The sequence below is a fragment of the Lactuca virosa genome, chromosome 6 (genome assembly GCF_052849685.1).
Source record: "Lactuca virosa cultivar CGN04683 chromosome 6, Lactuca_virosa_CGN04683_v6, whole genome shotgun sequence".
Lineage (NCBI taxonomy): Eukaryota > Viridiplantae > Streptophyta > Magnoliopsida > Asterales > Asteraceae > Lactuca > Lactuca virosa.
Window position 1 is genome coordinate 247,028,386 of NC_136431.1, and position 69,295 is coordinate 247,097,680.

General features: G+C 35.4%; 6 protein-coding genes across 7 annotated transcripts; 5 read left to right on the plus strand and 1 right to left on the minus strand.

The window, feature by feature from the left end:
* Nucleotides 1-12,180: 12,180 nt before the first annotated feature.
* On the plus strand, nucleotides 12,181-14,198 carry LOC145120366 (plectin-like protein). The gene is made up of 5 exons (XM_079056195.1): nucleotides 12,181-12,473; nucleotides 13,274-13,415; nucleotides 13,509-13,610; nucleotides 13,704-13,780; nucleotides 13,890-14,198. Exons 1-5 carry the CDS (start codon nucleotides 12,296-12,298, stop codon nucleotides 13,994-13,996), a joined length of 606 nt encoding a protein of 201 aa, XP_078912321.1. The 5' UTR covers nucleotides 12,181-12,295; the 3' UTR covers nucleotides 13,997-14,198.
* A 3,111-nt stretch (nucleotides 14,199-17,309) lies between these two features.
* Nucleotides 17,310-18,797, plus strand: SDH6 (succinate dehydrogenase subunit). Its single transcript, XM_079058308.1, has 3 exons — nucleotides 17,310-17,569; nucleotides 18,217-18,319; nucleotides 18,417-18,797. Exons 1-3 carry the CDS (start codon nucleotides 17,390-17,392, stop codon nucleotides 18,569-18,571), a joined length of 438 nt encoding a protein of 145 aa, XP_078914434.1. The 5' UTR covers nucleotides 17,310-17,389; the 3' UTR covers nucleotides 18,572-18,797.
* Nucleotides 18,798-26,304: 7,507 nt separating this feature from the next.
* LOC145120084 (uncharacterized) lies at nucleotides 26,305-35,730 on the plus strand. Its single transcript, XM_079055870.1, has 23 exons — nucleotides 26,305-26,543; nucleotides 26,662-26,762; nucleotides 27,245-27,814; nucleotides 27,894-28,057; nucleotides 28,163-28,234; nucleotides 28,344-28,478; nucleotides 28,936-29,060; nucleotides 29,260-29,565; nucleotides 30,109-30,196; nucleotides 30,282-30,390; nucleotides 30,595-30,702; nucleotides 30,820-30,983; nucleotides 31,062-31,182; nucleotides 31,736-31,960; nucleotides 32,096-32,286; nucleotides 32,373-32,540; nucleotides 32,616-32,721; nucleotides 33,350-33,487; nucleotides 33,864-34,025; nucleotides 34,318-34,521; nucleotides 34,849-35,043; nucleotides 35,135-35,206; nucleotides 35,324-35,730. Exons 2-23 carry the CDS (start codon nucleotides 26,715-26,717, stop codon nucleotides 35,474-35,476), a joined length of 3,624 nt encoding a protein of 1,207 aa, XP_078911996.1. The 5' UTR covers nucleotides 26,305-26,543; nucleotides 26,662-26,714; the 3' UTR covers nucleotides 35,477-35,730.
* Nucleotides 35,731-41,933: 6,203 nt separating this feature from the next.
* On the plus strand, nucleotides 41,934-44,744 carry LOC145118906 (uncharacterized). Of its 2 annotated transcripts, XM_079054561.1 has the most exons (6): nucleotides 41,934-42,375; nucleotides 42,685-42,877; nucleotides 43,075-43,161; nucleotides 43,305-43,700; nucleotides 43,802-43,916; nucleotides 44,023-44,744. In XM_079054561.1, exons 1-6 carry the CDS (start codon nucleotides 42,302-42,304, stop codon nucleotides 44,565-44,567), a joined length of 1,410 nt encoding a protein of 469 aa, XP_078910687.1. In that variant the 5' UTR covers nucleotides 41,934-42,301; the 3' UTR covers nucleotides 44,568-44,744. The 2 variants fall into 2 exon arrangements, with proteins under 2 accessions (XP_078910687.1, XP_078910688.1); XM_079054562.1 differs by lacking the exon at nucleotides 43,075-43,161.
* A 210-nt stretch (nucleotides 44,745-44,954) lies between these two features.
* On the plus strand, nucleotides 44,955-47,633 carry LOC145120640 (argininosuccinate lyase, chloroplastic-like). Its single transcript, XM_079056443.1, has 7 exons — nucleotides 44,955-45,389; nucleotides 45,593-45,856; nucleotides 46,117-46,233; nucleotides 46,322-46,470; nucleotides 46,565-46,856; nucleotides 46,974-47,138; nucleotides 47,207-47,633. The coding sequence occupies exons 1-7, from the start codon at nucleotides 44,970-44,972 to the stop codon at nucleotides 47,456-47,458; spliced, it is 1,659 nt and encodes a 552-aa protein (XP_078912569.1). The 5' UTR covers nucleotides 44,955-44,969; the 3' UTR covers nucleotides 47,459-47,633.
* Nucleotides 47,634-58,222: 10,589 nt separating this feature from the next.
* On the minus strand, nucleotides 58,223-65,294 carry LOC145119425 (P-loop containing nucleoside triphosphate hydrolases superfamily protein). Its single transcript, XM_079055091.1, has 28 exons — nucleotides 65,168-65,294; nucleotides 64,909-65,057; nucleotides 64,643-64,789; nucleotides 64,298-64,447; nucleotides 63,945-64,192; nucleotides 63,665-63,840; nucleotides 63,415-63,539; nucleotides 63,249-63,285; nucleotides 63,056-63,147; nucleotides 62,849-62,965; nucleotides 62,654-62,767; nucleotides 62,451-62,534; nucleotides 62,183-62,369; nucleotides 61,995-62,095; nucleotides 61,798-61,896; nucleotides 61,608-61,721; nucleotides 61,408-61,524; nucleotides 61,253-61,333; nucleotides 61,044-61,115; nucleotides 60,830-60,923; nucleotides 60,716-60,741; nucleotides 60,540-60,625; nucleotides 60,375-60,446; nucleotides 60,048-60,275; nucleotides 59,833-59,968; nucleotides 59,660-59,746; nucleotides 59,010-59,597; nucleotides 58,223-58,877 (listed from the first exon to the last, which is right to left on the minus strand). The coding sequence occupies exons 2-28, from the start codon at nucleotides 65,035-65,037 to the stop codon at nucleotides 58,476-58,478; spliced, it is 3,909 nt and encodes a 1,302-aa protein (XP_078911217.1). The 5' UTR covers nucleotides 65,038-65,057; nucleotides 65,168-65,294; the 3' UTR covers nucleotides 58,223-58,475.
* Nucleotides 65,295-69,295: the final 4,001 nt, after the last annotated feature.

Consider the following 69,295-nt stretch of genomic DNA (forward strand, 5'->3'; position numbering starts at 1 on the left):
TCAGAACAGGAACAAATTTTGAAAATGGACTTGATCTTCTCGAACCATTGGGTCAGGGCAATAACCCCTCCTTTGTCGTCGAAAGATGTGGGTTTCGCGTTCATGAAGTCCTTATAAGAGCACTCCTTCTGGTGTCCCTGACCACCTTCATGATTTTGGGGATGAGTACCACCTCCCTGCCCGCCAGATCAGCTAGGATTAATCTGTGACATCTCGGCAGCCACAACAGCAGTAACAGCTGCCTGGAACATAACGGGATCGAACTGAGGGGGTGGTGGTGGTGGAGTGTCGTCGTTTCTTCTGATGGGTCTTCTTCGGGGAGGCATCTTGTTCTAGAAACAACCAGGAAGAAGAGGATGGTAAGTCCTCAAGATATATGATACAAAATATATCCCATCCTGATAATAAAGTGTTCTACCAAGCGATAAGCAAAGAAAGGTTACTAATGCAAGTAAGTTATCACTAAGAAACGAATAGGTAGCAACACTAGAAATGAATTTCTACAATGTATTCGGCGCTGGCTAAAATACTCCTACAGTATTTTAAGTTGCATGTTTTGTTCTTTTGATACCTTGTTGTATGGATACTAGGTAAGTTTTAGGCCTGTTGCAACACCACAGTCACTCCCAAGCACATGTTGGTCATGTCTCGAATAAATATAGTTGATCAGGCTATATTGACCCTAGACATGATTACATAACTGCCCAGGTTTAACCGCAGTGTTCAACATCCAAATACTTTTGTTTTGTTCTACTCATGATATTGTTTCTGGTATGTAGGTATACTTGTATACTTTTTGCAAAAATACTTGTATTTTAAAAGTATACTTTTAGTTCAGAGCACTTCGGCCCCTTAGTGTTTATAGTTGTATACCATGTAAGGTTCGGTATACTTAGTTCACTATAAACAATAGCTCTGATACCAATCTGTCACACCCCCGAACCGTCGGAACGGACGGCGGAAACGTCCGGGGGCGGGTGACGTCATGCGTAGTATCACAACAATCGTATCATAGCAATCAAAGTAAACACAACCGTTACATTATAATATGAATATTTACATTTGTTTGAAAACATAGTTTGTTCATATCAGTATATAACAAAAGTAAAAGACGTGACTCCAAAATGCTCCATCTTCTCCAAAAGTTGGCAAGAGTACCTGTCTATTGTTGCCCTGAGAATACAAGCAGTTTTAAAATATCAGCATAAAGCTGGTGAGTTCATAAGTATTTAGTTATGGTGAAAGAAATGTTTCTTTGATCCTTTGAAAAGTGTTTTCCAAGAAAATCCTATATTTTCTTATGAAAGATGTTTGATTATCCATTAGTTATTTGTTAAACAGCCTGTTTATGTAAGGTTGAGTTATCACAGGAAAATCCTATATTTTCCTTAAAAGTTGACAGTTGGTTATCTGTTCTTGTCTAAGGTGTACAAATATCTACCATACTTGTATCGTTAGATGTAGTTTCCTTGAAAAACCCTGTTTGCTCTCTGTGAGGTGTATTAGCCTTATTACATAAATAAAACTAATAAATAAGTGGTGAACTAAATCCTAAGGGTATTAACAATACCCTCTAGTAATCGAATCGGTTATTACTTTGAGGTTAGCTCACTTGTTTCATTATTACAAAAGTAAATCATGTTATCTAGGTTGCGAGTGTCATAACCGTACTTAGACTTGATATGGCACGTAACGGGGCCAGTATCTTTTTATGACTTTGTCACCCCTGGACCTATCGGTCCAACTGTAGCTAGCAGTAAGGTGCGGGATAGTCGGTCCCGTATAGATCTATACACAACAGTCACGCTCTCCCTACAAGAGATTCTGGTTACAAGTGCTAGTCCTACACTTTCGAATTCGGTGGGAGTGTTACCAAGGACGTGTCTCCAACTTTAGGCTAACAATTTACAAGTAATAATACCGAAAATACTGTTTATGATTTGTATGAATCCTTTATAAAATATCACATTTTATGACATGATTCACAAGTTCATTGCTTTAGTTTTGAAAACTGTTTCTACGAGTTGATTTCTTAATCGTTTGGTAAAATTGCTTTCTGTGTTAAGGTATACTGGAAATATAATTATCTTAAACAAAATAATATATCTTGAGCACAAGTCTCCTTGTACTTTTGCTTGTATTCCCCCCCTGAAAACATGAAAAACTCGGAAAAAGTGTAGGGGTATGAACTCACTGTTTGACGTGGGATTCGAGTGTAAGTTGCTAGGAATTGTTGAGTGTCAAATAAAGTCTCGGGCACAAACGGATCCTATTTAGCATGTAAAAGTACATATATGCATTAGGTGAGGGCATAACACTATTTGTTATGGAAGGAAATCATCCTAGGGACCAGGAAACACTTGAAACTAAGTGTTAGAATCGCATGTGATTCGAAAATGGGGAGTTTGCGGTCGTAAAAGAAGTGTACGGTCAAGGGTTTGCGGTCCAACAGGGTTTACGGCCCACATGTTTACGGCCCAAGTGTTTGCGGTCCATGGGTTTACGGCCCATGAGTTTACGATCGTAAACACTTGGTGAAAGGTGCGATTTTCGGTGTTTCAAGGTCCTTTCTAGCCTTTTGGAAGTGTCTTAAGCCTCGTGCCCAGTTCAAGGAAGAGTTTAAAGGCCAATAATCGACCAAAAATGGAGTTTACGGCCATTGAAGGGTGTACGGCCGTAAACCCTCTGTGTTCATGCGTTTCAGGTCGATTTTTAGGCGAAAATCGATGGTTTCTAGTAGATATCAAGTACAGATGGTAGTTACTTACTGTTAAGAAGCTTGGAATGAGGTTTTTAGCCACCAAGAACTAGTGTGTGTTCTTGGTGTTCTTGGTGAGAGAGAAAATCTAGAAAAAGATGAGATTCATGAGATAGGAACATGGATTTACCACTAGAAGTGAGATAGAAACACAATCAAAGTGAAGAATCACTTACATTCTTGAGGGTCCTTGAGCAATTTCAAAAATTGTAGAGAGAGAGAGAGAGTAGAGAGAGAAAGCTCCTGAGATGTGTAAAGTGTGAAATGAAGACCACTCATCCCTTATATAGGGGTGAGTTTACGGCCAAGGGGTGGGGTGGGGGGTTTACGGTCGTAAACTCGAGTTTGCGGCCGTAAACTCCTCTCGAAGGGGTGTTTGGCTCGGATACTACTCTTTGACTTGGAAAAACTCATTCTTGGACCCAAACTTTGATTGTACTAATCTTAGAATATTCCGTTAGACCAAAAATAATACTAACTTGAACGGAAATAAATCCGAATTGATTTATTTAAAACGTAAAGTCCTTCCCAAACTAAGAAATTTGACGGAATTAAATAAAAACCCAAATTTTATTAACGGAAACTGGGTAAGGATAACGGAAAAAGTTTCGGGTTGTCACATGCAGGCTCTATTCTGATGCGCTCCACTATCCGGTCGGTATGCCAGGGCTGTCCAGGCCACGTTAATGGGTCTAACTGTTGGATTAGGTGTCTAAGCCCATAACTATAATTGGTATGTACTTGAATTCATAGCAGCACAGTCCTTTTGGGTTGCCCTCAACCTAGCAACTGGACAAGGAAATTATGAAAGGAGAGATATTAATTTATAAGATTAATAAATTAATATATATAATTGATTTATTAATATGTTAATGGATTAATATATTAATTAGAAATCATTATGTTTAATTAATTATTAGCCAGAAATTAATCAGAATTGATTTTGGGGTTAAAAGAATTAATTATAAAGTGCAGGGACTAGTTTGCAATTAACTGATAGTTGAATGGAAGGATCCAGAACTCCCTTGGAAGGGGGTGGACGAAAACCCTAGGGGAAACCCTAGAGAATTCGTCCAAGGGGTCCAAGATAAGGCCTTGGGTCTTGCTTAGGCCCTAAGCAAAGGATAACTAGAGTTTTCCCTAAACCCTAGTTCCCTCAACTATTTAAGGAGCCTCCTGGCTCACATTTTAGGGTACTCATTCTTTGGAAGAATACCTTGGCCGAAATTGCATACTACCTCCCCTCTCTCTTCTTCTACTTTCCTTCTTGCTAGTCATTGGGTGTGATTCCATTAGAGGCATTACACTTGTGGTGCTAAAGCTTCCAAGAAGATCAAGATCAAGATCAAGGGAATATCAATTGTTTGCTATAACAATTGAAAGGTATGTAAACCCTAAACCCTAGTTTGTTAATTTCGAAATTAGCCCCTCTCCTCTAGGGTTCTTGTTTTGCAATTCAAAGTTGTATGTTCAATAGTTAAAACATAGATCCAAAGTAGGTTGCATGTAAACTTAGGAATTGTTTTCTAGTTTATTTGTTGTACATAAAACTTATCAGTGGTATCAGAGCCATTGTTGTTTTAAATTGAATTGCTACAATTGTTGAATTGCAAATTAGGGTTTATAACTATTAAACCCTAAAGGCCAAATTTTCGATTTCTAGGGTTTTGGATCAAAGGGTTTTTTCGAAAACCCTAGCCTCCAAAGAACCCTAATCGAAATTAGGGTTAGGGTTTTGAAAACCCTAGCCTCCTCCCTTGTAAATTTCGAAATTTGCTTAGAAGTTTTAGGGTTTCTTGTTTTGGATAATTGTTAGTTAATTAGATTAATTGGATAATTATCCTTACCCTATTTTTCGAAATTTAGAGGGATAAGGATTAGGATTAAATTAATGGATTAATTTAATTAGATAATCCTTACAAGATTTAATAATTTGATTAATAGTTAATTAAAAGATAAATATTAAATCTAGTTAATTGGTTTATTTAAATTTAAATTTAATAGCTTAAATTTCGAAAAATATAAACCCTTGAAGTTTTAAAATGTTTTAAAACACACCTTATATATATATTATAATTAAAAGTTTAATATTATATATGTATAAGAATATGGTCAGTCAAATCGCTAGTATGCCTCATTCACGAAGCTAATCTATAAGGGGGTATAAGGAAACTGCCTATAAAATGGTAGTTGAATGGGTGTCCACTCTCACCCACCGCTTCCTTGATTAGTGGAGGGTCGTTAGCAGAACGGATTTGATAGGACAACTACTTCTCATTAAAAGTATAATGATATTAAAGAAAGTACTAGAACATAATTTACAAAATCCCAACTCTAGTTACTTTAGGAAAAATGTGAAAAGTATGCTAATCCATGAAATTGCACATTGTGCTTTATTGGTTGTTAGTGGAGCATGTGTGATTAACCAGCACACTAAAAGGCACCAATAAAGAGTAGTAATGGGTATCTCATAATTATCATTTTGATGGAGCGTGTGTGGTTTACCAGCACATCAATAGTTAATGATAAAGACAATGAGGTTACCAAGCACATTTGCATGGTTATTCACATCTTGTTTGTGATCCTCGGCATCCCAGTCACAAATAGAAGAGCATAATCTGAGATTAAAACATGTCATTGAATAGTTTCAATGTATCTCAAAAGAATTAGGAATTTCACTTCGTTTGTTTCGTCTAATGGTGGAATTGGTGAATCGTCATTCACCTACCTTTATGAAATTTGCACTTGGATCTCGGCATCCCATTTCTAAGTTGTGAATCTTCATAGTTGGATCCGAACCTTGATATTATATCTTTGGGTTATTCTATTAAGGTATCTTGAAATCTAACTAAAACTTTCTTTCTTTTCAGATGTCTACTCCTGGAAACACTTCTGCTTTGTCCTCCTCCAACCAAAACTTCTCTTTGCTCAATATATGCTCCAAAGTCGTTATGGATGGCTCAAACTATAACGATTGGATGCGCACCATCAAAATGGCTCTTCGTTTCGAGAACAAAGAATATGTTCTTGAAAAGGAGCTCAAAGAGCTTGATGAGAATGAAGCTACTCCTGAAGATCTTGCTGCCTACAAGAAACATTACGATGATGCTACCAAAGTGGCATGCATCATGGTGGCAACTATGTCCCCATAACTGCAGAGGTACTATGAGGACTACTGGCCTTTCGAGATGAACAAGGACCTTATGGAAAAGTACCATAAGTGAGCTCGTCAAGAAAAGTTTGAAGTAGTCAAGTCACTCATGGCTTGCAAGATGAAAGATGGGGAGTCGGTTGTGTCACATGTGCAAAGAATGCAACGCTACATAGAGCGTTTGGTCAAGCTCAATATTCACTTTGATGAGGAATTGGCCATTGACATGGTCTTGAACTCACTTCCTGAATGTTATGGTCAGTTTATTCTAACTTACCATTTGAACAATACTGAGCAGACCTTGGCCCAATTGCACAACTTGTTGCAGACAGCTGAGGCTGGGATGAAGGGTAAAAGTATACCCTCCACACCTACGAGTGCCCCTGTTTTGGCTATTGGACAGGGAAAGGGGAAAAAGAGGAAAGATCCTCCCAAGCAAAACTGGAAGAGCAAGGCTCAAGCTGGGTCATCTAGTAATGGCCCAAAGGCTAAGCCCAATGGTTCCACTCCCCATGTTTCTGATCCAAAAGAGGCAGTTTGCTTTTACTGCAACCAAAAGGGGCATTGGAAGAGATCTTGCCCACAATATCTGCAAGATATCAAGGATGGCAAAGTGAAGCCATCTTCGGCAGGTATTTACATTATTTCTGCTAATAACTCATTATCTTCTCGTTCATGGGTCCTTGATACAGGATGTGGTTTTCATATATGTTCTGATTTGCAGGGTCTAAAGGAAAGTGAGGAGATAGAGCGAGGAAGGATAAACCTGGTCATGGGACACAGAAAGTCTTCACCAGTAACCAAGATCGAAGTTTATCAGCTTCTGCTTAGTAATGATGTTAGATTAGATTTAATAAATTGTTGCTATTCGTCTGAGATGACGAGAAACATTATTTCATTTCATGCATTGTTCAGACAAGGTTTTACATATTCTTTTAATGATTTGAATGGTTCAATTTCTGTTTATAAGAATGATGTTTTTATGTTTGAAGCTTTGCCTTGTAATGGTGTGTATGAAACAGTGACTTGTGTTGATAGCCTAGGAAATAGTGTACTTAATATTGACTTGTCTAATAGTGTAGACAAGGTATGCTTGTGGCATTGTCGTCTTGGACACATTAACAAGAAACGCATAGCCCAACTCCAAAAGGATGGAGTGTTGGAATCATTTGACCTAAAGTCAGATGATATGTGTGAATCTTGTCTTTTGGGAAAGATGACAAAATCACCATTCACAGGGTCTTGTGAAAGAGGTGAAGGTCTGTTGGATCTCATACACACGGATGTGTGTGGGCCCTTCAGATCAACTACAAGAGATGCTAATCGATTCTATGTGACTTTCACTGACGATTATAGCAGATATGGATATATCTACTTGATCAAGCATAAGTCAGAAACTTTTGAAAAGTTCAAAGAGTTTAAGCATGAAGTCGAAAATCAATTGGGCAGAAAGATAAAGATACTTAGATCCGATAGAGGCGGGGAGTATCTTAGTATCGAGTTTAACGACTATCTGAAAGAATATGGGATAGTCTCACAATTGACTCCTCCTAGGACACCACAGTTAAATGGTATAGCTGAGAGGCGTAATCAAACCTTGTTAGACATGGTTCGTTCTATGATGAGTCGGGCTTCGCTTCCCATTCACTTCTGGGGGTATGCCTTAGAGACAGCCGCCCACATCCTCAATCTTGTCCCTACAAAGAAGGTTTCCAAAACACCTCACGAAATGTGGACATGGAAAGTTCCCTCGTTAGCACATATTAAAGTCTGGGGTTGTGAAGCTTTCGTAAGACGAGAGACTCACGACAAGCTAGCAGCTAGAAGTGAAAAATGTGTTTTCATTGGTTACCCAAAGCAGTCTTTTGGATATTTGTTCTACAGGCCTAGTGAGAACGTGGTCTTTGTAGCACGAAGAGGAGTCTTTCTTGAAAGAGAGCTCATATTCAAAGAGGACAGTGGGAGCACTATTGACCTTGAAGAAATTCAAGAGTCAGCCAATGAAGGAACCTTAGATGACACTAGCACTCAACCAGAGGAAACAGTTCCTGTTGAACCAATTGATAACTCATTACCTCTTAGAAGATCCACTAGGGTGAGTGTGTCACCTGAGTTGTATGGTTTTCATATTACTTCAGATGGTGACACATTCATAAGTGACAGAACACTGGTAAACTTAGATGAACCAGTCACTTATAAGGAAGCAATGGCAGGCCCAGAGGCTTCCAAGTGGAAAGAGGCAATGGACAGCGAGATTAAGTCCATGTATGACAACCAAGTTTGGAATTTGGTTGATAGTGCACCAGGTCGCAAGACAATTGGGTGCAAATGGATCTTCAAGAAGAAGACAGACATGGATGGGAATGTGCATACATTCAAGGCTCGACTGGTTGCAAAAGGTTTCACTCAAACCCCAGGGGTTGACTTTGATGAGACCTTTTCGCCAGTAGCTAAGATTAAATCTATTAGGATATTGCTCGCCATAGCTGCCTTTCATGACTATGAAATCTGGCAGATTGATGTCAAGACTGCTTTCCTTAACGGGAAGTTGGCTGAGGATGTTTACATGAATCAGCCAGAAGGTTTTGTTGATGCAAAGTTTCCCAATAGAGTGTGCAAGCTTGATAAATCCATTTATGGATTAAAACAAGCATCTCGCAGCTGGAATCTTTGCTTCCATGAGAAAGTCAAAGAGTTTGGTTTCTCTAGAAGTGAAGATGAGTTTTGTGTGTATATCAAGGCTAGTGGGAGTATAGTAACTTTTATGGTGTTATATGTCGATGACATATTACTCATTGGTAACGACATTCCAACCTTGAGAGATGTTAAGTCTTGGCTTGGAAAGTGTTTTGCCATGAAAGACCTTGGAGAAGCTGCCTATATTCTTGGGATTAGAATATTGAGAGATAGAAAGAAGAGACTAATTGGACTTAGTCAGAGCACATACTTGGATAAGGTACTAAAGAGGTTTAGTATGGAAAATTCCAAGAAGGGAGAGCTACCTATCCAGAGCAATACCAAATTGAGTAAGACACAATGCCCGAGTACAGATGTTGAAATAGATGACATGAGTCGTGTACCTTATGCTTCCGCTGTCGGATCGATCATGTACGCAATGACATGTACTCGCCCTGATGTGGCATTTGCTTTGAGCATGGTGAGTCGCTATCAGGGAAACCCAGGTAGAGCTCATTGGATAGCAGTTAAGAATATACTCAAGTATTTGCGAAGGACAAAGGACTGGGTTCTTGTGCTTGGTGGCAGTGATACTTTGAGAGTAGATGGTTACAGTGATGCCAGCTTTCAGACGGATAGAGATAACTTCCGTTCTCAATCAGGCTGGGTATTTTTACTGAATGGAGGAGCAGTTACTTGGAAAAGTTCCAAGCAAGATACGGTGGCTGATTCTACTTGTGAATCAGAGTACATAGCAGCAAGTGAAGCGTCGAAAGAAGCAGCTTGGTTGAGGAACTTCATCGGAGATCTCGGAGTTGTTCCAACCATCCAGGAGCCTATGGAACTGTTCTGCGATAATGAAGGAGCGGTTGCCTTGACAAAGGAACCGAGAGATCATGGTAAGACCAGACATATCGACAGAAAGTACCATTTCATCAGACATAGAGTAGAAGAAGGCCATATTATAGTAAAGAGGGTGTCATCTGAAGATAACCCATCAGATCCTCTCACAAAGGGTCTGAGTAGGGCTAAGCATATTCAGCATGCTCGGAGCATAGGACTGAAAGATGATATTAGTTTTAGTAGTTAGATTAGTTTTTGAAACTTGTAACAAAGTAAATGTAATTGACTTTTGGTGATTAAATAATAAAGTATTATTTATAAGTTTGGCTACTACCTTTTGTCAATTGTTTATTATTGTGTTTCATTTTTGCATGTTTTACTTCCTGAATAATGAGATTATTCAAACTCCACAGTCGCTCGTACTCTTGGAAGTAAGTAGTGAATTAAGACTGTCATGAATTGGATTGCAGATTGTCTAAGGATAGACATGGCAATAGAATTGTTGCAACGTTCATGAGTACTCAGAAATTGAGATTTGAGTATTGGATAAACCCTCGCTCAGAGTATTACTTCATGGAATTCATCACGAGTAATACTGAGACGATAATATCTTGTAATCTTGAAACGAAGATATATGAGTTGTGATTTACAAGTCGGTCATACATTGGTGATACGAAAACGCATCAGTAACTTGGTGTTATAAAACGTATTGTCATGCGTAATTTGATGAGTAAAAGATACAAGCATATGAGTCAACGTTTATTCGTTCCTTTTGCCCTAACAGGAAAAGCGATATCTGTGGGCCCCTCGATGATTTGGTGTTGACTTATGTGCTGGGCCCAGCCAGGACTAAATTGATGTGTTCGATTAGAAGTCCTACATCATCACAAATCAGGAATCGGGAAACATAGATTCTGGACAAACAGATTGATTACATTCCATGTCTTTTGTCTGGGGATATCAAGCAGAACGAAGGGTTATATGATCACTTATCTTAGGACACGTAACTGACTGGATCAGAGTTCGGCAGCAGCTTTTTGGAAGCTACAATTTGCTGGTCAAATTTAGAAGGCATACTAGCAATTATAGTTACAGACTTATCCAAGTGGGAGACTGTTGGATTAGGTGTCTAAGCCCATAACTATAATTGGTATGTACTTGAATTCATAGCAGCACAGTCCTTTTGGGTTGCCCTCAACCTAGCAACTGGACAAGGAAATTATGAAAGGAGAGATATTAATTTATAAGATTAATAAATTAATATATATATATAATTGATTTATTAATATGTTAATGGATTAATATATTAATTAGAAATCATTATGTTTAATTAATTGTTAGCCAGAAATTAATCAGAATTGATTTTGGGGTTAAAAGAATTAATTATAAAGTGTAGGGACTAGTTTGCAATTAACTGATAGTTGAATGGAAGGATCCAGAACTCCCTTGGAAGGGGGTGGACGAAAACCCTAGGGTAAACTCTAGAGAATTCGTCCAAGGGGTCCAAGATAAGGCCTTGGGTCTTGCTTAGGCCCTAAGCAAAGGATAACTAGGGTTTTCCCTAAACCCTAGTTCCCTCAACTATTTAAGGAGCCTCCTGGCTCACATTTTAGGGTACTCATTCTTTGGAAGAATACCTTGGCCGAAATTGCATACTCCCTCCCCTCTCTCTTCTTCTACTTTCATTCTTGCTAGTCATTGGGTGTGATTCCATTAGAGGCATTACACTTGTGGTGCTAAAGCTTCCAAGAAGATCAAGATCAAGATCAAGGGAATATCAATTGTTTGCTATAACAATTGAAAGGTATGTAAACCCTAAACCCTAGTTTGTTAATTTCGAAATTAGCCTCTCTCCTCTAGGGTTCTTGTTTTGCAATTCAAAGTTGTATGTTCAATAGTTAAAACATAGATCCAAAGTAGGTTGCATGTAAACTTAGGAATTGTTTTCTAGTTTATTTGTTGTACATAAAACCTATCACTAACATCGACACGTCTTCCTGGGCCTCACCACAACAAGGGTATAAAATAGATGGAAGATCAATACTACGCATAACAAGATTACAACTAGTCGTTAACTAGTTAAGGATAAGCCTTTAAGTAAAAATATTGATTTTTATCGGAAGATTTTATTCCACCTAGTAGCAATACCACCACACGATAGAGTAAGAAGGTCCAACCGAGATCTATCTTCCTTAACCGTGAATTGTTTCTCTATCCCGATGCTCCACTCCCATGAATCCAACTTGTTAGAAATATGAATATACAACTCCAACAACGATTGAAGCTAAGACTCCAAAGCTAAGACTTCCGAATTTTTGGATTAACATTCCGGATTTTGGACTGAAATTTTGGAATTCAAAAAAAAACTTTGAAATTTCAAAAAAACAAGATCAAAATCTAATGAAAAATCGGGAATTCCGATAAAAAAAATCATTTTTTATTTAAACCTAACAAAAAATTAAATAAATATAGTAAATGTAAACTATATACAATATTATGACATAAAATTAGACATTTTGTTGAAAAATAGTAGCATTAAATACTTTAAAATGGATATTTCGGACTTAAACATAAAAAAAAAGTGGGAAAATTTTGAAAAAAACCAAAAAGTATATCTGAAATTTAAAAATCAAACCTGAATGAAATATTCAGGAATAAGCATCATTTTTCTAAAACTAAAATAAAAATCATTTAAAACAAAAACGTTAGTTAACAAATTTACCTTTATAAAACTCATACTTCGTAACATAGATCTGTATTAAAAAAAAAAATTGCACTCTTCCCTACATTTCAATATTTTCACCATTTTCCCTCCCTTCGCCATCTTTGAAGGTATTGTCGGAAACCCTAGGTTGATCGCTTCCAAAATGACTGAAATTTCTAGAAAGCTTGATGTCGAGAAACTAATTTCATACAGCGATGACCTAGTTCAGTTCTTGAAGAACGAAAGAGACATAAATGACTTGAAGCATTCCGTTGAAAAATCCGACACACTCCGCTATCGATGCCGTTCAGATTATGCCGCAGTTCAAAGCACTCTAGAAGGTAATACGTCCTTTTTCACTATATGTCCCTTAGTTTGTGTAAAATAGAAGAAAAGTTACTCTCCTGTTACAAAAGAGATCCATATCAAACGGTTTACTTTTCAACTCTATAATCTATCGATTCAAAATCTTCGTTGAGAAATTGATATGCTAAGTTGTATTTGGTATCAACATGAAATGTTTTGTTGATGAAGTAGTGGTAAAACGCTTTCAATTCTCTGAATTTCGAAGTCCATGGACGAAAATGGATTGCAATCCTATGTTTCCTGCTTTCTGTAAGCAATTACCCCTATTCGGAAATCAAGAAGTTAATTTCAAAGTATCAAAATCTCTCATTTGTCATGCATTAATTAGTAGTTAATCACATTTACTCTTTACACCTTGGGTCAATTATTCCAAGTTTTAGGAGTCTGGGGAGTAAAAAGTTTCAGTGGATGTTTGGATATGTGTTTTCAAAGTAGTCACTGAGACTTAAAGATCTAGAGTCAACAATCACATAACTAGTTCACCAAAGCTTTGGCTAATTAAGTAATTTACATTTAGTCACACTTCCAAAAACTCCCCTAAACATAATTATTAGTTTCTTTGAAGATTTTTAGGATTAAAATCAATTTGTATATATGTTCTAAATGTGGGGTGAAATTGACAGTGGTTTGCTTGGTTTAGGCTTTAGAACAAAAGTGGCATGTAACATTTAAAAGGAAAATTAAGTGTCAACAGATTATTCAGTGTTGATTAGGTATTTTAGTTGATCTTGATATTCCAAATTGCAATATTGTAATTTCACTTTTCACACAACAGATTATCAAAAAAAGATAGACCTATGCAAGCAAAAAACAGAAGCTGCAAAGGCTGAAGTTGCTTCAGATGCAGAAATACATTTGCTTCAGAAAGAATTGGATGAAGAACTTCAAAGAGAGACATTGCTACAAGAGGAGCTTAGATAAGTATATACTTACTAATGTTTAATTTACTTTAATTTTGTGTTTATACATGATTACTGATTATCCATCATTATCATTATTATTATCAACACATCCATCACCAATGAAATTAAAGATCTTGAAGAACAAAGAAGTTCCATTGAAGACAGAAGGAAGGTTCTGAAGAAACTCAAACAAGATGAATTAAAAGCACAGTAAGCCTCCATATTTTTTCCCCCATTAAGTGTAATCTGGATAAATGATGTTAAAAGTTTATGTTTTTATCTTTTTTTTTTTTTTTTTTGCAGGATGAAGCTATCAATGTTTGCATGTGTAACAAGCATCCTCCCTGACTTAAATGATCAGTCCAAGATGATATCTGGACGTATCCTTTTTTTGTGTTTAATATTACTTTTATACAATTACTAGATCATAATTTTAAAAAAATATATATTCCTTGTGAATTTGCATTTCTTTAATTTGAATAATGACAGATATTGTTGATAAAGAGAAGAAAGTTGTTGAAAAGTTTGAGTTCAATCCCGAGGAGAAGAGTGATTTTGATACTTGTAATACAATCTGGGAGATGATAAAAGAATGAAGCTTTTTCCTCCTCATGTAAACTTAATATGTGATTGTTTTAAGTCCATATTTTGGGTTGAATTTGTGAAGATTTATATTCCTGTGGGTTAATTTGTATTTATTTGTTTGCTTCTAGTAAAATCAAAAATGGTTTGGTTTGGTTTGGTTTGGTTGTAACTATACTAAGGTAGTGATAAGGCTATGGTGTTTTTTCTTTTTTACTTAATGGAAATATATTTTGTATCAAGTAAACTATGTGTCTTTGTTTCCTTTATGCTTAATGTAGAAATAACAGACTTAATTGAGGAAGATATCTATCCATAAAGTCTAGCCAAAGTATTGTCAAATAGGTGTAAAATGACCAAAGTACCAACTAATGTTATTATATTATTAAAGTGTGTAATAGCTACAGTGATATTGATTAATTTTTTAAATGAAAAAGAAAACAGTTCCTTTTAATATAGTGAAACTGAAAAATTAAATATCGATATGTGGAAAAGGAAATTTGAGATTCTATCTTTTCTTTACTATACTCTGAAAATATGCTTATTTTTCATTTTGTTTTAAAAATGCCTATTCCTTTTATTATGTAGTTCATCCCTTTTTGCTCTTCTCATGATCTCATCTGTTGTTTTTTTTTTTTTGTTTTGTTTTTTTTTTTTAACCATTGTCGTAAAAACAATAATCAAGAGGAAAAATCTACTAATTGTTATTCTTTCTTCTTTATAAGATCCAGGGTTCCCCGATAAGCATTTTTTACTAAATCTAAAAGAAAAAATTGTCACTTTGAACTATCACAGAGTCACAAAAAACACTTTACTTCATTGAAAAGCTATGTGTTTCGCCTGTTTAGTTGTTTCTTATCAACCATGAAAAATTCGTTAAGGATAGATACCAAACTCAATTTTGGCCAACTTGTCGAAAATATAGGTTTCAAAACCATTTTAATAAATCAGGTTTCATCTGATATTTAACCAGTTCTATATGTTCGAACATTTTAACCCCAAATCGATTTAATATGAACTGGTTTTCCACTCTATAACCGGTTTTCAAACCTCTAGTTCGGTTTAAAAAATTGATTTGCACTCATCTAATTGTATTGATATAGAATGGTACGAGTGAGCAAAACCGAAACCAAAAACCCAAAAACGAAAAAAATCGATAAAACCCAAACCGAGAAATCAAACCCTAACTGTCGGGTTTGGGTTTAGAATTTTAAAAACCGGATTTTTCGGTTTGGGTTGGGTTTGCCTTGTCAAAACCGACCCAACCCAACGGTTTTGAAACCGATCTAAACCTGACCCTAACCGACCAAACCAACCCAACTATTTATATGTTACTTTGATTTTCATGTTTTGGTTATTAGCTTCAGAACTTGGTAGTCTTAATATTTTTTTGAACTATGTAATTGACTTTGGTGTTTTTGGTTGTTTTAAATGGTTCAAAATTTTTTTGAATTAATTTGTTAGTTTATTTACATTTTTTGAAGAATGGGTTTAAACCCAAAATCCATGAACCCATGGGTTGAACCCATAAAATGAGAAACCGACCCTATAACCGGAAAACCGAACCCGGTCAAAAACCGAACCCATTGGTTCTAAAACCCAAAAACTGAAATAACGGGTTGGGTTCGGTTTTACCCCAAAACCAACCCATGCTAACCCCCTATATAATGGTATAAATTGAAAGAGACGATAAAGGAGATGTTTATTTCTTAAAATTATGCACGAGGACAACATATTATCGTACATATGGAATCCAAAAAATAAAGCTGCTATTCTTATGCTGCTAAGGGTGGATATAAAGAAGGTGTTTGGGATTACTTTTCAAATTGATTTTTTGAGTTTTTGGTTTTTTCGAAAAGCTAAAAGTCTAAAAAAGTGTTTGACAATTTTAAAAGTTCTTTTAGAATAACTTTTTTCTAAAAAGGAAAATGAGTTGTTTTAAAAGCTAGAAATTTATGAATTTTGGCTTTTTGGCTTTTATAGATCAAAAAGTCTTTTTATCAAAAGAACTTTTTAGGTTAAAATCAAAGACCAAGGAACCACATTATAATGTGAGGTGGTGTTCTAAGGCTAGAGGGAGTGGTAACATGCGGTAGCATGTGTTAAAATATTGTCACGTCATGTTTTTATAGACACGTAAGCATAATATGATGATATGGAGTGGTGATGTGGTTAAAAGGTAAATATTTTTTTTTCTTAAATCAAATAAATTTTTATTTAAATTTTTAAATAAAATAAATTATAAAAAATGTACAAATGGTTAAAGCTAGAGTTACAAACATATAAAGCTGAAGTAATCAAATAGGGACCACCTGCCTTACTTTCTTCTTCCATTTCCTCTCGCTAAGCAAATGACGAGCCAAAACTAGCGCATGCCTTAGCGAGCAAATAGGGAGTCATAACGATTATTTAACGAATCCTTAGCGAGGGGGAGTGGCGACTTTAGCCTAAGGTTTGGTGCTTGCTAAAAAGATGTTCTCCCCTTTGTTTTGGGATTGTTTAATTAGTCTATAATTTTTTTTTTACTTTATCTTAACATTTGTATTTTACTTTATTTCCCAGCTTTTCTCGTTGGTTTTTTTTTGAATGATATATATATATATATATATATATATATATATATATATATATATATATATATATATATATATATATATATATATATATATATATATGGAAAAGTGAATATGTGGCTGTCATGTATGTAATATTAGGTATAGAACCATCAAATTTGACTTCATTTTGATTAAAAATCACATTTTTTTCATTGTTAGCTTCTTCCTATTGCTTTTAAGATCATATAAATTATTGATTTCATAATTTATCCCCAACATCTATCTATTTCGAATGTGTTGTTTATATTAGACCTCCAGTAGGCTTCATAACTTTCTTTGACACCTACCATATGTATACTTGCATGATTCTTTTTTGATGTGTTATGGGAAGAAGTTTATTGGGTTTTTAATGAACAATTTCAATCTTTCACTATAGTTTTCTATATTAAATTTGAATATGAAGACTTATCGGTAGTTGATAATGTATTCTTATACATGGTTTGTGATGCAAAATTAAATATTTAAAACTTCATAAAAATATGTACAAAGCCTATCATCTAGTATAATAGAGGATATAAGAAAGATGGTAGAGAGATTTGATTGCATTTTGTTAAATCAACGTAGTTTTTGATGGTTCTATACCTAATATTAGATACATAACAGCCACATATTCCCTAATATCTACCCGTTCAAAAAAAAAATGTAAACATTTCATTTATTTTATACTATTTTTTATTTATTTATAGTTAACAAAAATAAATTATTTCGCATTTAGCCCATTTGATGATTAAACAATCGAGAAAGATAAAGGAGGAGCAGAGTGCTTTAGCTGCTTGAGATAGATCGAGAGAAATGGCGACAGAAGGAGCTTCGGAGCAATCACTATGGCAAGGATTCAAAGATTTCTGGAGCGAGAGATTTAGGATCTTGGATGGTTATCACCCTTACATCCGCCGCCAAAACCCTCTTCCGTCATGGTCCTCCTCCGATGTCGAAGAATTTATCGCTTCCGATCCCGTCCATGGTCCCGTCGTATGATCAATCTTCCCTATTTACATGCCTTCTTCATCGATTTATTTGTCCCTTCTATGTTTATTGATTGATCTGATTATGCGTTGCTTCGTAATCATTGATTAGGTTAAATATACTGCTTGTTTGCTATTCATAATTTGATTATTGATTTTTGATTCGCATGTATAGAAAGCAAGATTTGAAATATATGAATCCTTAGCTAGGCATTTGATTCGTTAGGGTTCTTCTTCTGGTCTGTAGGTTTGAGACTTCCGCCTGTTCTGCATTGTAAGTTTTTTTTTTTTCATTTGCTTTGATTTCTTTCAGTATGATGAATGGGTTATGAGGTGATATGTGAACTGAAGGCTGCAATCTTGTTTTTTATTAGCGATTACAGATTACAGATTACATAGTAGATTGACTCCTGAAATAGTTTGTTTCTTTTGAAGTTTAGAGAGTCAATTTTACTGATATATCATTGATTTTTGTGCACCTAAGGTCATTGTATGTTGTATTTTCAATTATGAAAGTTTGTTTATTCAACAAGGTATCCAATTTTTTCCCAATTTATGCAACAAAGTGGTTTTCTAGATGAAGCATGCACAACCATTTTTCATTCTAGAAGTAAAATGCACTACAAATACAAATTAACACTCACCTGTTTACAGCTTAAGACAACCCGTGATGCTGTGAAATTTCTTGCTGTTGGAGGCATACTTGGAGCTGTGTCAACTGGTGGATTTGCATGGAAATATTCAAAAAGTCCCCATGGTAAGTCTAAATGACCGTTTTACCCTTGCATTCCAAAAAAACAAATTTCACAACATTCAATCAGTTTAAATGACCATTTTACCCTTGGACTTTGCAGGTGCGGCGTTGTCATTGGCAGCAGGAGCAGTGTTTGGGATGAGTTTTGGGCAAGAAATTGCAAATCACTCTCTTCAGTTATACAGGTTGGACACCATGGCTGCCCAGGTCAAGTTCATGGAATGGTGGGAGAAGAAGGCGGGAGGACGATTTTAAAACTTTGTGTTGTTGAGATACTTGAAGCATGTCTGAAATAAATATTTTAGGTAGTTTCCATGTTTTGAAACCCTAAATATTGTTCTTTGTTGGTGGGTTGGTTTAATGGTTGTATTTGAATTAGGTTTTTGGAAGGAAGCTGTATGACTTTTTAAATAAACTTCTTGATTGATAGACAATCTGTCAATATAATTGCATCTCTAATTGGAGGTTTTTTGAGAGTTCAGTGATATGGAGTATTGGAATTTATCTCATATATAAAGTGTTGTTTACCAATGGAATTAGAAGGTTTTTTTGGTCAATATTTATTGAGGGTATTTTACTCTATATATGTCTAAAGAGACTCGGAAAGTTACGAGAACGGCTGTAAGGACCCAAAGAAGGGACCATAAACTATCTTGAGGTGTATATTGTTTATGAGGATAATGACTTGAGAGGGTAACGTACTTTAGCTGTTGGTCACATTTGGTCACTAAATTATTTTCTGTGCTTTATTAACGCTTGAACTTGTTGAAACGTGTACATTATACCGGTATGACTGGTACTAGTGGGTTTTTCCGGTTTTTGACATTGTTTCCAGCCAAAAATGAGTTTTCCGGTCAAACTCAATTTTTCGGCATTGTTTCCGACGACATCTCTGGCATACGCAAGCTCCGGCTACATCTCGGATGGACGTTGCTTCCTTCCTTCACAGCCCCTCTCCATCACCGACTACACCATCTCCCTCTTTCGGTATGCTTCCTTCCAATTTATGCAGTGATTGATTCGACAGAGTTGAGCTCTAAACAGTCGCCGAGATCCGACGGGAGCTCGCCCGTGAGGTTTTTGCAATTTCCGATCTCGTCTAGGATTTCTCCGGTAAGGTCGTCAGTTCCTTATTCTTTTCTCAAAATCGATTGCAGGCTTCCTTTTTCCCCATTCGAGTTGCAGGTTTGATGGATGACAAATGGAGAAGGGTGTGTGGGTTTGACGGGGTTCACAGAGAAAACAAGAGGCTTTTTGCAGTTTCCGATCTCGTCTGGGATTTCTCCGGCGAGGTCGTCCGGTGGTTTTAGTGGGTAATTGGAGGTGGTTGGCAGTGGTTTTAGGTGGGAATGATGGACGTAAGGATGATGATTGGTGGCTGATTTGGGAGGTGTTATCGGTGGTTTTAGGTAGGAATCGAGTTTGACCGGAGAAGATGACCGAAAAACTTATGTTTAGCCGGAAACAACCGCAGAAACCGGCAAAACCCACTATTACCGGTCATATTGGTATAATATACACATTTCAACAAATTCAAGGTTAATAAAGCACGAAAAATAATTTAGTGACCAAAAGTTAAAGTACGTTACCCTCTCAAGTCATTATCCCATTGTTTATGTGACTATGAGCGTGTTCGGCACATAGCGTTTGAGAGCTTCTAGCGTTTGACAAAACGCCCTGTTTTGAATAGAAAGTCTCGTTTGACACTACAATCTTCTAGTGTTTAGTTTAAACAAAGCGTTCCAAATCCAAATACTACTTCATTAACGTTTAAAAAAACGTTATCCGCTACCAGCTAGTTTTGCCGAACACGTTTTATGTCAATGAAGGATCCAAAAAGAAGGTACACCATGAAACCCTCGTTCCGATGTGGTTGATCCATAACAAAATATGTTACGGTGATAGAGTAACAATAAGAATCAAATTTAGGGTGTGTTTAGTTACGGAAAAATGAGCTGTTTTTTCGGAAAAAAAAATTCCAAGAAAAATGAAAATTTTGAAAATGTGTTTAGTTCAACAATTTTTCTAAATTTTTCGAGGAAAATGAAAATTTTTCGTTTTCCAAAATTAAAAATAACTTAGAAAATTTTGGAAAACCGATAATCATTGTTTTTCATATTTTTCTAATTCCAAAAATTTCAAAAATATAAACACACACACCTCTACAAATTTTGGAAAACCCCTATAACCCCCCCCCCCCCCACCCACACACCACCACCCCCAAAAAATACACACACACACACCACTATCGTTAATTCCGACCTACCATCAGATCCACCACCATTGTCATCACCACCACCACCATGTCATCACCGCCACCACCACCACCACAACTATCGCCATCATCGTCGTCACTGCCGCCACCACCACCACCAGTATCGTCATCATTCACACCACCACTACCACCACCACCACCGCTACCACCAAATCCTCCACCACCACCACCACCCCCACCCTACCAACACTATTGTTTTCTAAAAATAAAAACCGAGAGAAAACTACAAATATAAACACGTTTTCTAATTTCTGAAACCGACAGTAAAAAAGGAATAAGTTTTCACTAAACAAGTTTTTTAAATTTTCCAATAAAAACTGAAAACAAAAAACTGAAAATGGGAAATGAAAATTGTTTTTTTGTAACTAAACGCAACCTTAATATTTCAAGTATTCGGAACACTTCATTATTGTCAATAGTTAGTTATGCTATAAGACCTTCCGGAATACCGGCCACGAACCGGCTTGTGGTCTATGTGGCCACAATCATGGTCAGTGGACACCACCCGACTTAACGTGGTCGATCGTGCTCGTTGAAGATCGTGGTGGGGGAGACGGAAGACAACGACAAATGGGAGCTTGGGAACAACTGGGCCGTTTGACTAGCCGTTCCAACGACCAATTTTTCAAAAAAAAATATTTTTTAAACAACCATTTTAGCTATAAATACCTTACTATACAACCTCATTTTTTACACCATTTTTCTCTTTCTTTGTTACACAATTACACACAACTTTTTTACAACAAAAAACCATAAATCCCAATCAAAATACCCCCAAACTATCAAAACTGCAAACCCGATAACGCTTTTGTGTTAGATACAACCACCCATCAATTCCCGACCATTGAATCACCTCAAGGTGGTTTTGTGAATTTTCTCCAAACCGATTCCCCTATCCAACAAACACCACTTTTCCAACAACAATTATAAACTTTCACGCCGTATCAACAATAATTTCAACTCGTTTCGTATACCAACAACCTTTCCAACCACAACAATCACAACCACCACCTTCACAACCCCCTCTTTCGCCAGATTTTGTGCCGGAAACAAAACTGTAACATCCCAAAAATCATAGTAAAAATTTTCATTTTTAAAACCCTTTAATAATCCATAAACCATACAAAAACATTATTTTCAAGAATATAGTCGAAATCAGAGTATCCCAAAATCACCAATCAACAAAATATCCAAGGACGATGTGCACAATCACTCATCCGCCTTGACCCGATCATCTGATGTACCTGAAACCATGAAATCAAATTGTAAGTCAAAGCTTAGTGAGTTCCCCCAAAGTACCCTACACAGCAACATAATACAATGCACGCAACCATGCCTACAGCACTAGGCTGTACTTCCACCGAGACCGCTCCCGAGCCTACATCATAAGCTGGACCGCTCCCGAGCCTACATCATAAGTTGTACCGCTCCCTTGTGTCAACAATATCAAATAGACCGTCTGGGTATCTTGTCCTTCAGCATAAAGTAGGATCGCCTCAACCTAACAAAACAATAACATGTAGACATATGCAACGATAACCAATAGCCAACAAGTACAGGTAATCATATAGATATACCAGTCCAACATATCACCATTGAATACTAGTAATCATACAGATCCACCAGTCTAACATATAACCAACATAACATTATCCTATATACCAGGATACATAACTTAGTGGGCCGACATTGGTGCCTTCGACCCAAGAGTACGGTGAGGAAGACTCACCTGAACTACTCATCAGAAGCTTAATTGTCACCTCAACAACAGAACAGCTAACCCAAGCTTCCTAAAACCAAACTGAAACCAATCCTTAGTCAAATACTTAATTCTACCGAAGTTTGACCAAATGTCAAACTGATCAAAAAGTCAACGGTCAACACTAAGGTCAAAACTGCCCACAACAGCCCTCCACATCGTGGGCACAAAATGCCAAAATAGTCGATGATTCCCCAATCGCCACGTCGAGGCAGCCTAAGACCACGCTGTGGGAAATGGCCTGAACAACTCAACAAGCTTAATCCATTTTATTCCGATTTCAAGAGCTCAAAAGCTTAAATCTGATCCTTTCCAAGGTCAATAAAGTTTCTAACTTTATCTATTAGGAGGGTCCAAATCACCAAGATGTAGACTTTAAGTCTCAAAGGGACCTAAAAATGCATCCTTCTTAACTTAATTCACTAAGTCAGAGTCACCAACCTTTAGATCTAAATCAACATGATGTTTAGATGGATAAAGTTTCCAACTTTATCCATAACAATGTCTCAAGCTTCCAAGATCTAAACTTTAATACATCAAAATGACCTAAAGGACCAATATAAATTGCATGGATATAAGGGAAGGAAAAAGATCACAACTTTCCAAGTCTATGAGATCCAAGAAGCATTCTTATATGATAAAAAGATGTTGGAGTCCACTCAACACCAAGATCACCCATAAAATGGACCAAAAGTGCCAAAACCCCCAAAAGTGCCACTTAACTAAGTTCTTGGGGGTTTTATATGATAAAAAGATTGATATTTGGTCCCTTAGATGCATCTTGGCTAAAAATGGCAGTGCCTTTCTCTCTCTCTCTCTCTCTCTCACTCACTCTCCCTCTCTCTCTCTCTCTCGACTGTTATGATAAAAAGATTGATATTTGGCATTTGATATGAACATTTTATCATTTTCATTTGACTGTAATGTGGTTATCCTTACATGCAGGATAGGCACCCACAAGCACCACTACGTAGATCAGAATCTATGCCAAATGATATAGATTTGGAATAAAAAACTAGAAGTGTTATCAACATGTCCAAAATTCTACGTTTATGCGAGTTCTCTTGCTTTTTCAAGCACTAGTCTCATTTATAATGTTTCTTATACACTCTTTGTTCCAATAATTTGATTTATCACAATACAGGGAGTTGCTATGATGGCGCTCTAGTCGAGGGAACGGAAGCTACTTGGTTGGAATTTCATGGTGAATTGGTAGGCTCATGAGTTTATGTTCAACTTTGGAGTAGATATGGGTTTGGGAACTGAAACTCTACCAAGAGGTACAAATAACATGATTACTAATTTAACCCCAAAACTAATAACCACAAAGACAATTCCAACACTATATATATATATATATATATATATATATATATATATATATATATATGTGTGTGTGTGTAGCCCCATAATATTCTCCAAAAGAGCCCTTATGGAGATAAAGAGACTCCAACATATATAAACTGTGTCACTCCGATGTGGAATACACTAACACTCCCCCTTAGAGTTGAAGGCTCGATGAGGATAAATAGGGATGTGTTGAACCACTACAAACCATGTGCTTGGTTGCTTTCAAAACTATTTTAAGTATGAATTTACTTATGGAACAGTACAATTTGGTTTTCAAGTATATTCAAGAATTCTTACAAACACAGTTTTAAGTATAGATTTACTTATACAAAGATACATTTTGGCTTTCAAAGACTCTTTACAAAAGCAATTTTAAGTATTGTTATACTTACAAAGAAAATATTTTTTAGACTTTTTAAAAGTATTACTGATGTTAGCAGAAAACTTGTAGCTTTTACCAACCTTGTGTTGACCCTCAAAACTACATGTATTCTCAGGAAGTCACTAAACAAACATTCAAGACGGATTGGATTACAAGTGACATAGTTTACTAGCTGTTGTATTCTCTGCCTATCTGTTAAGGAAATTCATGTACTACTATTATCTGTAAAAAAATTGTATTTAAATATCAAGATGGAACACAAATGCTATTTTTTTTTATTGATGTACTTGTACTATATATCCAATTGCATGTGATCCATGAACTTAATCGCACAACCCAAAGTGTTCCGCCGCCTTGGCCGAGGGTGTGACATAATCACATGTGAACTTACATAATGTAATCACATGTGAATCTTACATGATATATACATATGTATTTTTGTGTGTGTTTTTGTATTAATCAATATATATATATATATATATATATATATATATATATATATATATATATATATATATATAATTTTCTTGTAGATTTGGAAGAATTTGTGGAAAATATTGAAGATGTGAAAATGATAAACCGAATAAAATATGAAAATCTTGATATGAAAACATAAAAACGTTTTGAAATTTTGTAGCATTTTTTGTTTTTTATATTTTATTTTCTATTGAATAAATACTTGTACTATTGTGTTGATAGATTAGTAATAAAAAAGATATTTTTTATAATTTACTTACGAATATTATAGTATAAGAAATCATTATATTTTCACCTAAAACGTTAAACTTTTTTGGTTAAAAAGTTATAGTTTTTTTTTCTTAATATTCCAGTTTTTTTTTTCCATTTTTAAAAAGATTGCAGTTTTTTTTAGTTTTTCCATTTTTTTTAATTCATGTTTTATAAAAAAAATCTGCATTTTTTTTAAAAAATTTGAAAATTATTATTTTTATAAAGAAATCCAAAAATTTGATTTATTATGTTAATTTTAAACATTTTTCTTAATATTTTCAAAATTAAATAATAAATGAAATTGGTAAGATGACGATTATACTCTTAATGACTTAATTTTGATCTAACGATTCATCTTTAATATTACCCATATTTAATAGAAACTAAGTAATAAAAACTCCCTTGGGGTTTTTTTAGCACTGTGCGTATTTAAGGGAAGTAATTAGACGATAACAGTGTCAAACTTTTAAAAAAACCACATGTCTTATCCATGTCAAAAAATCAAAATTTGAACTAAAAATACAGATTGAACAAACCACAGGGACCAAAACTGTAACTTACTCTTTTAATTAAAATAAGCGGGATGCATGAGTCGGCTGACGGAGTCAATGTGTTTCCACTCTAGTAACGTTCCACGCCTCCTTTTAATAATAATAATAATAATAATAATAAAAATATTTATTTGCTTAAACCTCGGCCACTTACCCGTCGCCACGTCGGACCACTTCATCCACGTCCCACTTCAATCTCTCTTTCTGTTTCTACTTTCTACTCCTTACAACGTCGTCGTTCTGCCCCTCTGTTTTACTGTCTACCTTCCGCCCGAAGCAACTTTATTTATATATTTTATATATTTCACATAAAATAAATAAAATACTACATTAAATATTAGCAATATATCATAAAACTTAATTTTTATCTGGTTTAAGATTTCGAAATCATTAAAGTAGTCCCAAATGTGTTTTCTGCTATAAAGTGATTTTGTAAATAATAAAACATATCTTTTAATTTAATAATTTATTTGGCAATTCATTCTATTTTCAAAATTAAATTTAATAAATAACTACTTTAAACAATTAACATAAGCTTCGTATCATACTATCAATAGACTTTGTGTTTACTTTTATATGCAAATCTTTTAAATATTTAATTAGTTTATTAACATTTAAATATCTATCTATTTTTCTTGTATGATATGAAAAATATATTGCATTAGGTATAATCAAAATCTTTATTTTATTTATTCGTGATAAGATATAATCATATAAGATAGAGGCATTAAAATTATCGTCTATAGAATAACTAACATTTTTTTTCCTACAATTACATAACTTTATAAAATATATAAATTATTTTATATAATAATAAGGATCAAGTATAAATTTACAAAATGGCTAACATCAAAAGCTTATTCTGCTATATGAATCGATAAAAAAGAATTTTTTATGAATATACGTTCTTAAAAAACTATTTTAGTCTACATAAATAATGCATTTCTCTCTCTATCTATGGTTGTTGTGTGTGTTTTAAAGAGGGAAGAGTAACAGAACAAGAAGCAAATTCATCCCCTGAAACATCATTCTTCAGCAGCTAAAAAGAGAGAAAGAAAGCATTTTAATTTATTTTCCCACTTTGATCAGATCCATCATCTATCTCTCTCAATCAAAAGATTGCCTTTTTCCACATTATGTACTTCGTTGTTTCCAGCAGCAAAAAACCCCACTCAAAACCCGTAACTTAAACTTCAATACGCAACTTACCACGTGCATTTTACAAGTTTCATGTTTTCTCTTCAGAGTTTATAAAATTTTCATGTTCTTGATTCCCCCCCTTTTCGAATTTCGCTGCAGTTGCGGAGGCTGGATGTGATTTCTAAAGAAGAGAACCCTAAAAGGAAGCAATAATGTTTACCGAAGGGTTAGACAACAATGCTGTTAGATGGGTAAAAGAGGTTAGTTTTTCATATCCCCAAAATCGCAATTGTCGAAATTTGTAGATTAGATATTGATTTTTCATCTGTGTTTTGTATGATTCACTTGCATTGTTCTATATTCGTTAGTTTAATTTCTGTACAGTTGAAATTAAGCTTCTTTACCCGATCTGCATCCGGCATTCTTGTTTTCAGTGATTTTAGATTACAATTATACGTTTTTTGTTTATTAATTTTGAATGGAGTTACTGGATTTGCTTACGTACTGTTATCTTTTAATTACTGGTTATATATATCTCGAATATTTCAACCTCATCTTGCAATCCATCAGTATAATCACTCAAACTTTGTCATTATGCTTGTCCATTCTGAATCATGTATCTTGAACAAGAAAAACCCTAATTTTGTACTATGAATAATCACTCGACTTGTTTTTTCTTCACTATTGGTATTGGGCTTTTGATGACAATTATGATTTCTTATGTTTGAATTACAAAATCCAGGGGTCAAATAATATCAAGAAGGAAGTTCCTTACTTTATGTCAAATCAACAACCTCAAATCAACCCCATTTCCTCACGAAACATGGGCAGAGGGTTCGGGCTGCCCCCACCTTCAAAATTCAGAAGCGGGCATCTGCCCGGGATTGTTCCAATATCTCAAGTCCTGCCCGGGGAAGATACAGATTCAGCTTCTGAAAATGACATGTCAACAGATTCAGAAGGTGAGGTGTATGGTGGACGATACTCACTAGATTCCTCTCACCCGGATGATATAGTTCCTCCTAGTAGTAGGTACCATGATCCTCTACAGATGCGCCCACAGTATCATGTGTACTCTAGTGATGTGAGTTCTTGTGTTGAAACAATGGGAAGTAGAGGAAAAGGGAATGTGGTTGATAGATTTAAAGGAATTGAGAAAAACCAATGCCATGTTAGAAATAGTGTTTATACTGAAGATGAATCGGATGATGATGATTCAAGAGGTAGCTCAGAGTTGTCAACTACACAAGTCAAAAAAGATGTTTATACTTGTTATGTGTCACAAGCCAATGAAAATGTTACCTCAAGAAAGGTACAATTCTACTTTCGCTTTCATTTTAGTTAGATGTGTATATATGTGTGATTACTTATAAAGGTCAACATTTTTGCAGGAGTTGGGTGCTCAAAACATTCAGGATCACAAGGCATTTGATGAAGATATTCCTAGTGCACCTCCATTTGTGGGCCCAGTTGAAGAAATCAAACAAGAACAATTCCAACATTCTGAAACGAATCATATGCCATTAAGAGACGAGATTTCAAAACAATCTAATAGGTTTGTTTATACCCTTCAGTTATTTTCCCCCATAAAAAAAGATAGGTAATTGTTAGTTGCACTTAATTTATGTATTATAATATAAGACATGTTTATTCTTTGTAGCAATAATGTTTGTGGTGAAGGTGGTGCATCTTCAGGATCAATTCCTGCTCGACTTCCCACATTTCATGCAAGGTACATTTCATATTTAAAGATTAAAAGTTGTAAGCTTTAATGGTTTATCATATACCCTTTGAGCTTATTTATTTATTTATTTATTTTTTTTAAAAAAATTTTGAATCAGCTCACTTGGGCCTTGGCATTCTGTGGTTGCATATGATGCATGTGTTCGGCTTTGCCTACATGCATGGGCCAAGGGTTGTTCAGAGGCAGTTATGTTTTTGGAAAATGAATGTGCTTTATTAAGAAGCACATTTGGGTGAGTTTTATTCCTGTAGATCATATGATTTTTTTTATATATGTATAGTTATTGCTAATAAAATTTGTATCTACAGAATAAAAAAAGCAAACTTAATAAAGGCTCATTAAAAGCCAAATAAGATTATAATAAAAATATATTTTTTCTAGCTATTCTTTGAAATAGAATTGTAATTTGATCAAAATCATGAAATTTTTAACAGAAGAAATTATATGAATAAAAATGGGTTGTATTGCGTTCATTCCATTCCAGGATGGACTTTAAAAAATTAAAATGAACAAAACAGATAGTTATTTTTTCTTCATTTACTAACTATTCCGTTCTTTCTTGATTCCATCATACGAAACATCACCTTCAGTTTTATATACTTTTGAGTCAAGACAGAAATCCAGATCTTTTTTAACTTTAAAAACAATATAGTCATCTTTTTTCTACTTTTTGGTTGATTTTGGTATAGTTTGCAACAAACATTACTACAATCAGAGGAAGAACTGCATCTAAAACACTCTTCAGAATCAGAAGTTGCTAGCAAAGGAGCTGCAACAAAACCAAAGAAAATGGTTGGGAAGATGAAGGTGCAAGGTATTATTGACTTTTAGTCAACACAACACTGTATTTAGCATGCATTGGACTAGGACTAATCACTAATGTCAATATGACAAAAAAAATTCCCTCTCGATCTCTCGTCTATGCAAAAAGACACAAATGCCCTCCTCATCCTGATCCTTTTCATTGAAAATATAAAATTATAAATTAAATAACAATTTGTTTACGGGTGCAGTTCGAAAAGTGAGAATGGCCTTGGATCCACCTACAGGATGCAACTTTTCATCAATAGAACCACCAAAAATCAAATTAGAAACTGTTAAACGACATGTTTTCAATGTGAAATCCAAGATTTCATCAGGGTGGAAAGCTGTGAGAAGAATTCCTTTTTCCCCTCAAGTACCTGTAGACAATTCTCTTTCTAGCCAAAGCTTGGCTTATATGAAAGCAAGCACTCAATATATAAAACAAGTTTCGGGTCTTTTAAAAAACGGTGTCTCAAGTCTACGCAGCACTTCATCTACCAAAGAAGTTCTACAAGGTTTGTGGATTCTTTTCTTTTTGACTTAATGGGGTAGGCTATATATAATATGAGTGTTTCTTTTTGACTTAATGGTGTCTTTATCTATTAAGACATCTTTATTTACATTGCTACCGTTTAGACAAACTTTCCTTTCCTTTTCCTTTTTTTTTCTTGTTTCTTTTAGTATTGTTATCTATCTTTTGCTAAAAGATAATTAATAAAAACAAGTTATAAGGATTATTGTTGACGACACTTATGTAGTAAGAAATAAAGATTTCAACTGGACATCACTTACAGACAAAAGGGTAAAATGATATTGTTTCATATTCCGGCTCTTCATTGAGTCCAAAAAAGAAACAAGCTTTGTTTATAATGCAATAGCACTTTACCCATACAACAATTAATGACGAAAAAAAAAAAAGAAACAAACAACCCCTTAATATAGACAAAACGGCTTAATAGAGAACGTCATGGAAATGATTCCTTCTTCATTAAGTCGTAACTTTTTTAATAAATAATCTTTTTTGAACATGGTTTTAATTTTTTGTTACATGTGGACAGAAACATACTCATGTTTGCTAAGACTTAAAAGTTCAGATGAAATGGATACGATTCGAATGCAGCCTGGTTCTAGTGAAACCCATATATTGTATGTTTTCTTTTATCTTTTTTTTTTACCAATGATTCTATTTGTGATTGATTGAAATCATACTTACTGACCAATGAGATTACAGCTTGCCAGATAGTCTTGGAGATGACTTGACTCTAGAAGTGAATGATTCTAAGGGTAACCATTATGGTCGTGTCCTAGTGCAAGTGGCTACTATTTCAGAAGAAGATCCAGTAAGTAGCAATGAACTTTCATTTCATTTCTAATTTGGTCAATAGACTTTTAAATTCACATCAAAACAATCCAACTTTCAAAAACACTTTCAATGACCAAACTAGAAATGAAGTGGATGTATGATGTATGATGTATCATGTATGTTACAACTTTTAGCAAATTTTATGTTTTGAAAGTTTATATTTATATATAATATATGACAGCATGACAAACTAAGGTGGTGGTCTATATACCGAGAACCAGAGCATGAGATTGTTGGAAAAATCCAACTTTATATAAATTATACAACAAGTTTGGACGATAGTCTCAAGGTGAATTGTTGGCTCTTTTCCCCTTATTATATGTTAGTTAGGCTGCATTTGTTAGTTGTTACACAGGATGAGGAGGGCATTTACGTCTTTTAACCAAGAATTCTTGTTGTTTGACAGTGTGGTTCTGTTGCTGAAACGGTGGCATACGACATTGTTTTGGAGGTTGCCATGAAAGTTCAAAACTTCCAACAAAGAAATTTACTTTTGCATGGTTCATGGCAATGGTTGCTCATTGAATTCGCATCATATTATGGTGTTTCTGATGCTTACACAAAGCTAAGGTTCGATATTCTCATCATAATATTAAAAAAAAAACATCTAAATATATGATTTCTAACCTTTTAGAGAAATGTTTTCAGATACCTTTCATACGTAATGGATGTTGCTACCCCAACAGCTGATTGTGTCTCACTTGTCTATGACTTATTGTTACCAGTTATGATGAAGGGAAATACCAAGAGTGCCCTTAGCCATCAAGAGGTTAGCTTTAAACTTCAAACGTTAAAAAAGAGTAACATACTTTCATTTCTTCTTATTTCAACATTATACTTAAAAAAAATGTCCAATTATAGCCATGTCATCCTAATACAAAGCAAGTTTCATCATTATTCATTATAATTGGGTGGATTTTTCAAAGTATAATGTCCTAATAAGAATAAAATTTGAAAGTACAATGCTATAATTTGGTAGATTTTTCAAAGTACAATGATCTCATAAGAAAAAAATGTTGCACTAGAAATAAATGAAAGTGGGACACTATAACTCACATACATGGATGTACATTGCTAATTTCTTGCATTTACCCCAATTATTGATATACGGAGTGTTTGGCAAAAAAATTGATTATGATTATTAGTCTTTAGGCTTTAAAAATCACTTATGCACATCCAAACACCCCCAATATAAATAACTAATGTTGTATACTTTTTGTATTGTAAGGCAAACTTGTTTGATTTTCATCTTGTGTAAATCTAATTAGGAATGTTAGTGGATTCGATTGATTTTTAAATAACAAAGTCGTTTAATTTACCAGAATAGAATATTAGGAGAGATTGATGAGCAAATAGAGCAGATTCTTGCTCTTGTTTTCGAGAACTACAAGTCACTAAACGAGCAATCTCCATCTGGCATTATGGACGTTTTTACCCCTGCCACTGGGGTGGCAGCACCCGTGTTGGAACCTGCTGTGAAACTTTATAAACTTCTTCATGATATATTGTCTCCTGAGGCACAGAATAAACTATATAGCTACTTCCAGGTTTGTTGTTTCACATGCTTCTTAACATCTTTTTTTTCATCATAACAATTGTTATGTAAAGTAAACCCTTTGGAGGGTATTTTAGGTATTTGACATATAGTTGTCCATTTGAGCTAAAATTGGTATGATTGTTAGGCTGCTGCGAAGAAAAGATCTAGAAGACACTTGACTGTAACCGATGAATATGTGAGTGGAATTGGTGAAGGCAATTTGATGGATTCTGTTGCTGTTTCTACAGCTTATCAGAAAATGAAATCTCTTTGTATGAACATAAAGAAGGAGATTTTTACAGACATCGAGATCCAAAATAGCAATATACTTCCAAGGTGCTTTTTCTCTTAACCCTGTTCCTCTTATATCCATATGATCTTGTGAAAAGGGTAAAATTGTCATTTATGACCCTGTTTTGCAGTTTTATAGACCTACCAAATCTTTCAACAGCAATATACAGTGCAGAACTCGCAAGCAGATTAAGAGCCTTTCTTGTTGCATGCCCTCCAACGGGTCCTTCTCTTCATGTTGCAGAGCTTGTAATTGCAACTGCAGATTTCCAGAAAGATCTTGCTTCTTGGAATATCAAGTAATGTTTTCCCAAATTTCATTCTTGTTAATTGTTTTGATTTTGCAGACATTAATTCAATCTTTTCTTTTTCAGTCATGTCAAAAATGGGGTTGATGCAAAAGAATTGTTTCATTTGTATATCATGATATGGATTCAAGATAAGCGTATGTCTCTCCTGGAGACTTGTAAGATGGATACGGTATGTACCTTGTTTTTAAAATTTTTAACTTTTTTGTTTTTCCAAATTTTGTAAGTAATTAATATCTTTGATATAATTACATAAACTATCTTTTTATGGTTCTTATGTTAAAAGTTTGATACAAAATCAATTACAATTTGAAAATTTATTGATATAGTCCTTGTAATGTTATTCTACTTAATCATATGAAACTTTTGTTCAAAATATGTAGTTTTTTTTATCAAATATTATAATAAAAAACACAAACTTTTTCGTGAATTTCATCAAAATAATAATTCTTCTTGACCATTGGTGGTAAAATCAGTTTTCATTTATTATATCATATTGTTATTAGTAATTTGTATATTTATACATCAGAGGCTAAAATATTTTAGTAATATTCTGTTTTGAGCAAGAGGCTCTTTTATTTTGAGACAGAGAGAGCAATCATAAAGTACATTCATTATGTTATACAAAGTTTATATATATATATATATATATATATATATATATATATATATATATATATATATTTCAATTATGTGTTTATGTATTTTGATCATTGAATACTTGTGTTTTGTTTTAGAAACTCATACCAATTTGCAAGCTTTCCTAATATCTTGTTATAAAAACAACTTCAAACTTGCAGGTGAAATGGTCTGGAGTGAGGACACAACATTCAACAACTCCATTTATAGATGAGATGTATAATCGTCTTATAGAGACTATGAATGATTATGAGGTCATTATAAGCCGTTGGCCAGAGTATACCTTTGCTTTGGAGAATGTATGTTATGTCCTCTTTGCTCATTTTCTTTTACATCACAAATTCAATAAGATTGAGCAATAAGGTTGCATTTGTTACACGGGGCTAAGAAAATGTTCTCCGGTGATAATGATGAGAAGGGCATTTATGTCTTTTGCACATACAAGAGACTGAGAGCAAGTCCATGTCCCACCTTGTTTCACCTTTTTTGGGTGAGACAAAAAGCCATTGACATCTGTCTATATTATGTATCAGTCCAATGTATCCCAAACACATCACACTTTGTTATGTCCTAAAGAAATGATGGTGGGACCCACAAAATCGAAAAAGAAAGAAAATTGTGATTTGATATCTTCTAACCGAATCTTTTTTATTACTTTGGTCTTTGATGAAATAGGCGATTGCTGACATTGAAAAGGCGATAATTGAAGCCTTAGACAAACAATATGCAGATGTAATTGCACCTTTGAAAGAAAATATGACACCAAAGAAGTTTGGGCTGAAATATGTCCAAAAGCTCACTAAACGAACCACAAATCCTTATGTGGTGCCTCCCGAGGTTTGTCTTATTTTTTCTTATCAAGGAAGGCATTAACTTTCAAATCTTTTCTTATTAGTACATTGCATTTCAAAAAAGTTATCAAGTTATTTAGTGACATTGCTATTATTTGGTAGTTTTTATAATAGTAAGGAAGGAAAGGAGTATGCTATAATAAAGAAATCAGCAATAGTATGTTGTTAATTATTGCATTTAGTAACCATAACACAAACTGATAAATCATAAATTCATCGAATCTTATCATACTTATCTTGATTTATTCTCTGAAGTTTTTTTTTTTTGTCGATTTCAGCTTGGGATTCTCTTGAACTCTATGAAGAGGATGCTAGATGTTTTACGTCCTAAAATTGAGCTCCAATTGAAATCATGGGGTTCATGTTGCATTCCTGATGGGGGAAATGTGGCACCTGGAGAACGTTTAAGTGAAGTCACAGTGATGTTTAGATCAAAATTCCGGAATTATATACAAGCAGTTGCTGAGAAGCTTCTGGAAAATGTGGGTGCTATTCCTTTATTCGCTTCATTTTTAGTTAAATAGACAACATTTCTTACATGGGGCTGGACAAGTTTTCTTGATGATCGAGTTTAAAAAGGGCATTTATGTCTTTTGCACATTTGAGAGTCCCTGTCTCACTTTGTTAGAGCTTTTTTGGTGGGAATGGGTTAAAAAGTTGTCTCATTGACATTAGTCCAATGTATGCCAAATGCAGTACAACCTGTTATGTCATAACATCAGTGTCATGTCATGCATAACAAACGTGTTATGAGGACTTAGATAATAAGTTTATTGATTTTATTGGATTTTTGTTGTTCTTGTGCACAGACAAGATTACATAACAGTACAAAACTGAAGAAAATCCTTCAAGATTCCAAGGAAAGTGTGGGGGAATCTGAGATTAGATGCAGAATGCAACCATTAACAGAGCAGCTTACAAATACAATGAATCATCTCTATAACATCTTTGAGACTCATGTTTTCATTGCAACATGTCGAGGGTATTGGGACCGAATGGGACAAGTGAGTTCTAATGGATTGTGATAATAATAAATGAAAAATTAAATCTTTTTTAGTTGTGTTGTATTAATGGTTTCTTTTTGTGTTGTTTCAGGATGTTTTGAGTTTTCTCGAGAACAGGAAAGAGAATCGTTCATGGTACAAAGGTTCAAGAGTTGCCGTTTCTGTAAGTGGCTTTCCTTCTCATGAACTTTGTGAATACTAGGGGTAGTTTGGTAATTTTCGTTTATCTACATAATTAGCTTTCATACACTTTTTGTTTTTTTTTTATCATGAAATGCAGATTTTGGATGATACATTTGCATCACAAATGCAACAATTGGTGGGAAACACGCTTGAAGAAAAGGATGTTGAGCCACCAAGATCCATTGTTGAAGTGAGGTCAATGCTCTGCAAGGATGCTGCTAGCTACAAGAATGATACTTTCTACTATTAGAAAGTCTCTGTTTTGCACATACAGATACAGGAACAAGATGGCTGATGGTGTTGACTTTTGGTCAACCCAGGGCTAATTTTTGTGGGTTTTTGCTACAACTACTCCCCTTTTGTTTATCTCATGTCATGAGCCTGTTAAAATCGGTTATTTATATGCAGTTGACATAAACTGAGTATAGAAAATGATTTCTTGATGTTTACATTACATTATAGCTAATTATAATTAGGATCAAGAGGAAAGATGATTTTTAGCGTTGGATTCGTCATATTCATAATTCTTAACATAATTTAAAGCAATGTGATTCTTCGTTGTTTGTGGGTGGTTTGACTTTATTATATAGCATGGTCTTTGACCAAGGTTGAAATTGACAATCTGTAGTAAGATGAAGCTTTTATTTACTCTTTCTTGTATTAATTGCCAGCTCATCTGGCGTTCGGAAAAAAAATACATACCACATAAGAAAATTTTATATTATTGATTTATTGATGAATTTTGAAGTAAACATCTATCAAATTGTTTATTTAAAGAGTAACATTATTCATTAATTAAAAACCTCTAGAAATAAGAAAAAGAAAAAGGGTGTACGAAATTCATGATAATACTATATGACTTTCAAGAAATATAACTTGAACATACATAATAAAAAAAAAAAAATCTTATTTAGTACTTACTTTAATTTAATAACCCAAAATGTATTTACATATTTGTATTAATCATTCTTTAACATGCCATATTATAGAATTTTATATCTCTCAACTAATTTTAATAAACGTTATTTTTTATCAGCTAGCAGCTAGCTTTTCAGTTATTTTATAAAAATAGTCTTATTAAAAATAGGTATTAGTTTCAACACACCGCTAAAAATGCTCTTTCTTTATGACGTTTTTCAATATCGTACTCTCGACTTTTTTCGATTATCCCAAATATGAGAATTTCATCATCACAAACTTTGCCCGTACACAATATTTTGTATAGACGTTGCGGCAGGGGGAAGCTAACATGGAATATGCCTACTAATGTGTCCAAAATCCATTTTGCAATATGATGATAGGCTAATCCTACCGCAACAAAAGGGTATATTTCTCCACACCCCACGATGGATTTGCAAATACATGTTTCTACGGGTCTTACTGTAAATGTAACTGGTTTATCTGGAAATATACAAACTCACATTTTTTCTCCACAACGTGCATTTCGTATCATTGCTTGTCGATATGCTTTTATTATCTAGATATGTACATTGCGTACATTCCTCTACCCCTATACATATCTCCATCTGAAAAACAAACTCATAAATAGAAACCTCGTTTGATATGTTTTCAATAAACACGAAAATTTGAAAAAAAGATTTTTAGGGTTGGTGATGGAAGAAGACAAGGAGTTGGTGTGCGAGACGAAGACATAGCGATATTCATATCCGATTGGGGGGGGGGGGTTGAATGGTTTTTGCCCAACGTTTGTTAGCTTAAAGAGGCGGTGGTGGATTCGTTGACATCTGAGAGTGGAGATGAAGTCACATGAACATATGCATGGAATATATGCATTGGTGGAGAAGGCGGTGGAGGACAAGTACTGTCACAACTGGCATTTTAGCTAGGAAATTCTATTTTCATGTAAACATCAACTACAGTAAGATTTGTACTCTAAGTGAATATCATACTATATGCTAAATGAAACCATCAATCCAAACTCTTGATTTAAGTTCAAAACCTAATACAATACATCTCATATGTTCAACTATGGATTGAAAACCCTAAAAATCCCGATTCAAGATTTATTATGGACTAGGATTCTCTTATTGGGCCTAATGGACCAATAAACTTTCAATTTGACTACCTTGGGCCTAGGAACCCTATTTGGGCTCTAATTGGACCCACATCCATGAAAGTAAAGTATTTTGGGTCATATGGGCCTAGAAAGATCCATCTTATTTCTAATGGGCCATGATGGGCCATAACTAGTTTCATAAGCCCTAATGGGCCGTAAACTACATCCTTGGGTTTCATTAGGCCGTGAACCTCCATAAAGGCCCAATAGGCCGAAAAATAATTATTTTGGGCCTCATAATTTCAAACTAAGCCAAGAAAGGGCCCAACTTCCCTCTTTCCCCTCTCTCGGCCCAAACAAAAAAAAATGGGAGGGAAATGGAGTAACACCTCACAATTACTTGTTGGATATCCATGCAAGGTTTGCATGTATCAAGATTCAAGACAAACATCAACTCACTCTCCACCAAAGTCAACTTCCCACTTCTCTCTTATCTCTCACTCTATCTCTCGGCCACTCTCTCACTCTCCAACCTCTCTCTCTCTCTCTCTCTCTCATTTCAAACTCAACCCTTATTCTCTCAACTCTCTTCCACCCTTCGTCTCTCAAGAAAATCGTGGGTAAGGAAGATCTTCAATAGAATCACTTCAAGCTTCACATTGTGGTAAGATCTTACAAACCCAAGTGATATACTTCATCTTTAAACTCATTCACTCCTCTTACACCCATGTTTTCGTGAATCATGCTTCTTAGAACCATCTAAGTTCGAAAATCCATCTTAAGAAGCTTGCTAGGGTCGAGATCTACTCATCTCATCACCAAAAACCAAAAACATCAAAGCAATGTGAGTTCATACCCCTTGTTTTCGGTTTTACTATGTTTTGGGGGAGGATACAAGTTGCTTATGTGATATATCTATGTATTTGTGAATGTTTATGTGTGTTTTCTAAGTTATATGTTGTGATTATGTGAAGAAACTTCATAAATCTCGAAAACTCTATCAAATCTTGACAATATTTGTAAACTAAAACACTTTATGCAACTTACCATAAAGATGAAAATGTTAAACATGTTAAGGATGTTGAAAAACTAAACAAAATCTTGTAAAGGGACCATTTTTGACAAATGAACAAAAAGATGAAGCTTTTATGATACTTACGGTTTTTCAAGGACCAAAGAGTCATTTTTGTATAAAAATGGGTCTTTATGATATTATGGTTTTAAAAAGGGCCAAAAGAGTAATTTTTTCACAAAATGGGCTTAAATTGGGCCTTCACGGTTTTATGGGTCAAATTTGGAAAAATTATGACTTTTGTGGACTAAATTGTCATTTTAAACAAATTTGAGCCAAAAATGTTGTTTTTCGGTTAAAAAGGGCTGAAATTGCCAATTTTATTAAATTGGGCCGAAAATGTCAATTTTTATTAAATTGGGCCGAAAATGTCAATTTTTATTAAATTGGGCCGAAAATGTCAATTTTTATTAAATTGGGCCGAAAATGTCAATTTTTATATAATTGGGCCGAAGATGTCAATTTTCATAATATTGGGCCGAAAATGTTATTCTTAACAAAAGTGGGCTAAAAATGTCATTTTAATTGAAATAAGCCCATAAATGTAAACTTTTGGTCTTAAGGGACCTAAAGTGTCAATTTTATCAAAAATGTGCCTAAATTGTAAATTTTCGGCTTAATGGGCTAAAACTGTCATCATTACAAAAAGTGGGCTTTTTATGTCATTTTGGAAAACAATCGAGCTAAAACAAACAATGTAATAACAAACCAACTAAATACATCGATTACATGTTTATTGGGCCTAATACTTACATTACATGTTTATTGGGCCTTAGTGGTCCATTTACATGCTTATTGGGCATGAAAATAACTTACATGTTTAGTGGGCCCTAGTTGTCCTTTTACATGTTTGTTGGGCTTCGTACATTCACATACATACTTGTTGGACTTTTCAATCATAAAACGTACACGGAAACATCATACATAACATAATACAATATTCACGTAAACTTAGTTAAGGATCTAGTGAGACATGTCGGTTGACACCTCTCGAGTGTACAATCGTAGCCTGTAGTTATAACCAGAGTCTCCTGGAGGGAGAGCGAGAGTTTGTGTATAGATCTATACGGGGTGACACCCCACACCTGAGCTGTTCGCTACAGTTAGACTAGGCCAGTCTAAGGTGACAAACCTTACCTTAAACAAGTCGGCGCCTGAAAACACCACGACAGGCGAATTCGTCATAATCAAGTATGGTTAAAAGGGCTCACATAGAGATTCTCTCTATCATAAATTTACGGAATACATATAAAATCTTGTCGATACGAAAACATACATACACTGATATTCGGTCTTAGGGTTTTGAGACCACGACACCTTTATAAACAGAAAATATCGGATTTTCTGGGGAAACATACAGTAAACAATACCTTCTACTTACAACAGAAAATACATGATTTTTATCCGGATTACATTTTTATATACGTTCCAAAAACAGAAAACACACATGCATTAATACTTGATTTTGATACATCACTTTCAAACCATTTTACAGAAAATATCGGATTTTCTGGTGTTTTACGAACAATACAAAACTTTTCATTTAGACATGCTTATGAACTCACCAACATTATATATGTTGACATTTTCAAAATAACTTGTATTCTCAGGGAATCGTTAAGCGGAAAGGTCAACAAGAACATGTGGAATTTGTCGTATTTTGTTATCATCGTACATTGAATATTCTGGCATGTAATCTATGATATTATACTTGATGTAAACAATGATGGTTGTATTTGGATATGTATGATGATGGTGTTGTCTTGTTTCAATTATATACATTGTGATGATATTACAAGATGAAGTCACCAAGCCCCAGACGATTCCGCTATCTGGTTCGGGGGTGTGACAAGTACTCAACTCTAAATTCAAGTTGGCTAAAACTATAAACTGTTTATCAACAAACGACTAAACTAGGAAGCCAACGGTTAAAACAGTAAAACTACAACTCAATATTGTCTACTGTTGCTAAGCCGACATGGGGTTTAAGTTATATATTAATAAGAACAATTAAATATATTTCTATATTTCTTCTTATTTATCTTTTTATCCATGCGAAATCATGATAAGTGTATTATAATACTAATAATTTTATTATAATATGACATTTGTCACCATTTCATATAGACAATAAGATAAATAAATAAAAAATGTAGAAAAATATTTAATTTCTCTAATAAAAATTTGTGGATTTTATGTTTAGTCGTAGTACAAATATTTAATTTGGGATAATGATTTAAAAGGGTAACATATTATTCGATTTATACACATTTGGTCACTGAGTTTTTTTTCGTCCACATTTACCCCTTAAACTTGTTAAACTGTACACATTCAGTCCTTATGACCTGTTACTCCAGGTTAGCCGGGAAAAATAACTTGATAGGGTAATATATTTTTCATTTTGTACACATTTAGTCCTTAATATTTTTGTACATATTTAGTCCTTAACATTTTTTTTGTTTCAAAATAAGTCATTTTTTTTGTACTCATTCAGTACTTATGAATGATTTCTTTAGGTTTTTTTCACGACATCTTACGTGAGACAATCATTGATGAGGTGCTTGGGTTGTTGATGCTTATGTCTAATGCGATCTCGACTGCTTGGTTGCGTAAGTCTTGTGGTTTGGCTTAGGTCTTGTATTTTGAACATACGATATCAGATTTTAAGGATCTTTATCCACGTGTTCATTTTTTGAGTCTACTACAACTTTCATTAAGATTACTTCCGTTAAAATGTAATATATTTTTACTAACGATTTTATAAAAAAAAACATACATACATGCATTCATAAAAAACGTATGGACAGGAGAAGACGCAGTAATACATAGTAGGTGTTGCCGAGATGAAATAGGTGTTGCCGATACATGGAAAATAGGTATAAATGTAAAAAAAAAAAAAGCGAAAAATTTTCCACTGCGAACAGAAAAAACAGGTGTTGTCGGTGCAACACACCGGGACCATACTAAATCCGCCACCGCGTATGGATATAAAAATTCTAAGTAAAAATATATTATTTTTTAATGGAAGTAATCTAAATGAAAGTTGTAGTAGACTAAAATACGAATGCATGAATATAAAGATCGTTAAAATCCGAGATCATATTAAGAAGTTATGAAGTTCAGAACACATGACCTAAGCAACAAAGTAGTCGAGATCGCGATGGATATAAGCATCAAAAGCCCCATACACCTCATTAATGAATGTACCACGTAAGATTTCGTGAGAAAAAACTAAAAAATCATTCATAAGTACTGAATGAGTACAAAAAAATGTCTTATTTTGCAAAAAAAAAAAAAAAAAAGGACTAAATGTGTACAAAAATATTAATGACTAAATGTGTACAAAGTGAGAAATATATTACCATATTAAGTCATTTTTACCGGGTAACCTGGAGTAGCCGGTCATAAGGACTGAATGTATACAGTTTAACAAGTTGAAGGGGTAAATGTGGATAAAAAAAAAACTCAGTGACCAAATGTGTACAAATCGAAAAATATATTACTTTATCCCATTTCATTTTGCTTTTAAAATTTAAAAAAGAGAAATCAAACAAATGATTTGAAAATAATTCCTTAATCAGAATCTTTCTGAATTAATAGCATTCCCTCTAACGTCAATCACAGTCATCCTGAGTTGATTTCCCCAACTAACAAAACCCTCCATTTTCTAGGGTTTATCTCCGAAAAGGGTTTATGCAATTTGTTTCTCTCCACGCTTAATTACACTCGTATATTCAGAAACAAATGATTTTAAGTTGATTCATTATCAGAATCCTTTTCCGAATTCATAGCATTCACTCTCACACCAATCACAATAATCCGTGATTTGATTTTCCCAACCAACAAACCCCCGGTTTATACGGTTTATCTCTCAAAAAAAAAAAGGGGTTTATGCAAATTTCTTTCTCTACGCTTACTTCCACTCGTATTCCTTTGAGCGAGGGGAATTCGTACAAACTTCATAGTCTCAGTCGTAGAAATCATCAATGGGTGACGAAATGATGTCGGAGAAAAGAGGAGGGTCGATCAGTGAAGAAGACCTATCTGCTGTCGCCCAAAGGTTTCTCTCCTTGATCACCACTTTCTGGATTTCGTTATATTCAAAAATCACGAATTCCCCCGCAAAATTTTCTTGTCGCGTTTGTATATAATAATGAACAAACGTTCTTTAGTTGTTTCATTGATTTGATCATCTAACTAATTTCGGAATTTTTGAACTGAATTGTTTATCCTGTTGAGAATACACACAGAGTTTCTACTACATGGATTACGTCAATTTCATTTCTTATACCATTCTTAGCATCTTCATATGTTCCATTGTAATTGAATAAATGCTCATTTCTATTTGGTGATTGTTGTGAAATTGAAGGTACAAGACTACAACAGTGCTAAATTTGCTTCAGGAAGTGGGTCAAGTTCAGGATGTAATGATAGATTGGTATGCAATGGTGAAGCATACTAAAACTGGCATAACAAACCCTAGGGAATATCAAATGTTATGGCGCCATTTAGCCTATCGTGAGCCATTAATTGAAGAGTTTGAAGATGATTTTAAGCCATTAGTAAGTCTATCATTTTTGCAAACTCTTGTTTTGAAATTCTGTATTTTACTAGAAAATCAAGTATGATGGTTCAAAAAAAGTTTGTGATTTTTGTATTGTTACTATTAAATATTAATCAAATCAGGTAGCAAAAAACTCAAAATTTTCGAATCTTGTTATTACAAAACTTTTAAATTCATTAAAAATACCAATCACAGGATGATGATAGTGATCTAGAATATGAACTTGAAGCTTTCCCAACTGTTAGCAACGATGCTTCAGCAGAGGCTGCAGCTTATGTGAAGGTAAAAACAAAATCACAAAATCGAATTTTATCAATTAGGACCAAACAAACACCCCCTAAGGGTAAATTCGTAAATAACCCATAAATTTTATTACTCTTTTTTTGTCCCCCTTATAAAAAAAAAAAGGTTATGCATTTTTTCAGGTACTCATTGCTTCTGATTCATCAAGTGAGTCATGTATAGAAAAAGGGTTGGTGATGGAGGCTCCATTGATGATAAACATACCAAAAGACAAATCTACCCCTCCTCCATCATCAGATGAGAGTACACAACTTGCTAGTTCAACGGGTGGTGTTAATATAACAGTTCCGGTTTTTGTTCCAACACAAGTGGTCCCACCAGTTTTGTCTGGTGAAACATTGGATACTACAAACATGTGTCAAAACAGCAACTTCCCATCTAGGAGGAAAAGAAAACCATGGTCTGCACAAGAGGATAGATCACTGTTTGATGCTGTACAGAGATGTGGTGAAGGAAACTGGGCAAACATTTCAAAAGGAGATTTTAAGGGTGAAAGAACTGCTTCACAGCTATCTCAGGTTAATTATATATCTTTAACTTATGGTTTTATGCTAAAGTTTATAAAAAATTCTATTAATTATTCTGATTCTGATATTGATGAAATAATTGTTATTACCAGAGGTGGAGCATTATTAAAAAGCGTCATACAAACTCAAATGTGAAAACGGGCCCACAGCTTTCGGAGGTACAGCTGGCAGCTCGACATGCGCTTAACATGGCTCTTGATAAGCCTGGTAATAACAATTTTCTTTTGTAGATGAGGGTAAATTTGTAAAATGTAACGACTTAATAAATGTCACATTCTAAAAATATCCTGACTTTAGTTTCTAATGTGAACAGGAGGGACAACTTTCGGCAATAAACCGGTGCAACCCACGATGGCGGAGCCACCATCTGCCGCCACACTCCGACAAAATCAGTCCCAACCGGATCCAAAAAGATTGTTCCCGAGACCGCTCGCCTCCGGGCCGGACGCGGTCAAAGCCGCTGCGGTTGCCGCCGGGGCCCGCATCGCCACCCAATCGGCCGCCGCTGTAATCTTGAAGGCACAGTTGAAGAGTGCCATTCATATCAACAAAATGGGTAATGGAACCGGTAGACCGCCTGTTGCCCGCATGGGGGGCCCACGTGAGCGGTATTCTAGCATATCGCCACATGGACCACGGCCTAACCTGGGCTCGGGTCATGGTAATTCAAATGTTGGACCGGTGGTCCAGACCACTGGTCCAAACGGTGGGCTTCAGGTTAAACCTTCTGGCCCACCTTCACCGGTTGAATCGGTTAAAGAAGAGCAAGTTGCAGTTTCCGAGAGCCTACAAAAGATGAATCTTGAATCCGATTTGAAAGATCAAGAAGAGAAAGTCGTCCCCAGATGTTTGTCCTAGCAGTAGGTAGAAAGATCAGTGTCAAAGTTTACTTTTTCTTTTTTTCTTTTGTGGTTTTGTTAGGAGCTTTTTTGAGCAAATATTAGGGTTTTTTTTTTTTTTTTTGTCGATATTCTGATTCCTTTGTTATTTGAATGTATGCTAATGGAAAAAAGTAGTTAGTTGCAACAGATGTTATTCAATTATACTGACAAACATTTTAGAACGTGATTAAATTTTCTTTGTAGTTACAAAAAGCGATTTTAGGGGGGCCAAAAATTTTGTTAACATTTTAGTTTTTACAGTATCAAAATAAAATATATAAAAAACTACTATAGACCATTTAATCGAAAAATTGAAATCTTTTTTACATTTTTGGAATTTTTTGGTGAACAACAAAAAGTCAATTAGTCAAATCACACAATGACAATCACATGCTTTCCTTCTCTACTTGAGACGCTCCTGATAATTCCCTACTACCGTCGCCGCCGCACAACGGAATCAATGGTGTTCGCTCCTTCACCTTTTCGGTCGACCTCCTCTGCTACACTCTCTATCCAAAGCCCTAATTTATCGTCAACAATCGATCATCGTCTAATCTTCTCCGTCTCATTCGATTCTCTAAACAAGCGACGTTCGGCCGCGACGGAAGTACTGTGCTGCGCATCACAACCGAAGAACATGGCAGCGCCGCCAAAAGAAGCGAAGCTATGGGGAGGAAGGTTCGAGGAAGGAGTTACGGATGCAGTCGAGAGGTTTACTGAATCGATATCTTTCGATAAAGCGCTTTACAAGCACGACATTATGGGTAGCCGTGCTCACGCTTCCATGCTCGCTAAGCAGGTATCACTTACTCCTTCCATTTCTGAAAAAATAAAAAAAAACATTACTAACGTTCTGATTGATGGACGAAGGACACAATAGTGAAACACTTTGTATTGCCTAGAATACTGAAATTCCTTAATAACGTTCTGATTGATGGAAACCCCCAATTTCAATCAAAATCTATTTGTTCTTCTTAGTTCTAACATAAGCACGTAATGTAGGGATTAATTAGTTTCAGCGACAGGGATAGCATTCTTGAAGGTCTGGACCAGATACAGGAACGAATCGAAAGGGGGGAGTTTGAGTGGAGGACTGACAGAGAAGATGTACACATGAACATTGAAGCAGCCCTTACTGATTTGATTGGTGAACCTGCCAAGAAACTGCATACAGCCAGGAGTCGAAATGATCAAGTTTCAACTGATTTTCGCTTGTGGTGTCGTGATGCCATTGATATGATTGTTGCACGCATTAAACATTTTCAGGTTGCTACTTGACTACTCCCCTGATTATGGCATAAAGTAACTGTTGTGCATATCTAGTTGCCCTTAATCCTTTCATTGGACTAGGTATGGGAGTGATGTCAAAACAGACAAAAGTTATAACTTTTTGTCCCATCCAAAAAGATGGAACACGGTTTCACTCTCGATCTCTCATATATGCAAAAGACATGAATGCCCTCCTCTTCCTCATCATGAAAAGTAGCCCTAGAAATGACTAATAAGTATTTGGTTAATCACTACAGATTGCAATGGTAAAGTTGGCTAAGACGAATGAGGGAGTGATTGTCCCTGGTTATACACATTTGCAAAGGGCACAACCAGTTCTACTTCAACATCATCTCTTAGCATATGTTGAACAGGTTTCATATTCTTTATGTACTTTTATCATATTGCATAAACTAACTTAACCATGGTTAAACTTTAAAACACCTTGTTGTATTTGTGTAGCTTGATCGTGATGCTGGGCGTTTATTGGATTGCAGAGTTAGGGTAAATTTCTGCCCTTTAGGAGCATGTGCATTAGCTGGCACTGGTCTTCCCATAGACAGATTCATGACCTCTGATGCTCTAGGATTCACTGCTCCAATGAGGAACAGGTATGTTTATGAATATGAATTCCATATTATTTATTATTCATAATAATAATAATGTGTACTTATGTTTGTTTGTTTTAAAACATAAAACAAACAGTATGGATGCAGTTTCAGATCGTGATTTTGTTTTGGAGCTTCTTTCTGCTAATGCGATTATAGCAATGCATTTATCTCGGCTTGGTGAAGAATGGGTGTTATGGGCATCAGAGGAATTTGGGTTCATTACTCCTAGTGATTCTGTTTCAACAGGTAGCAGCATTATGCCTCAGAAGAAAAACCCTGATCCAATGGAACTTGTTCGTGGGAAATCTGCTAGGGTTTTAGGTGACCTTGTCACCCTTCAAGTTTTATGCAAAGGTCTTCCACTCGCTTACAACCGTGATCTACAGGTATTATGATTATTATTATTATTATTATTATTATTATTATTATTATTATAAATCCCTTAAACTTCATGTACTTCTTATTGTCATGTCATGTCATGTATGATTTGAATTTGTTTGTAGGAAGACAAGGAACCGGTATTTGACAGTGTGAAAACAATTATGGGAATGTTGGAAGTATCATCGGAGTTTGCAAACAACATCACCTACAATAAAGAAAGAATAAACAAGGCTTTGCCAGCTGGACATCTAGATGCCACCACACTTGCAGATTATCTTGTTCACAAGGCAAGTTTTATAATCAATCATAGTCTTCTGATGTAATAGAAGAAAGTGGATTGATTTTTTTTATGCAGGGAATACCTTTTCGGACATCACATGACATAGTTGGAAGGGCAGTTGCATTATGTGTATACAAAAAGTGTGAGCTTCAAGAGCTGAGTCTTGATGAGTTGCGTACAATTAACACAGTATTTGAGATGGATGTGTATGAGTATCTTGGGGTTCAAAATTCCATCAACAAGTTTACTTCTTATGGCTCCACGGGTTCTGAATGTGTGGCTGCTCAACTAGATTTTTGGATCACAAGGCTCGGTATCGATCAATGACAAAATTTTGTATTTGGGACAAATATATTGTAAAACCTAAATGCATTTTGTTTTTGTTTTCTGAACCATGTTTCATTTTGTGGCTCTTGTCTTGCCCATGAATTTCTAGTTATTGTATTAACTTTTGTTATAGTTTTAAGTTGAATAATAGGTTATTAATGTGTTGTTAGAACTAGGATTGTTTTGTTATGAGTTATTATAAAAACTTTTGTAATGGTTTTAACTTCTCATCGGTGAGCTAGGCCAATATGATCATAGGTAGGTCAAAAGACCATTAAGTTAAAAAAAAAAAAAAAAAAATTGGAGCAAATTGTTCATGGAGGTGTTAATTTTGAATATTGAAGAGATTAATTCACCGATTGATTGTCAAGGCGCGATTAATACTGACAATTTTGAATTCAAACTTGTGATGTTCCAAATGATCAATAATAATGGTCGTTTTAGTAGAACATTTATTGATGAATCTTTGTACCATTTGCGATACTTTAACCAGATGTGATAATTTCAAACAAAGATTTTTCCCACCTACTAAAAAGGCAAATTGGGAGGAATTAATAGAAATTTTCCTAACAAGATTTTTCCCACCAACTAGAAATTCAAATATAAGAAACTCTATCTTATCATTTAGGTAATGGATTGTGAGCTGTTATAGGAAGTGTGAGAAAGAGAGATGGAACAACTTATTGAGAAAATGTCTAACAAATCAACTCATTGATACTAAGGCTCAGATGCTCAAACACAAATGTTGGTAGATATGCAATCCGGGGAATCTTTGCTTAACAAATGTTATGAGGAAAGTGTGGAAATATTGGATAGAATAGTAACCAATAATTTGCAATGGTCCATGGAGAGGGCACAAGTTGAAGGTGCAAATCTGAGGCTTGTCTTGCCACTCCAAATGATGTGTTGGCAGCCGAGTTAGCCACGATCAAGAGCATGGTGAAGAATATGATGTCGGGGAAAAGGAAAAGAATATTGATGTGAGTTTTTGTGCGTTTTGTCAAATTGCGCATGATTACAAATAGTTTGGAGTGGGAAAACATTTCCCACAACAAATCGTACTCGGAAATATCCAATTCAATATAGAGAAGTCATCCCAAGTTTTCATGGGTGGAAAGCAGCAACAACATACACAACCTCAACAAGAACAATATTAGCAACGGTTTCAAAACCCATCGAGGTTTTATCAAATGCCAAATCGGAATGTGGGACCATAAGGAGGTGCATTCCACCGGGCATCAGGCATCATGTTGTAGTTTGAAACCATCGACTACTTCATCAAATCAAGAGATGACTAATTTAAAAAAGATAATGATGCAGTCAATGATTAAACACGATCAAAAGACGGAGGTTTGGAGTGTTGCCAAGTAACACCCAAAATCTAGGTAATGGCAATGATAAGACGAAATGCAATGTCATCACGCTTAGATCAGGCAAGGCATTGATTAAAGAGAATTCAGTATTATTACTTACCAATGTGGATCATTGGTAGGTGTTGGAGTTGATAAGAAGAAGTAGGTTTTGAATGAAACTATTGGTGTGATATTTTTTTAGCTAAGGGGTGTTGAGAAGGAATACATTGATATAAAAGACATAATTGAGCGAGAGTATGTATAGAAAAAAGAGTTAGGACCAACAATACCAAGTTTTGGTGTTGTAAATCACAAGAAAGTCAAATTAAAAAAAAAAAAAAAAAAAAAAAAACCGGACTAGTGTTGGAGTAACATGCGTAATGCTGTCTTTTCCACCTTGGCAAAGTAAGTCCAAAGTTGGGCAATTCAAAAAGTTTCTTGAGATACTCCCTTAACTCACTAGCAACATTCTTTTTGTTGGAATGTTGAAACAGAGGTTTCATGAAAATTGTTCTCACAAAGAAAAAGATTCATTAAAGAATTTAAGATGAATGCCATGACCAAGAGGTATACACTGATGATCCAAAAATAAGTTACTTGTAAAGAAAGATGATCCATATAGTTTCATTCTACCTTGCAAAATTGGAAATTTTGACAAGATAGGATTGTGTAACTTGGGAGCATGTATCAACTTGATGTCATTATCAATATTCCGTAAATTAGGAATTGGAGAAGATAGGCCAACCACGGTTTCATTTTAATTGGCAAATCGATCGGTGGTATATGCAAATTGCAAAAGGTATACATGATATTATAAATAAGATTGGCAAATCGATCGCTGATTTTAGCATCTTGGATTGTAAACCTGATGATGACTATGGAATAGCTTCTTTAGTCAATAAGCCCAACAAATATGAAACAATCTATTTTCTACTTCTATGATTTTTGGTCAATAAGCCCAACTGATGTGTATGTGTATGAAATTAAGAACTTTAATTGTATATGGGTACATGGCGCCGAAAAGAAAATGGAAAAAGAAAGTGAATTGTCTAGTTACTGTATTATACGTATTGTAGTTCCCATCAAAGTCAATTTCATAAATAAATAAATAAAATTACCACTTTACAAATTAAGTACCTAGAGAAATACCTTATTTACTAAAATGGTACAACATTATTTCATCTTCCATTTTAACCCGACTAACCCGAACCCGGCCATCCCATACCTTAATAGGTTCGGGTTTCGAGGGGATTAAAAATCATGACTATCTCGATCCATTCAACTAGATATCGTAAAATTGAAGTGTCGAAAGATTTAAGTCATTTAGCTACTTATTTGACCACATAAAGTTATACTCACCAAGCGGAAGAGAAAGTAACTACGTTAGAAGAACGAAATAATAAAAAAAACATTGACAAGTAGCTTATGGAAATCCGAGCCAAATCGTTCACTTGCATCTGGCACCACATTAACGTTTTGAGGTGCTGCTAACGAACCACTAGATGTGAAACAATGAGGGAATCCATGCGTACACTTATCCCTATCCATCATTCGCCCTATCCATCATTCGACTGAATTACCTTCCAAACTTATTTCTTTATCATCCATGTAACAAGTAGTTAAATCTTTCGACACTTCAATTTTTACGTCAAAATTGTTTCACTTCATCAACATTTTATTTTTCAGTGTATTAATTTTCATATTGAAATGTATAAAAACTCTCATCTTCATCGTTATTATCATCACTTTCACCTTCATACTTATCATCTTAATAGTTTCCACTAACATCCCGTTCCCGAGTTCAACTTAACGAGAGAAAAGAAAGAAAAATGGTGGAAATGAGAAGAAAATAAAAAAATTTGGTGCTCCCGAGTTTCATTAAAGGAAGGAAGTTGAGAGAAATGGAATGATCACTTTCTCTCCTAACCTTCTTTCCGATTTGGGAGGATTTGGAAAGAAATAACAAAATAATTAATTTTTCTTTCACTTCTCTTCAACTCGGGAACACAAAAGAAATTTTGTTTTCCTTTCATTTTGCTTCTTTTCTGTAACATCCGAATTCAAATATTTCCCTTTTTAAGTTTTTTTGAAAATTAATTTGGCAAAGAAGACCCCCTCATACGTTGGGCGTACATGCATGTACGCTTAGCGTACAGGGGCGCGTTTGATCGGGCAGCTGAGCCTCGTACGCGGGGCCTACGAGCATGTACGCAAGGCGTACGTGGCCTGTGACTAAAACCCTAATCTTCAGACTTGTCCCCTATTTAAACTCATTTATGGCCTTTGGACCCTCAGCTTAATCAGCCTCCTCACCTTTGAACGTCCCTAAAAACCCTAAGTTGCCATTAGAGGTGATTTTGAGCTTAAAGTAACAAAAGGGAGCCACTTTTGGTGTGTTTGCAAGAAGAAGAACTTGTGGTGCAAGCCTTAGACATGGTTGAGCTTCTAGATCCAACATCCACATCATCTTAGGGAGCTTTTTGTAACATCCCAAAAACACAGTCTGAAAATTTCTTTTAAAAACATTACTAATTCATAGCGTTAAGACATTCAAACATACTAAAAGGGTTTATATGACAAATCATAGTTTCATTTCCAAAACACTTGTTTAATTGTCAGAGTAAACATCCCAGGCTGAACAAATGGTGTGTACACTGCAATCTTCCCGAGCTCCTCTTTTGAAAACTGAGTACCTGAAACCAAAACTGAAAACTGTAAGCACGAAGCTTAGTGAGCTCCCCCAAACTACCACATACCATTCAATAACATATAAAGCACATACTGGGCCTTGCCCACTGCATCGGACCGAAGTCCGGACTAACTGGGGCCTTGCCCCCTGCATCGGACCGAAGTCCGGACTAACTGGACATAGCATAACATGATCATAGCATATAACATAAGCACATATACTGCATACTGCATCGGACCGAGGTCCGGACTAACTAACACATAAACATGCCTGAATCACAAAGACATCAAGCATACTGAACTACTGCATCAGACCAAAGTCCGGAACTACTGCTATCTAAACGGGCCGGCATTGTGGCCGTAGACCCGTTCCTGCTGAACTCTGCTGATAATCCTCTGGCTGCTAATTGTAACGCCCGTAGATCCGGGCTAGTCAAATTAGAGATAATAGGAGTCGAAAACGACTTTTCGTCAAAAGATTATTTAGAATAAATAATCTTAACTAAGTTGTAAAATATGTCTCAAGGGTTCCGTACACATAAAGAACGCCGAAATCCGAGTTATAACGAAGAAAACGGAGCTCGTATGCGAAATTTACGGGGTTTAGAAGTCGGCAGGGTGCTGCTGTAAAAAAGGGTGACGTGGCTTAATATGGGCCAAGGCTTTCTCCCCAAGAAAAGCCATCAGGTGATGACACGTGGCACCGACTCGGCGAGCCGTGAACCGACTCGGCAAGTCCGTCAGGATTTCACCCTATAAATAGAGGTGTCGGGTTCCCTCATTTCCTCACCCCTCAACCCTCTTCTTTCTCTCTCTACACTCTCTCTCTAACCCCCCCCCCCCAAACCCCCCAAAAAGCCTAGGGAACCTCCCTAGCACCCGAAGGAAGCCCCGAGGCTCCCGAAGTCCCGAGAAAAAGGGTCTTTCGGCTCGGAAACGCTGCTCCAGCAAAGCCCGGTTTTGCGAAAAACCCGATGTAAGTAAGCTACGCCTACGCTATTTTTAATATAGCTTCTAATTAATTATAGTAACATTATTAGGACCTTAAAATAATTATTTGGGCTATTATTATGAGTTATATAGTGTTGTTTAACGCTTATATAATAATAATAACAGCTAGACTATTAAATTAGTCTCGGTAAATACTGAACTAAACCCTAGTGGTAATGATACTAGGTTTTGTCGAGGGAAATTGTTTTAAGAGTAACGAAGTGCTGTCCAAGTACCGAGTCACCACCGTATCAGGTGAGTGCATAGTCCCTTTCATGAACATGATTTTAATACAAGTATTGATTGAAGTATTAAATATATGTTTATGTGCGAGTTAATTGATGTTGCCTGAAATACGTGTTAAAGAACATACCTGATTATATATGATGATTTAGGATAAAGAGTAGACCGAAATTAATTATGAGGAATATTGGGTATTATTTTCTTACGAGTACAAGTGAGTTATACTCAGAGAATAGAACTTTAGTATATGTCATTTATCCGGGAGCATGGATTAGACACGGTCATTGTCCCTAGTCCGAGAGTATGGATTGGACATAGTCAACTGTCATTAATTCGGGGGTATGGATTAAGACATAGTCCGTTGTCCTTAGTCCGGGAGTATGGATTAAGACATAGTCATTCGTCCCTAGTCCGAGAGTAGGGATTAGGCATAATCATTCGTCATTAATCCGAGAGTATGGATTAGTCATTCGTCCCTAGTCCGAGAGTATGGATTAGGCATAACCATTCGTCATTAATCTGAGAGTATGGATTAGGTAAAGTCGTTCATTTCTGATCCGGGAGTATGGATTAGGTAAAACGGTTAATCTTAGGTTTGAGAGTATGGATAGTCTCGTTGTGAGGATCGACGGGGTGGGATAAGAGTTGCTTATACATATATGGTGAAATTGTATATTTTGTGAGTTCTAAATTATATATATGATATAACATTGTGGGATTGAAATCCCTATGTACTCACCAGGTTTCCCAACCTGACCCACTCAGTTTATTTATATCACAGATGTTGATATGAAGTCACATTACACTGAGAGATTTAAAAGAGATGTAGATCACTAGTGTAAATAAATGTAAGTTTTGTTTATGCTTATGTTTCTGTATTGACAATGACATCCCAAATGTTTTAAAATGAATAAAAATATTTTTCTTCGGAAATGCTTTGATAACGTATTTATCATGTTTTACTGGGAACAAATTCCGCAACATTTTTATTAAAAGAGGTACTCTGATTTTTATAAAGCATAAACAAAATCGGTCTTTTCTGGCCGTGAAAATGGGGATGTCATACTAATCGACTATTCTCTAAAGCGCTGCTCTCCTAGCTCACCGAGCTACCAACACCAAATAATAGAACTTAGCCTAAACTGTCCTCCAGAGGTCAACTAAGTCAACTCTGGTCAAGGTCCTGGTCAAAGTCAACCTTCCAGTTGACTCGACTCACCGAGTTGTTCTACCAACTCGCCGAGTCCATGCTCCTCAAATCCCAAACAACCCCGACTCCACTCGTCGATTCTAGCGAGAACTCGACGAGTTCTCCTTCATCTAATCACTTCAGGACTATCTTCAACCGACTCGCCGAGTTGTTCTACAACTCGCCGAGTCCATCTTCATCGGCTAAGGAGATTGTCTTGGACTCGTCGAGTTCCTCCTTGAACTCGTCGAGTACCATGATCTTCATGCCCATCACTGGCACAGACTGGCTGAGTCCTTCTCTAACCCCACTCACTGATCCGACTCATAAACAGAAGGGTTTGGGTTTTACGACCCGACTCGCCCAGTCCATGAGCTGACTCGCCGAGTCCTCCTTGTGGCAACTCTATCCTGTCGATTTCAGTCTATTCCAACATTTCCAACTCATAGATCTGGACTCCTTATGCTAGCATTGCACGTAAAGTTGCTAACTTTACGTGCATGCAAGGTGTTATGAGGCTAGAACACCCTAACCTAAACTACAATGGAGGTCTAAGTCATGAAAGGAAGCCATAGCTGAGTAAAGCTTCTCACTCAGAGCTTCTAGAGCTCAGAAATGCTCAGATCTAATCTATATTCGTCCTCAAAGGCTCAATACTCGGGTTGGCCTTGGAAATGGTCCCAAAAGTGACAAGATACTAGCAAAGAAGGGGATCTAGATGATTAATAGCCAAGGTATGAGCTTCATACCTTCAAATGATCTGAGATAACACCCAAACTCTAGATCTATACTCCTTTCCTTGCTCCTTTCTCCTTCAACCTTCAAGATGCACTCAAAAGGGACCTTAATCTTCACACCTAAGCTCAAGAATGAAGTTGGGTAGCTAGGGTTTCGTCTCTGGACAATGGAGGCTGTAAATGAAACCCTAGAAATGAGAATGAGATGCTTAAATAGGATGCCAAGTCCCGAAACTAGGGTTTCCCAACCCAGACCAGACTCGCCGAGTCAGTCTCCCCGACTCGCCGAGTCGGTCACTTACTCCGCGACACGGGTCACGCTCCGACTCGTCGAGTTCCTCCTTGGACTCGACGAGTTGACTCCTTTGACTTAGAGCTTTTCTTTCCTTTCCTGATCTTCCTGATTCTGGGTATTACACTTTTGGAGGTATAAAGTTCATACCTTGCATATTTATTGCTTAGATCACTTCTTAAGCTTGCTTTGGTCCTTTTTGGTCCCTTTTGGTTGATCTTGAAGAGTTAAGACCATTGAGATGCCAATCTTGTAGATTTGGATGCTTAGTAGACTCCTTAAGCTTATGGTGTTTGTGACCTCCATGCAAGTATTAAGTCATTTATTAAGCTCTTTTGAACTTTAGGACCTCATTAAGCCTTACATCCACGTAAAGTTGGAAACTTTACGTGATAAACCACAAGGAGATCAGATCTGAGTCTTGGGGCTAATGTCTTAACAAATTAAGAGCTAAAAAGCAAAGTTGACAAATCCGAGGAGTATGTTGGGCATACAAGCGCGTACAAGCCCTTAATCGTGTACGCTTAGCGTACAAGCTAAGTACGCCCCGCGTACTCAGCAATGGGCTGCGGTGTTTGGACTTTCGGTATTGGACCTCGTTTTGGACCATAGGAGTTTAAGGCTACACGTTGGGCCACCAGAATATCGTATTGGGGCTTGGCCCGTTTAGGATAGGTGGGCCCAGTTTTCTTTCTTGGGCCTTGTGTGTCATGGAATGGGCTTTTGGACTTGCTAATGAACCTTAGGCGGCATGGTTGGGCCTATTGGGCCTTATGGGCCGTTATTGCTTTTAGACCAAGGATAGTGGGGCCCATTAAAGGAGAAAGGCTTTTGGGCCTTATTTGAAGAGTTTGGACTTAGGTATTTTGGGCCCATGATTGGGTTCTATCATAACTCTAATTAGGGTGATTTGTATATAACAGTGTGAGATTTTCGGATCGGTAGTCGAGCAGTTGTTTTATCAGCAGACTGAGGTGAGTCTTCTCACTATATCAATGGGTCGAAGGCACCAATGTCGACCCATTACTTGATATGTGGAATGATAGTTATATATGTGCTTGCTTGTCTGAAAGACCTCAGGGGTAGCCTGAGGCACTTGTATGAAAGACATCGGCGGTAGCCGAAGGCACTTGGATGTTAGACCATGGGGGTAGCCTATGGCATTCCAGAAAAAAACCATGGGGGTAGCCCATGGCACCTGGATATCAGACCATGGGGGTAGCCCATGGCATCCCAGGGAAAAGACCATGGGGTAGCCCACGGAAATTGTATGTATGATTATATGGTATTGTGGGAAACTCACTAAGCTTTTGATTACAGTTTGTATTGTGGTTTCAGGTACTTCTGGTACTAAAGGAAAGGGCCTGACTTGATTGCACAGCATTCACTCTCCACCATTTTCCGCATTTACTAATGTTGTTACTCTGATAAATGGACATGTTTATGATGTAATGGATTTTGGAAACTAATTATGATTGTAATTCCTATTTTTAAAAATGAAAAATCTTATCTGGTTTTTGGGTTGTTACATTTTCTCTCCCGACTTTATTTTCTCTTCTTTTCTTTTCTTTTGTTAAACTCGGGAACTAGGCGTAAAAGCACAAGTTGCGTCGATTCCACCTGAGTATATGCATGTGTCAATGCGGAAGAGACATAGTTTTTGCATCTCGTTAATCTTTGTTTGATTTAGTTTGCATTTTGAACACCGTGTGGAGTTTTGATCGCAAATGAACATTAGTTTCATGATTAAAAGATGTCCAACACATATAAGAACAAACATTTCTATATTTTCACAACATATCAGAACTCGTTAATGGGATATAAAAAGACACCAGACAATACCACGGTTAACTATTTCTAAGAAAAATCAAAATACATATGATTTGGGTTTCAACACAAAATAATAAAAAACCACCATTGGCAGTGCCACATCACACCTCTAGCAACCAAAGTTAAACAAGAGAAGAACAAGTTTAGATGCATTTACATTTATATGTAGAACTAAAGATACACAACACAACTTAGCAGACCAAACAAGCTTCTTCTCATCATGGGAGGACTGATTAGTGTTTTACACATAACACAACTAACCACCTAAACAGTCCCATTCTCAATCCTCAAAAGAACATTACCATTTATGGGTTACATGAGAGGATTAAGTAATTAAAATGAACGAAGAGTTAGATAAACAAAGATGTCATTACCTTAAATCCCATGATTATTATTATTTTCTTTCTCGTTTGTTGTTGGTATAAGAGGAGTGGCATGCTCATGGTTCGTTGTTGACATTTGAATCTACAGACTGATTATGTTGGAAGTTTATGTCTCATATCAAAATATCAATCATTAGTAACCACCTATGATTTCAGCTATACAAACTATCTCTATCTATTATCAATAACCATTAATAATTCCATCTGTATAAGCTAACTACATCATATAACAATAATTTGATATGATGCTCAGCTATATAAACTTATTGCTCCATACAACTATAATCAGTTATACTTACTTGCTACACCATACAACAATAATTTACTATAAATCTCAATTGCACTGGCTTATTACACTATACAATAATAATTTGTTGTAAATCTCAGCTTTACCATCTTTTTGCACCATGTAACATTAATCAACACATTATATCTTTCACATACCATGATAATAACAACCAAACACTAATCTAGATAGCAATTATCTAGAAGGAAAGCATGGTTACTCACCTTACAGGGGGTTTTGACATCCCTACCCACAAATGATCGTGTTTCCCTTGTTTTTCCTTTTCGTGCAACATTCTTTACTTTACAACTTCAAATGGCCATAATCATACCCCCTTTACATCTACTATAAGTGACTTTAGTGTTATTAATGAAGGGCTATACATGAATCTTCTTAAAACTACACATCAATACATTTTACATTCACACTTTCATATACTCCAACAAAATATACGACTTAACGTTTTATTTAACTTATAATAAGTGTTATATATTCTTTCCTCTACATCCAGACAAATCGACTTAGAAATGATAGAGTGATTTTAGATTTCATACAAAGCTAGAGACGCAAGTAGAATAAAAGTTATGTTCTTCATCTTCATCAGTCCACAACACACCCACATTTCCTAGCAGTTTTTGTGTAAGAATCCATACAACTTTCAAGGACCCACTTTCAAGTAGACCTTCTCAAAAACAACTCACTGCATGTAAGTAAAAACACAAACATTTGGATTTCAAAATAATAAAAGATAAAAAACACCACAGGCAACCAAAGTGAAACAAGAGAACAGGTTTAGACACATTTACATTTCCAATAAAGATACATTTCAACACAACTAAGCAAACCAAACCAAACAAGCTTCTTCTCATCAATAGAGGATTGATCAGTGTTTTACACATAACACAACTACCCTACCCAAACAGTCCCATTCTCTATCCTCAAAAGGTACATTACCATTTACGGATTTGTTTAAACAACTAAAATGAAGAAAGAGTTAGATGGATAAATGAAGACAGACACCATTACCTTAAATCCCATGATTATTATTATTATTTTCTTTTTCGTTTGTTGTTGGTCTAAGAGGAATGGCAGTAGCATGCTCAGGTTCTTTATTAGCAGTCGAATCCCCAGACTGATTCTGTTGGGAATTTCGGTCTCTCAAGGGAGGATTAGAAATGGAATTGTTAGGATTTGACATTGCAGATCTCATTGCTCTGGGTAACCTTAACATTTGTGGGATATTTGTTGTCTCAACAACAACAACACTGCTATTGTTATTATTACTCTCCTGTTTTTGTGTCTGTGGAGCTTCTGTTTCTGTTTCTTCTATTTGAGAAGGAGGAGGAGCCACCACTGGAATCAGTTTGATTGCCGCTGATTTGCGCCATTTCTTCCTTGGAGCAGGAGGCTTTGGTGCGTTAGATTTCACCTGCAAATGTTCATCAAGTTTTTGACTTTTTGTTAGTCGAATTTGATGCTAATAAGTTTAATTTGGATTCGTAATTGAGTAGGGTTTTTTTTAACTATGAGGCTATAATAAAAAAATGGAAGTAAGACTCACAATTTTATTCCCAATGTCTGACAGCGCCTTTCTTTTTGAGCCCTCAACATCGTTGTTTATCTCAGCCGGCTTATCACCAAGAGCCGACTCAAGTAACACCGCTGCACGATTCGCAAGCTCCTGATCATCTGATAAATTAACATCACCGTCCACCATAACTGCCACCGGTGGTGCTGGTAGTGGTGGTCGAGAATCAGACTGCTCCACAACAACCACCGTTTCCCGGTTGGAACATTTCTTCGGGTTACACCCACACGACGCCGAACACATGCCTTCCGCCGCTCGGCACTGGCATTTCATCGTTTTACATGAAGAGCTTTTGCTGCATGTACAACACTCCCCGAAGGGTACTTTCGGGTTTTCACCCGTACTACCTTCTTCAGTCGGAGACGTTTTCTGGATTTCCGAATCGGTGAAGTCGGCTTTGGAATTTCTTTTAGCGGTTTGTTTCCTCCGATTACCCCACTCGTCCTGGAAGTCATCGGAATGTAACCAATCGTCGGAATTATCGGAATCTGACGTGTCCATGTCTTCCAGTAATTCATCCAGATCTCCACTGGTGTTGTAAGCTATCGAATTCCGTAGTCCCTATAATATAATATAATTTAAACACGTGTACATGTTAAAGTAGAAACAATTTACAAAAATACCTTAGGTCGCAAATCATACACGTGTCCTTCACCGTCGTCATCTTGATGTGTGGATCTTTTTCTGAAACTCTTGGACATCATAAGCTTCTGTTAAATAACAAGTATAGTGAGAACCATAACAAAATTAGGGTTTAGGAAACACATACACATTACACATTACACATTACACAAACCTTAAGCTTTTCCTGTCGAATGAGTTCGGCCTTGTGCATTTCAATCTGTCGAATTAAATTGACGATTTTCTCCTTCAACCCTCTAATCTCCGTATCCTTCTCTCTACACGCGACTTCTTTCTCCCAAACCTGGCACCTGTAAAGGCATACAAAACGGAATTTATTAAATTTGAACATTATGATTTCTCAAACAATCCAAGATACGAATAGGATACCTTGAAGATGATGCCAGATTGAAGAGATAATTCATGATGTTTTTAGCATCCTGGAGAGACCGAACTTGATTCCAACGACCTTTGCCACTAAAGGCTTTTTCTCGCTCTTCTGCTTCTGATAACTGTGACGCCATTGCAACGATGGTTTTGGATGAAGTAGCAAGCATGTTATCAAGAGCATATATCCTTGCGTTTCTTGCTCCAGGCGACATCGTTTGACCACAAACACTGCATGCAACAATCAACAATCAACAATCAACATCGAATCATCCGATCCAGTCACCAAACAAAAAATATTAATCAAGAAAGTGAATTCAGTAATAGAACCTTAAACTTGAATGTTTTGCCATATTTGCTTCATCCTTCAGTTCTGCCAACTCCTTTGCCATTTTTACCCTCCTGAAATTCCATAATCAGAAAAATAATTTAGCAAATTTAATAATTTATAAAAGGGCTAATTGCATATTCATTAGAGTTGTGGAGGGCACTCACTCTTCCTTTTGACGCTCATGTTCACAACGTACTTCATGCACACGAACATAAACCTCAAGCTCATGTTCAATTGCTTGCATCAGTGCCTGTAATGAAATTTGACAATTTAATATTCACAAAACAAAAATATATTATTTGAGTACAAGAATTGATTATCCATTAAAATATAGTAATACCTGAACTCCAGGTCCACTGCTACTTCCTGTAAGTGTTTACACCATTATATCGTTAGAATCTAGAAGCTAAGATAAAATATGTAATGAAAATTCATTTTGAATTTAAAAAATTACCATATGTATCACGTGAAGAAGTCTTGCGTGAATCGAGTACTTCTTTTAATCGTTTTGTAGCCAAAGCAGCTTCTTCGGTCTTCCTTTGCACAACCTTAAAAACAAAAGCAAAGGTTAATGCAATTGGATTAAAACCAAAAAAAAAAAAAAAAAAAAAAAGGAGAGAGAGAGAGAGAAAAGAGAAATAAATATTGGTGATAGTATTTGAGCTTACCATTTTTTGTCTTTGATTTAGAGCTAGTAGCTTATGCATCTCATACTCATTCCTTCTTCCTTCTTTCTTAAGCTGTTTATAAAAAAGATTAACCTTTTAGAGCACGAAATGAAATTGTAATGATAAAACATTAAAACTGATAGATCAAAATGAAATGAAATCCAAATTTTTATACACCGTCTCAAAATTGATGATTAAAGTCTTTATACCTGAAGTACTTCTTTTTCTCGTGAGGCCTTCCATAATCTGAACTGCTCAGATTCTTGCTTGATTTTTTGTTGTAATTGTACCTAAACATGCATAATCATAGATTTTAGTAAAAATAATTTTATAAGTTTTGCTGTGGTTTTAATAAAAAATAAACCTTCTGTGTTTTGATTCTATGAATCTCATCCTGAAGTTTCCTTGCAGCTTCATCACTCTTCTGTTTTTGCCTTAACAACTGTGCCTGAGCATCTTGCTTCTTTTTCAACTCCACAACCTAAAATTCAGATATTTGTATTTAATTATTTATTACTCTAATATTGTTAAAACATCCATCCAGTTTAAAGAGAATGGACTCACTTGGGCTTCCAAAAAGTTCAGCTTCTGAAGATAATTTTCCTTCAACTTCTGTGTACTGTCATCAGAAGTGGTGGAAATGTTTGCAAGATTGTTCCTAAGTTGCTCAATTTCTTTCTGTCAGATTACCAAAAAAAAGTGAGAAAATTTATAAATTTTCTGATTAAAATTAGCTAGAGAAGGAAGGGCAAACCTGCAAAGCTCTCTTTTCTTGTTCCAAGTCCAAAACTTTCTTCTCATAATGTTGTTTAAGAACTGATGTATCACCACCCGCAACACGCTTCATTTCAGCCTTTTGTATATTCATAGAAGATTTAATAATAAAAAAAAAATGTCAGCTTTTATAACTTGATATATAGACACACAATGAAAGCAGGTGAAACCATATACCTCCTTTTGTTCAAGCTTTTTGTCCAATTCTTTGAGCTCATTATCAAGTTTTTCTTGTAAGGAACAATGTTCTAGCTCTTTCTCTTCATCTTCAGGATTACCTACAAACATATAAGATTGTAAATTGACTTTATGAACTAATAATGAGCAAAGAAGATTTTAGTAAAAGAAATTTATAAGAGCTTTACCAGCAACTTCAGCAGGTTTAGAATCAGATCCAGGAAACAAATTACTTTTTGGGTTAAGAACAGTTTCATCCAAATCCAAGAAATCGATAAGTTCAGTGCGTTTTGAAGTATTTAATCTTCGTGTGCGCATCAATTCTCCTTCTAATTCTTGAATTTTTGAGACATAAGTTTTCAATAAACCAACATCCTGAAAAGTTTTGAAATGGTTAATAACTTTTAAAGATTTAATGAAATAGTAAATCTTGGAAGTATGTAAAACTCATTACACCTTATTCGAGTCACAGTTGTTCTCATCCCAAGGTTTACCATCACGAGCAGATTCAAGTTTTAATAACAGTTTGTCCTTTTCAAACTGTAAAAAAAATCATGTGTTAAAGCTAGTTGAAAAATAGCAAACATACTTTACCTATAATAGCAGCAAGTTGAAATTTTTGTAAATAAATTGATCTGATTCATATATTCTTGACTTACTTGAGCATCAGTTGCTTGTTTAGTCAAATGTTCAAAGTTGACTTGATGTTCTTGAAGCTGTTTCTGTAAGTCAGCATTGCTTGTTTCAAGTATTGCTATTTTCTGTTTCAAAAGCTGAGGGAAAAAAGGCAGATTCTTAAGTTTTTTATATATGTTCATTAAGGATATTGACTGGAAATTTAACAAATGTCTTACTTGAAGCTCTTCAAATGGTGTGGAAGAGTCTCCCTTTACATAAAGAAGCTCTGCTTGCAACTGTTCGATTTGATTTCTCATTTGTTGCATTTGAGCTGTAACTGGATCCCGATTCACCTACATGACAAAAGATTAGATTGGAAACATGATGGAATAACTAATAAAAAGCTGTGTTACATTTTAAAAAAAAAAAAAGATTAATCTTACCACTGCTTTGTTTTGAATGTTGCGTGCTCGATTTGCATACTTCAATGTGTTGAGAGTTTCTTCAGCATTTGTATCTGCTGGACTTACACAAGCTACATCACATAAATTAAGAAAAGTAATGACAGTTAGCTTATTAAGGAAATTTATACATATTCCATTAGCTCAAACACCATAAAACTTCAAAAAATCATACCTATCATTACTGTTTTGCTGTTGCCTCCTAAAGAGTCCTGAAAAACAATGCATTTTTAGAACATTTTTGTATTAAAGGTGAAAGTCCAGAATATAAATGGCTGGTTTTAAAGTTTCAACCCTTAAACTTTATATTAAAGATGCATTTTATAAAAATACTACATCACCTGCAAAAGGCGGGTTAACTTGCTGTCCCTATAGGGCACATGGCCACCTTCTTTTCGCTTCTTCTCATCACCCAATGCACTTATCACATTACCAAGAGCTAATAAACCCTTGTTGATATGAATTCCTAGCACAACATAGATCAATAAGAGACTCATAATTAGACAACTCATCAATGTACTATAACATCAAAATGAAGACATCATGAATCAGGAGGCTGAAAGAATAAAAATGTGTTAAATAATATTGTACCTTCTCGTAAACGCATCCCATCAGCTCCTGTCTTTTTTGCCCTTTCAGATCCAGCAAGGTCAACCAAATGAAGCTTGGCACACAATATATCATCTCCATCATCATGAGCTCCTCCATTTGTTGAGCCAGAAATTCGTTTTTGTTCCATTGTAATTGTAAAAATGGCATGTGATCGACTGAAAGAGCAGAAATGTTGGTGAAACGAACTTAATACATAAATGATACATGTAAAACAATCACATTGAAGTAACAAACTTTTGAATATAAAATCAGAACAAACCTTGATTGGCTATTCATATTTGTGCTCCCAGTTGCTCTGCACACAGATCCTCGCAACAGAAATGAAGCCATCTCCTCTTGTGAAGTAACTTCAGCCTCTGTTACACCAGCAAGGGAGATGCCACCATTTGCTGTTTCCCTGATTTGAATAGGAGCCCTAGATGGCCCTACAGGTTTTCCATTCCCATCAGCCTTGGAATATACTGCTGAATTTGATTCCAGTAAATCAAAAACCTCCTCCTTAAATATCTGAAATACCAATATACAATTTCAGCAAGTAACTACATGTACAAAGGCATGTGTGTAGAATTTACAAGTAAAGCCATATAAGAATAAGACCACAATTGTCATTACCTCAATGAAAGATACTCTGATTAAAAACTCGGTAGTGCCTTTGGTCTCCTCTACTTGTTTGAATATCATTTCCATCACTTTTGGAATCACGCCATTACTGCCTTCTCCGTTATAGTTTGTGCCCATAGTGTAGGTTTTACCCGATCCAGTCTTTGGTAATAAATAAACAACAGAAATCATAAGCTTCAAAACTATAACAAACGCTTATTGTCTAGTAATGAAGAGAGACAAGAAGCATTGTGAGAATATGAACCATAAGCAATCTGACTACATATTTGACTATCATAAACAAATTGTGCACAGTAAATTGTTTCATAGAAGAAAAATAGGTGAAGGAAAAAATACCTGGCCATAAGCCAAAACTGTGGCATTGTAGCCATGAAATAGTGCATCAACCAGGGGAGCAACGCAGTCATCAAAAATCCGAGAAGAGGGATACCCGGTACTCCCATATACATAATCAAATGTGAAAGAATGCGAACCAATTTGCACCTAATTAGCAAAAAAAAAAACAAATCCGGTATAAATCTCGAACTTTTTACTGAAATTCAACAATAATCATATACAGCCACATCAGTTCAAAAGTAGCAACTTATGGTACGTCCAAGCACCTGCGGTTCGCCTGGAGTGACACTGATGCAATCAGAGCAGCCAACAAGAAGCTCCGGAGTAACCAGTGGTCGAACATTAACAGCTACTCGAACAGATTGAGATCCATTTTTCCCATCGGGTCCATCCATCTCGAATCAGATTCCAAACCCTATAATTGAATAACAAAATCAAAACCAAACAAATTCAAACTGCATAAACATGTTTCTGATTGTTTGCGTGTATAAAGTATGGATCAAGCAAACAAGAGAAATCGATTACCTAGGGTTTCGGCTCTGTGTTTATGTGTGTGTGTGTGTGTGTTTGTGTGTGAGAGAGAGGGAGAGGGAGACAATAAGAGATTTTGAATTTGGAGAGAGGGAGAGACTTGTTAGAAAGAAACGGCGCTTTCAGATTTGAATTCAAATAAACTTTCAGAATTGTTTGGTCACGTGAGTTGCATGTGATGCTACTATGTATTTTTTTTTAACATTTGCCAAAAAAAATTATATAAAAATCCAGGAAATTGAAGATAAGATTTTATCATGCTGTCATTCGAGCAAGATCTCATTAATGAGATCATACGTTAGCCCTTTATAGTGGGATAGGACTAGACATAACTGAATACAACTGAACAATATTATATATATTATCAATATGTGTTTGGTAATCCTAACAAGACAATAAAATATAGTCAAGATTACTATATTGTCCTTCGTACCAAAATAAACAACATAATTTTATAATTACCAAATAAAATGTTGTTAGTTATACCAAAATTTATTATTCTTGAAACCATAAATTTATTATTGTTGAAACCTAAATTAAACAAAAAAAATGAAATTCTTTGTTGAATAATAAATTCATATTATTTGTTTAAACACAAATATGAGTAAAGCATATAAAGGAAAAAACAAATAATGAAGTATACACTCTTCTTCATACGTATATAATTTAAAATTATTTATTTTGTCCATTTTCATCTGTCACCATATAACAAATCATGAATGAATATTGGGAAAATGATACAAATAGTTTTCCTTTTCTTTTTCTAGTAAGCATAGTCTCTCACGTTCACACCCAAATCTGAAAAAATCCATAGGTTTTCTTATCTCATTCTTAGTGTTTATTTGTTATATTCTCAATTTTGATCTTGATTCTTGCCGAATTCGACTTTCTGAGGTCTCAGACTCATTAATCGAGGTGCTTTCTTCTTCATTCTCCTTCGACTTGTTGATTAATCTATTTTCTAACTTATCATTCTACAAATCACGAAGCAGATGTATACATACATACATTAAATTGTTCGAGAAAAGAACAAGTACAATCAATAAGATCTTACCATGCGCAGGAGCGAGTGAGAAAAGGAAACATAGACCAAGAGAGGAAGAGAAGCAGACCGAGCATTTGAGATGGACAACAGATGAAGCAGCAGATGAAGTAGCAGATCAGACTGGGAAAGGGAAGCTTTTGTAGAGAAGAGGTGGGGCCATCACGATGTCTCTAGGAGTGGTTGTCATCGGAGTGTTGCTTGACAGTTGAAAGATAGAGGGGTGGACAAGGATATAAGGTGGATTTTTTGTCTTTTTTTTCCACTGAGTTTTATCATTTTAGATGGGACTAAAATTTAACAAATTAGTCTCATTGACTGGTTTTTTGTTCCATTGACTTTTTGTTCCATCCATGTCAAACATCTTATGAAATGGTGTTGTTCTGTCTGGTCCAGTTCTGTTCTATTCTAGTTCTGTACCACATACAAAACAGTGCCTAAAGATGTAAGTTGTATTTGAGAAAAAAAATGATTTATATAAGCTTCAAAAGTCAAATAACAGCATTTGTCAAAATAACAATTTTTATAATTGTTATTACATATAACAACATTTTTGTGATCATAACAAAACTTTTGATTGTCCTTATATATAATTAACATTTTTGTCACAATACCCATTTTCTTTTATTGTTATTATATATATGTAACGATTATTTTGATTATATTTAAGAAAATTCTAACGTTTCCTTTTTCAATAAAAAGTCGAATTGTTATTTTGTTTTTGTTTTTTTTAACGACGGTAATATATTAAAAATATATGAAAAATATAGTTACAAGCAAGTCAAGACTTAGAATACGGTTTTTAAAACTTTACAAACTAAAAAGGATGGATTAAGGGTTTGTTTGATTTGGTGATAACCGTGTCTGGTTAGAAGTTTTTGACTGATTCGGCCCGGTTCGCCCCAAGTATCTTGGCCTACAACACATAGTTGGACCTCCCTTAATTCAACATATGATATGTCAACATATACAATTAAACAAATAAACAATCCCACGACAACAGGAAAAACGACTAAGCGAGTCTACTTGCCTAACAACATACTACAGTATCTCAACGTCTTACGTCCTAAAATACAGATGATACATCCTAAGTGATGGGTTTTATAGATAACAAAAATCATATTTTGGGCGGAAAAGATAAAACCCTAAATTCGCATACACCCTAAGGATCTAGGTTTTCACTATTGAATGCAATAATCAATTTGAATATCAAGAACCCTATGATTTTCGAAAATATTAAAAAGGTTTAGGAAACATACCTTTTGATTATGATAAAAGATAATCAAATCAAAATCATTCTTGAAATTGCTTGGAAGCTAGCTGTTTTGGTCAAAAAATGAACAATCAATAATCAACCAATTTGTATGAGAGGTTGTGATATTCAGGGTAAAGTAAGTATAACATGATGATCAAAGTGACACAAGTGATTTACAAGGAAAGTCATTGATCATTATTAGGATCTCCGGCATAAAACCTTGGGAGGTGATAATGATCATCTGTCTTAATGATTTTATTGATTGAAACTGTTGATTACAGAGATGAATGTATAAATGTAAGTACAAGTATTGTGGATAAGCTAAGTGTGTTCGTAGTGTGTTGAATACAGGTGTTATTTATAGTCTAATACTAATAACAAGAAGTCTGATAATTTCAGGATCCTCCGAGATCAGCTTATAGACGTTATTTGACTTGGTATTCCGGGTCTTTTGCATGGTCAAGATGATTCGTTGTTGAGAATAAGTCTTTAGCTGACAATTTTTGCACACGTGAGAAAAATAAAGAGGCATGTTACCGTTATAAATGTTACGAAAATAAATGATAATAATTGGGATCCTGAAGTATGATTAAGGATCTTGAGGTTTGAGGATCCTGGATGTAATTCTAGGATCTTGGCCCTAACAATTCCCCCCCAAATTATTCCTGCAAAATATTAAGGCTATTTATCCAATATTTAAAGGTATAATTTAAAACAAAATAAAAGAGATAAGCTTTTGAAGTTTAACATATAGGATAATTTAAATTTCAACAGTTAAATTTTTAGCCCTTGGAATAGGTCACATCAACCTTTTACCTCTCCGTGATTTCTATATAAATAAAACACCCAGCCTTTCAGTTCTACCTTACTCTTTTAGCTCTCATTTCCGACGTTCATCGAATACCATTCGAAGGTACTTTTCTTGTTTCCTTTTCTTTTCATCCCTATTCAGTTTCAATCATAGGCAAGAAAGAAACTCAATCTCATGCAAGCATCATTGCTATACCCGATGATGATTTCACGGATCAAAAGATCTTGTCTTATGAGGAAACTTGTACATTCACCGATGATGACATTGAGATGTTGAATTCATCTAGAACTTTTCCTGCTGGCACCGTCTTTAGGGCTTTTGATGCTAGGATTCAACCTGATTTCGTTTCTTTAACTTGGGTTTGTCTTCCCGAGTATCCTTTCGCCTTAGGGCTCTCTTACCCCTTCTCCGAAATCATTTCTGAATTTTTTGAGATTATAAAAATCTCGTACATTCAAGTCATGCCAACAATTTGGAGGATCCTCTATTGGATCGATCATTTGAATCGCTCCAGAGATCTTTCCGTTAGTCTAAATGAGTTGGCCTATGTTTATGATCTTACAACTTTTAGGAACTCCCGTTTCTGTTGAAGGTCAAATCTGATAGATTCCCCCTTGTTTTGAAGTCCAAGCATAACGACGGTGCTTGGAAAGGAAAATATTTCTTCGTAAGACTTGTGTAACTGTAACACCCGAAATCTAGAAGGCCAATTAAGGAAAGATAATCTTCATTTAAGAGGTTAACTCGTCTAGTTTAAGGGGGAGAACTCGACGTGTTGGAATAATTTAGCATGCGGGAATTTAAAAACCAACTCGACGAGTTGGACGGTGTTTGGGAAACCCTAAATCCGAGATTTTTCACCCTATTTGAACAACTTAAGCATCTCATGTTGGCCTCATTTCCAGCCTCAACTGTCCTAACCCTAAATCTCAAAACCCTAAAGCTATTTTGAGAGGTTGTGATCCATTTTGAGTGTTTTTGGTGTGGGTTGAAGCCATTAGAAGAAGGAAAAGC

Coding starts and splice junctions, on each gene's coding strand:
- LOC145118906 (XM_079054561.1), top strand. CDS start 42,302: ATGGGTGACGAAATGATGTCGGAGAAAAGAGGAGGGTCGATCAGTGAA. Junction 43,162..43,304: donor AGGCTGCAGCTTATGTGAAG/GTAAAAACAAAA, acceptor GCATTTTTTCAG/GTACTCATTGCTTCTGATTC. Junction 43,701..43,801: donor CTGCTTCACAGCTATCTCAG/GTTAATTATATA, acceptor TGTTATTACCAG/AGGTGGAGCATTATTAAAAA.
- LOC145119425 (XM_079055091.1), bottom strand. CDS start 65,037: ATGGATGGACCCGATGGGAAAAATGGATCTCAATCTGTTCGAGTAGCT. Junction 60,742..60,829: donor TTCTTCACGTGATACATATG/GTAATTTTTTAA, acceptor AAACACTTACAG/GAAGTAGCAGTGGACCTGGA. Junction 59,969..60,047: donor AATCTGGCATCATCTTCAAG/GTATCCTATTCG, acceptor ATGCCTTTACAG/GTGCCAGGTTTGGGAGAAAG.
- LOC145120640 (XM_079056443.1), top strand. CDS start 44,970: ATGACAATCACATGCTTTCCTTCTCTACTTGAGACGCTCCTGATAATT. Junction 45,857..46,116: donor CACGCATTAAACATTTTCAG/GTTGCTACTTGA, acceptor TAATCACTACAG/ATTGCAATGGTAAAGTTGGC. Junction 46,471..46,564: donor ACTGCTCCAATGAGGAACAG/GTATGTTTATGA, acceptor TAAAACAAACAG/TATGGATGCAGTTTCAGATC.
- SDH6 (XM_079058308.1), top strand. CDS start 17,390: ATGGCGACAGAAGGAGCTTCGGAGCAATCACTATGGCAAGGATTCAAA. Junction 17,570..18,216: donor ATCCCGTCCATGGTCCCGTC/GTATGATCAATC, acceptor ACCTGTTTACAG/CTTAAGACAACCCGTGATGC. Junction 18,320..18,416: donor ATATTCAAAAAGTCCCCATG/GTAAGTCTAAAT, acceptor TGGACTTTGCAG/GTGCGGCGTTGTCATTGGCA.
- LOC145120084 (XM_079055870.1), top strand. CDS start 26,715: ATGTTTACCGAAGGGTTAGACAACAATGCTGTTAGATGGGTAAAAGAG. Junction 31,961..32,095: donor AACTATATAGCTACTTCCAG/GTTTGTTGTTTC, acceptor TATGATTGTTAG/GCTGCTGCGAAGAAAAGATC. Junction 34,026..34,317: donor CTTATGTGGTGCCTCCCGAG/GTTTGTCTTATT, acceptor TGTCGATTTCAG/CTTGGGATTCTCTTGAACTC.
- LOC145120366 (XM_079056195.1), top strand. CDS start 12,296: ATGACTGAAATTTCTAGAAAGCTTGATGTCGAGAAACTAATTTCATAC. Junction 13,611..13,703: donor CAAGATGAATTAAAAGCACA/GTAAGCCTCCAT, acceptor TTTTTTTTGCAG/GATGAAGCTATCAATGTTTG. Junction 13,781..13,889: donor GTCCAAGATGATATCTGGAC/GTATCCTTTTTT, acceptor GAATAATGACAG/ATATTGTTGATAAAGAGAAG.